This window comes from Bactrocera dorsalis, chromosome 3 (assembly GCF_023373825.1).
Source record: "Bactrocera dorsalis isolate Fly_Bdor chromosome 3, ASM2337382v1, whole genome shotgun sequence".
Taxonomy (NCBI): domain Eukaryota; kingdom Metazoa; phylum Arthropoda; class Insecta; order Diptera; family Tephritidae; genus Bactrocera; species Bactrocera dorsalis.
Window position 1 is genome coordinate 8,912,404 of NC_064305.1, and position 70,123 is coordinate 8,982,526.

Genomic DNA, 70,123 nt, shown 5'->3' on the forward strand with positions numbered 1-70,123 from the left:
CGTCGTCTGTCGGCAAGTCAACAACAATTTTCATTGCCGACGCATGTCTCCGGCACTCTTCACCATTTGCATTTCAATATTTCGCATGCCGGCAGTTGGCGTGTGCCAACAACAACAACAAAAACACAGTTTTTTTTCAAAAAGTATTAAATAAATATTGTGCAAATGCGATGAGAGCGAACGCATTGCTTGCAGGCATACACTTGTATATCTGCGCGTGTGTGTGTGTACATGTGTATATTTATCGGTATGTATATATAAAGTATGCACATAAATATCTGGTACTTCTGAAGTTATTGCAAATGCAATAAGACTAAATTCAATTTCCTACTCGAGCAATATTTTTTTTTTGCAAAATAATGTGTACCGTTATATGCCGGAGTACGCGTATTCCACTAGTTTGCTATAATAGCATCGTACAATAACTCAAACTTTTAACCAGCTGCAACTAGTTGACGGTTTTTGTGTAGTTTTGTGTGATTAAGCGAAATTTGTCGAACAACAGATGGCGCTGTTGTCGCATTATTTACTGAAAGATCATTTTTAGTGAAATGTGGTATACTGCGCGCAGTTTAAATACTCCGAGTCAAATTTGATTTGACAAGTCCCACTCCGATAAGCTCAAACCTTTATAAACAACGATCATTTCAGAGTCATTATGGAGTGAGAACACTGTTATATTCCAAAAATGAGCGGAAAACTTAGCTAAACTGCTTTATTGCCATTACGAACTCTTAATTTTTCCATTCTGCAGGAGATTCTCAATAGCAAGAGACACGGAACCATGCCTTTTTAGGCTGATTTGATAGACTACATTATATATTATGTTGTCAAATATCTCCCTTCCGCCTTTTTGTCTGTTGAATTGCGCGGTTATGTATAAAGCGTAACAGAGCTCGTATCTGGCAATACAGCTCGTGACATCGCCCAGAAGATGGGCGATTTGATGTGTATCACCGAACCATTTTAAACCATCTGCGGAAGGCTGGATACAAAAAATAAAGCTTGATGTTTGGGTGCCTCATGATTTGACGCAAAAAAACCTTCTAGACCGAATCAACGCCTGCGATATGGTGCTGAAACGGAACGAACTCGACCCAATTTTGAAGCGGTTGGTGAATGGCGACGAAAAATGGATCACATGCGACAGTATCAAGTGAAAACGGTCTTGGTCGAAGGCCGCTGAATCGTCCCAAGCAGTGGCCAAGCCGGAATTGACGCCCAGGAAGGTTTTGCTGTGTTTGGTGGGATTGGAAGGGAATTATCCACTATGAGCTGCTCCCATCTTGCCAGACGCTGAATTATACCATCTACTACGAGCAACCGGACCGCTTGAAGCAGGCGATCGATCAGAAGCGTCCAGAATTGGCCAACGGAAAGGGTGTAGTGTTCCACCAGGACAACGCCGGACTACACACTTCGTTGATGAGTCGTCAGCAGCTACGGGAGCTCTGATGGTAGGTTTTATCGCATTCACCATATAGCACGGACATAACGCCAAGTGATTACCACCTGTTCCTGTTCATGGTAAACGCCCTTGTTGCTGTAAAGTTGAACTTAAAAGAGGCTTGTGAAAAGTGGCTGTCCGAGTTCTTCGCAAATATGGAGGAGGGCTTCTACAAGGGGGTATTCTGAAGTTGCCTGTAGATGGAAACAGATTATCGAACGAAACGGCGCATATTTGAACTAAATCCGATCACTGTAACATTGTTTATAAAGCATTGTTGCAAATTTCTTCTGCTCGCTTCAATCTTAATGTTCTAAATTTTAATTCATCTAGCGCTGGTAATCAAAAAGACCGCTTTGTTCTTCCCAGTTCAGCTGACAGTTGCTGAACCATCAAAATAGGGCGTCGAAAGATCTCTTTTGGTTCTGTTTCCGATATCAGTTAGACTTATGAAGGGAATTCTGAGTTTTTTCGGCCAAGAACTATCAACCTTGAAATATTTCTTCAAAATTATTTGCGGAATATTTTCTAACCGTGAAACAATGTCACTATTTCAGCTTTTGTATGAGCACAGACTATTGTCCATACGACCGGCAGACATAATGGTAGTTGCAACACTTTGAAAACTTCCATTGGGGAATATTATTATGCATCCAAATCTTGAGCTATTAGTCAACTTATATTGCATATTTTTAGGCGCATGAAAGTTTGCCTGCTTGCTGTTTTGTTTTCGGAAATGTGAACTGGGTACATTGGATAGAATCAGTCTCACCCTCGGCGAGTTCTAAAACTATGGAAATTGATAATTTTAACAACCATCATTCCTTGGTAGACGATATATATAGAGATATACACGATAAATAAGGGATTAGCGTAATCAGCTGAAAAGAGTTCATAAGACCATGTTGGTGTGTCTAGCCCCTCAATTGAGAGATGAGATATCGATCTGGTATGTCATTATCTTACAAAGCAGCTGCTTATTAATCAGAACCACTGATACAAATTGATCATCAAGTTAATGACTTTTTATACCCTTTTTATGCTGTGCATTTTATTAAACCTTAATTTCGCACTTTTTATTTGCCAAAAAATTTAGAGTATTTAAAAAAATAAAATAGTCTAAAAGGCTATATACTAAATGCAAAAAAGGAGCATCTGAAGTTGAATTTGCATTAAAAAGCGACTGAGCAGATTCCCTTCAAAGCAAAGTAGCAGCATGTTAGTGGCAGTTGTGGCAGTGCAAATACTAACTACTAGCAACTAGTAACTGCGCATACACACACGTTTCGAAACTTACACATGAAACCGTTAAAGCCTGCCTTCCAATGCAACATTGTATATTTACCTACGTGCGTATAGATGTGTGTGTGCTTACGCGTGGCTGTGCTTGGCGTGCTGAGTGCACACGTGCAAAGAGCAACGGTATGTCAATAGCCGGCAGGCAATGTAAGCAGCGCCGCACATGCGCCAAAGACTAGTCTTTTTGCTGGCTTAGCACTAGACAAAACTGCTTATACCCGGCTGTATGTATGTATGTGTGTGTGTGGCGCTTATCTGCATAATTTATGCGTTGCGCGGCTGTATGCTCGTGTGTAAGTGTCTTTCTCGTTGTATCTTGCCTGTTGTCGTTTTAACTTTTTTCAAGTATTGAAGTTTTCGCAAAATGTCATAATCCTTGCAGACGGCTTATCATCTAACTTTTCTACTTTGCTAACGCAATTTCATTTAGCTAAACTTATACACACATACATACATGCCTACACATGTACATAAATAGTTAAATAATGCAGCTTAGTTGTTGTTGCTTAACTTTCACCTGAAAAATTTCTGTAATTGAGTAGACTCTTGGCAAAGTCAGTTGATAAGCCGAATAAAATGAGGTAAGTGTCTGGGGGGATGTACTCGTATATATACATATACAAGCATTTCCGAGCTATACACTCGTGGCCATGCAAACCTTACCATTATACGCTCCTTAATTTTTTTTCGAACTTTTTCGTTCGTTCGGCATTTTCTTCAATTTTCTTCATTTTTTTTTTTTTTTTTTATGTTTTTTTCATATCATTTTTTCATCGCATGTCAGTTTCTTACATTTCGAGCTCATTTTGTAAAGCTCACTACCTTTCAATTGATTTATCTATAGCTGAAAGTGTTTTGTTTTTAATTTTTAATATTTTTGATTAATAACATGTCATTAACTTATTTCTAAAAAAAAATTTCTATTCTGCAAAAAGTACCGCTATAAAATATAGTCAAATATGCAGAATACTTGAAAATTTTGAGTGGTAAAGTTTGCGTGGCCACTAGTGTAAGTGCACAAATAAATCCGTTAAAAGTGAATTTTATGGCAAAGCAACTCAATTTCCATATTTGTTGTAATAATTTTTACTTAAATTTTTTTAATAAATTGAGCTTCATCGAAGGGAGTAAAGTTAGCGCAAGTTTTGATGGGAACACCTTATGATTCTAAGCCAAAAATCTTAAAAAAAGAAAAAGTGACTTTCGGTTGCACCGAAGCTATCTCTTCACAAATACCATAATTTTCTTACAAGAACTTGAAATCCGCTCATTTTTGTAATAGACAGTCTGCTCACTCCACAATGACTCTGAAGTGATTGTTGATTATAAAGATTTGACCTTATCGACCTTATCGGAATGGGACTTGTCTCATTGTTATATAACTTCAGGTCATTCAAAGCAGCCATAAGATAAATATTATGCTAGATTCTATCTAACTTATAAGAATCTTGAAGCAAAAGTAAAGTAAGAATAATATTAATATTATTTAAGCAATTTTTCTGTTCAGCCAATTTCACCTGAAGAGCGTTTGACTTAATGACTAAAAACAAGCTGCCAAAAACACAAATCATGTGGTACTAACCTCAGAGACTTTTATGCGGGAAGCATTACATAGCATACACATCCACAAAACGGGTTAAATCAACTGCTGCTGTCACTTCCACCGCATTTCGCTCAATTCATATCTAATTAGGCAAGTCGATGAGTGGCGATGAGTTAGCGAAATACCATATGTAGTAGCGCTCAATAGCGATAACATGGCTTAAGTCAAGTCAACTAACAGCAACTAACCAAAGCATTTCCATACGAATGGCCGAGGATTCATTAATCATTGAGACGAGAAGCTGCAAACAGCCAAGAGCAGACTACTAAATCCTTGCCACACTACATTGCTATATCATTAGTGAGCGCGGAGATATGACAACAAGCCGCTATAGCAACAGCAACAACAACATAAGCAATGAAAACAACAAAACAGCAGGCAGCCGCTGAGCTACAAAGTCCTTAAGATAGACAAATTGCTAGACTGGTAAGGAGACAAGGCAAGCTGTAGCAAGGAAATGGAAACAGATATACAAATATAGCAGCCAGATGTATATATGTATATGGTATGACAGCAAGGGTAGTGCTCACCGCGTAAAGCAAAAGTTGAAGATACACACACGACACATTTTCGAAATGGAAATTGCGCCCGAAACGATAAGAAGCGTGAATGGCAAAGCAGCTGCGGAATAAAAGCGTTCAAACCGCCAAAAAAAGACTTTACAATCTTGTTAAATTTAATCTGTTGCTGTTCTCACTCTTGCCACTGTCACACCATATGCCCCAAACCACGACTTAAATCCACGCGCAACACGAAGCTGGTGAGCAGAAATAGTGAGAGAGGGAAAAAAGTGTGAAAAAAAGAGTAGTCGTAGAAAAAGCAATGCTTTGGGAAGGATTCTTTTTGTTCGTTTTTTGCTGGCTTGCGTATGAAGTGTGGTCGAAAACAAAAACGAATGATGCTGCAACGACGCTGACGTTGATGATAATGCTGATAGTGTTGACAAGCGCAACAAAACCAACAACTAGGGTCATGGAAACCGCTAAGTAGTTGAAAAAACGCGCACGAAACGTCGCCGGCGCATAGAAATACGGGAATGCTAAGGCATGGCTAATTGACTTTCTGCTGGGGCAGACCAACTTCATACAAACACACACATATATATATGCATATAGACATAAAACAGTTGCAAGACAGCCGTTTCGGTTGAATGGTTTAACGGTGCAGTGAAAAAAGTCAGTCGCACGACTTGCGATCATTTGCGTAGAGTCATAATGAAAAGAAGGCCGAAAGGATAGCAAAAGAGGAAAAAGTATTACACATAAACGCCACAAAATTCTCGGAGAAAGAAAGTAACGGCGGCTGCTGAAATAAAGCTACTGCGCTGCACAACCGCACGCCGGAAGTGGCTGCATTAAAAAGGCATTAAACGTGCGCTGCCCCGGCTGGCAATATTTGATGAGCAAATTGTCTCAGAGTGCTGTGGGGCACAGAGAAATCAATGCCGGCAGACAATGCTCAAGTTTGCCGAAAAAGATGGCAAGCAAAAAAAAAAAAAACATTGGTTTACTTAAACATTTGCCGCCCGAAAAATTTTACTTTTCATTAGAAGAGTTTGCTGAAAGAGAGGAGAATGGATTTGGTGAAAAAGCGTAGATTGGGTTTGGTAAAACCTCTTTTACTGATTGCTATTCTTAATAGATGCCAGTTCAATATTTGTGAAGACACGCTTCGAACTGATGTTCACCCAAGCATGTGGGATGGGTGAAGCTTTTTTCAGTTCGGTTACCGCTGTTTTGCGCCAATTTAAGATTCCAAGTGTAGGCAGGTTCTTCTCCAACTGGTATTTCCAACAGAGTGGAGGTCTTGCTTTCCTCTGTTTCCCCCGTCAGGTGCTGCCTCGAATACTCTTAGGGCTGGCGTGTTTTCACCCATTCGGACGACATGATCTAATCAGCGTGGCTATAGTCTCTTTATTCTTTGAACTGGCCATAAATCTTCCGCAGAACCTTTCTCTCGAAAACTCGTAACGCCGACTCATCAGATGTTGTCACCGTACATGCCTAAGCACCATATAGAAGGTTGGAGACGATGAGTGACTTGTATATAGAGTTTGTTCTTTGTTCGTCGAAAGAGGATCTTACTTCTCAATTGCCTACTCAGTCCGAAGTAGCACCTGTTAGCAAGAGTTATTCTCCGTTGGGTTTTGAAGCTGGTGTTGTTATTGGTATTAATGCCGGTTCCAATATAGACGATATTATCTCGAACTTCGATGTTATGACTGTCAACAGTGAGGTGGGAGCGAAGTCGCGAGTTTGTTTGATGTCAAGAGATATTTCGTATTGTTCTCGTTCAAAACCAGACCCATAAGCTTCGCTTCCTTATTCAGTCTTGAGAAATCAGAACTAACGGCGGGGTTGTGGAAGCCAATGACGCCCTCAGCTGTACACTCTTGTAGAATATTGTACCTTCTCAAGTTAGCTCTGCAGCTCGTATTATTTTCTGCAGTCTTGTCTGAAACATCTCTTAACATCGAACGGCTCTTCTGTGATAAATTTCCCCACTAATAAACAGATGTCACTAATCAGAGAGAGTCGGACAAAGAGATTTCGAATAAACTAGCCTCAAATATTTTCGGTGATGATATTAACAAGTCACTTTTGTGTGGTGAAATCATGCTTAAATCAGTAGATCAGTGAAGTAATCTATTCAATCGCGTGAATACTTCAGTGTCTGTCATAACATGGTATTAAACCTGAACAACTATAAGCTACGAAAGCTATTGGATCTCTGTTTAACCAGACTTGTTCTTAAAAGTCCCAAATAATGTTAGATTTCCTACTGAAAGTTGCTTGCGCCGTTTATTCTCTGTTTTTTCATTGTTCTCGGACTATAATCGAAATTCCATCCCATAAAACAGACAAAGATATTGCATGTCGGTCTACAGAAAGTTCTGGGTAATGAGATAAGCGGATATTACCCTGCTAGCCATACTAAAAGAAACACTGATATCTTTTCCGACTGATATCTTTTCCGACTGATATCTTTTTCGAAGAGTCGCAAATATCGGTCGAGGGATTCCTGATGACGTCTCAAGGTTGCTGTGACACAACTTTTCACGCTGATAAACGTTTATCACGGTATGATATAGAGAAGAGTCAATAATGTGAGGATCTTTAGTTCTGGTGGTAGCATAATGGACCTCCTTAAAGGTTAGTTGCCTCGTGAGATAGCCACTTAACCTGCCTACCTACTTACTTAGTCTTGAATTACCATTTTAACGTTCGGTTAGCGATCTGTTAAGGTGGACTCTGACTAACCCAATTTACCAAAAGGTCTTAGCGCCATCATAAAATGAGATGACTGGCTCATGGATATGAAAAACTGCTTTCGAATAAACTAAAGAGATAGAAAGTCTAGAAACTGATCCAAATGTTATCGCATACTCAAACGCTGTCCGTGGCAGAGCTGTCACAACTGGAATCACGTTAGTTGTATACTCATGCGTTTCTGGAGGGGCATCTTTCTAAAACAGAGGTATTATTTTTTCCACATATAATTGTATACAATGTGACTCTTTCACGCAATAAAATCTTTCTCAATCCAACGAAACAGTCTACAAGATTCCTACCTACAACAGCTTAAATTTATGCGCACATATTACTTGCGTACTTCAACTTAAAGATAAAATTTATCACCGTTCTGTTGAATAATCGCCAATTATTCTTTTGCTCATCATTCTCCAATATTTTATGCCCTTCCTTAGCCGGTTTTATGCCCTTTCTTAGTTGCTCGCATACACCGCATTGATTAGCCACAGCGTCGAAGCGCATCTGTAACGAAACTGACGATATCGTCTACTTAAAGTGATTGGAGTGATTCAATACTTCAAACGCAAAACACAATTCGCTATGCGTCAAGCGCGCCTAGTGTCTATTTAGTGTCTATCGTGCGGCGTCCAGCGTTCTGCCTTGAGCGCCAAAAACGCGGCAACACAATGTTCGAAGTATCGTTGTGGCAGCAGTTCATTTAAAATTCTATGCCACAACTCGTTTGATTCGTTTCGAATCATCAATTGCCACAGAAATATTTCAAACACACACACACACAAATACATACACCGTAATAATCCCAGCAGAATAGCCGCTGCAAATACATATACATATATCTGCTAAATACACAAGTTGCTCGCTCAATACCTCAGGCCAGCAACGTTGCTGTCGATTGCCGCCGGAACGGTTGAAAATTACTATTAAAACTGTGTGCGGTAAGGTGGCGGAGAAGACGTAGAACTTTTTGGTGCAGAAAATGTAGCAAATGCATGCGGTCTTTGAAGTCTTAGCTCTGTAGTTGCGGCTAGTTGCTAGGCGTCATTTTGCACTCAAGAAAGAAATATTCACAAATCACTCAGGCATTTTGCCGTCGAGTTTGATGAGAAAAGTAATATTGGACTTTGTTTTTCGCCTGCAAGAAATAATTGTTCACTGTAATTGCGTTTTGATGAAGTGGTACAATGAGTTGAACTTAGGCGTGGACGCCAGTTGTATTACTTGATTTTTTTTTTTTAATTTTAGGGCATAATATTTCGACAACTTAGAGGGTAGATATCCAGTTATGGAACCGTGTGATATCAGGCCTAGAAGTACTTAACAAAACGCCCCCTTAGTAGTACAGTTTTGGCAGTTCTTGTTGAATTTTTGGCGTATATATCGACTTACACTTGATTCAACTTTTTATGAAGGCGAGGTAATAAGCTGTCCTGAAAATAGGTTGCTGCAAAAGGTATCTCCCGCTCTTTATCAACGAAAATATTTCGTGATTTGTGAAATCAATTAAAATATCTAATCTAATGCATGTTTGAATAAATACTTAATATTATTTTGTACCTTTGTTAATTTTTTTCTTTATTTTTGTAGCCTAAAGGTAGGCAACAAAATATATCGACACTTTGTACTGCAAATATCGGTAAAAATCTCCCTGTTTTACTATAAAAAATGGATAGAAAATATTTCGTGATTTGTGACATGAGTGAAAATATCTCAAAACGTAACTTCATTTTGCATTTTTGTTGACTTTTTCCATACATATTTTTTGCAGCCTGAAGGTAGGCAACAAAACATAACAAAAATATAATTTTAATTTTCTGCTAAGCTTCTTAAAATGAAGATATGTATTTACTACGATAAAATTGAGTTTTCTTTGACATAGGCTGACCCAAATTATCAACTTAATCCTTCCACATAAACCCGCAATTCATACCATATTTATATTATGCTGTGTAGTCCATAATTTCCCATCAGTAATTGTAAACAAACAAATCAACTAAATGTGTGTCAAAGCAAAGCATAAAACATAAAGAGAATATGACAAACATGAATCACATTTTTACTCTCTGCGTGGCATAGCATGAGTAGGCGTGACACTTGCTTTAATCCGTGGATTAGTAGGCCAACGTAGTGGTGCACCTTCGTTACATATTTGCACAGAAGCAATGAAGGATAGTCATATTTATTATTTCTCTTTGATTCTTGTTTTTTATTTTGTTTCGCTTCCATTTTTATTTGTGCAATAATCTACGCTGAAGCTGAGCAAAGTATTTGTATTAACTGATTAATTTTTTATGTAGCAAACTGTTTGTCTTTGAGCGTATTGGAAAAAATATTTGAAAAGGATATAGCAGAGAGATCTAAGACAAATAGCGTGGGGAGAAAGTCATTTATTAGAAATATTTCATTGTGATCTCTACACGCATTGCTTTTAAGCTCACGGAAGCGGTTTTAATCACGTGCTGATGACTTACTGTTTGTAGAAAAAGTATATTTTTTGAGTTGAATAAACTATGCGAACATACATACTAACACTGTGTGAGAAAAGTGTGAGATTTAGGAAATAAAAAATATTAGAAGGAAAAATAGTTATTCTGTGATAACGCATATAAATTGCGGACGCTTTTAAAGGTAATCCAATACTAATATTAGTATTATATGAAACTAGGAAAATAAATATTTAAAATTATTTAAAATATTAATAATTTTTCTTTCTATGCCAATCAAATTAAAAAAACTTTCTGAATAGTATTTGTATGGCCAACATAGTCGGCATGCTATGCAGTGTGAAACAAATATAATATACATAAGTGGCAGCCGTAGAAATTACACCAAGACCGTGGAGAGTTGATTTGAAGCAACTCGGACTGACATAAGGAATGACTTGGCGCATTTTAAGTCGAGATCTTAAATTGAAAGCACACATCGCTTGGCTCTATAGGCTCTTGAAAAGTTCCAAGTAGATACAACGTTTTCGATCCAAATTTTGTTCAGCGATGAGGCCCATTTCTGGTTCGATGAGTATGTAAACAAGCAAACTTGCGGCATTTAGGACGAAAAACAAACTGAAGTGATTCAAGAGCTGTCATTTCCTCAAAAAAAAAAAAAAAACAAGGATATGTTATGGTTTGTAATAATCGCAACACATTTCTTCAAAAATGAAGCCGGTGAGAACGTAACTGGCAAACTTGGAGCAAAACATCACAAGTGGCATTCGTCAGACGAAATATCGAGTCATCGAAAATTAAACTTAATGGATGTACCGTCTGAAACGAAGTGTCTGTGTTTTTTTTTTCAAGTAGAGAAACTCGAAATGTATCACCATTGCTACGAACTGCACCTATTTACAGAAAATGCAGTTAAATTTGGTCTCCGATATTTGGTTGTTTTGGTGAAATCTTGATTGGAACGGGAAATAAAATTTGCATGGCTCTCAATGTGCTCTACCCTGGAGTATTTACCTTATCGTTTATTTTTATAATTACGCAGTCTGGCAAAAGCAAAGTGAGGGGGAGTGAGAAGTTTAGAGCAAACGCAGAAAGCAGCAGAACAAAACAAATCTTGGAGAGATAAATTAGAAAAAAGTAAAAAAGACTAAGCAAACACAGAGGTTAATGCGAGCAACTCCATAATTAACGAAAATAAAAATATTGTGGAGCAGCTAGACTTTTCGACGAAGATTTTAAACGTGCTATTGCAAGAACTACGGAAAGAGAAGACTTCAAGCTTATTTTAATTATTTACTTTTTTCCTCCGAGAGAGTTCTTATTTCGTAGAAATTAGGGAGGTTGGATATGTTGCCACAGATACAACACTGGATCCTGACCCACCTGACGAAGAGCCAAATGACAATATGGAAATTAAAGACGCTGACGATGGAGGTATGACAGCAAAAGACGGTACCACAACCAAAAGTAAACGTTTTCAAAGTGGTGCTAGAAGTAGACGAGATAAACGTAAGTCAAGGGCCGCAGGTACCACTAAAACCAAAAGCCAAGGAGAAGAAGCGGGGTGGCTGTCCGCCAACAAAACACGTACAACAAGCACAGCAGTTAATTAAGGACGAAAGTATGTAGAGCAGACGATAATACAAAGATAAAAAACAAGCGTAAAATCAAGGATTCACCGCCGTCCAATGAGAAAGAGGTGAAAGCAACCGGATGTACATATTTATAACAGATATGAACAAATAGTTACGAGCAAACCATCACTAATACAACACAGGAAGACGCAAAGTCATCGTAAACGTCACTTAGTTGACGAACAGGACTTGATCTCAAGCTGTGGTCACCTTTCCAGCAGTCACTTTCGTCGCCCGGGAGAATTTTTAAAAATGAACATATGCGTTGGTGGCAAGGAGTGCCACTTAATCGGTACGGAGCAGAATACTTAGTTCTAAATTTATTCTTATAATACCTATTAATTAATTATACAGTCCACTCATGTTAGATAACGCAAAGTCAGTAATACATATGAATTAATATGCAGTAGGCATCCACTCAACAAATCAAATATACCTATACAAAAATAGAAACATATTTACTTAGGTTAAGATGTTTACATATGATAACATATTGACCTAAGGTATACATATGGTCAATTGATTAGAAATGCACATGTGCATTTAAAAACAGTCCGCTCATATGACGGTTCATAGAGCAGTCAGTTTAACACAACTAACCGTACAGAACGGTCCCACAATAGTCAATGCAACGCAAAAACTCATAGAAATGGAACGTTGGCAGAATCGTGTTGCTGTAGTCACTGGCGCCAGTTCGGGCATTGGCGCGGCTATTGTGAAATATCTCGCTAATAACGGTATGGTGACTGTTGGTTTGGCGCGACGCAAAGAACGTATCGAAGCCCTGCGCGATGAAGTGAGAGACAAGGCAAAGCAACGCATACACGCGATTAATTGCGATATACGGAATGAAGCTGATGTGATAGCCGCCTTCAAAGAGATCGAAAGCAAGTATGGACCGGTGGCGGTGCTGGTAAACAATGCCGGCGTTTTGCGTTATGGCGATATGTTGAAAGAAGGCAACTCACAAGATATACGCGATGTGATCGATACAAATGTGTTTGGTGTTGTGTGGAGCACTCGTGAGGCTTTCCGTTCGATGAAGGCTCAGGGTGCTGATGGTCATGTCTTCCTCATCAATAGTATTGCTGGGCATATGATACCGCATGTACCGAATGTTTCTTTAAATATTTATCCGCCTTCAAAGCATGCGGTCACCGCCATGACGGAGATCTACCGCCAGGAGCTTCTTAATAATAACACTAAAATTAAGATTACCGTAAGTTGTGTGCATTGCATCGGGTGTATAGTGGTTGTTGTTTACATTCAATTTTGATTTGTCTAATAGAGCATTAGTCCGGGCGCAGTGAAAACTGAGATTATGGGCGAAGATCCACCCGAAATACCAGATATGGTATTATTGGCCTCCGAAGATATCGCTGATGCATTGATCTATTGTCTACAGACGCCACCGCATGTGCAGGTTTGTAATCCCGCTTATTGGGTCTGTGTGTATAATGAAAAATGAATGTTTTTTTATTCCTTTCTAGATTCACGAATTAATCATAAAACCAGTCGGTGAAAAATTCTAATTGCCGGGGTTGAAACAGCAATTCAATTCTTATACTTATGTTAGTTGTAGTTGAAAATATTATATAATAAAACGAAGCTGAAATTCATTAGAAATCATTTGTGCATTTTAGTTTTTGTTTGAGCAACAGTTTGCGATACTTAATTTATTGAGAACTCAGCATAATAAGGGTACTTATAGTTTCGGTGATTTCCATAACTGTAATCAGTAAGCGAGATTGTGATATATGATTTCAATGGTGAAACTATTTCACAACTACTGTTTTGCATGACGAATTATTTCGGGCTTAATCAGGGATGATTAGTAAGCGAGTGTCATGGCAAGCTTGGAACTTGCTTAAATATTTTCAGAATTAATGCGGAACTACATTGGAATTATTAAAAAAAGTGTGGATAACCTTTTTGAGATACTTTTAGATTTCGGGATTAGAACGGCATTTTTTCGGGACTAAAGTAAATTGTTCATAGAAATGGTGTGGGGCCATTTAAGAATTATTAAGAAATAGGTAAATAACTTTTCTGAGATGGGTTTAAGTTTCGGGACTAGAACGGGATTTTTTCGGGACTAGATTAAAATGTTATAGAAATGGTGTGCGACCACCTTAAATTTATTTACAAATGGTTCGATACCTATTTTGAGATGTGTTTAGGTTTAGGGACTAGCACGGGATTTTTTCGGGACTAGCTTAAAATGTTTACAGAAATGGTGTGGGGCCACCTTAGAATTATTTGAAATTGGGTGTAGACATTTTGTGATATGATTATGTTTCGGGACTAGAACGAGAGTTTTCGGAAAAAACTTTAAAGCCTTTCAGAATTGGTGTGTAACTACCTCGGAATTATTTTGACATTAATGAACAACCAGTTTGAGATACTTTTAGGATTCGGGACTAGAAACGGTATTTTTTCGGGACTGGCTTAAAATGCTTTCAGAATTAGCGTAGAACTTTAGGTTTAAAAGCATATTTTGCTAATTTTATTAACTTAGAAAGTAAGAATTTGTCACTCTAAGAAACGCAGGAGAGGAGCATAAGAGGAGGCTCAAGCATAGTGCATATGGTATACCTTGAAAGCGGTTATTAAGATCTTCACGGGGGTATATTAAGTATGTGACGATGTTTTTAAAACCCAGAAGAAAAGGAAGGTACCTCAATAATGTATATATTTAAATGATCAGTGTGACACGCTGAGTCGTTTTAGACATCTCTGTCTGTCTGTATATACGCAATGTATAGACTAGATTTTTAGATATCAAACTGAAATCACGCATACGTTCTTTTCTCACCAAGAATCTGTTAATTTCTTCAAATCGCCGATATCGGAGCACAATAGCATACACCTGTTATATAAACTGTACGATTGGAACCAAATATTGATATAAAAAACTCTTCCCTTTCATGAAATATCTTCAAGAAATTCGGCTCGGATTATTGTCCAAGACAATTGCGTAATTTTCGAAGAAATTGTTCAAGCCCAATTTCTACAGCAAATAGCTATCCTAATGAGCTATCAAAATTAAGTCGTTGTATAAAATGTTTTTTTAAGTGATAAGATATCTTTACGGAAATTTGGCGTATTTAAGGACTCCGTTCCGTTCTTTAGACGTTTTTCAAACAAACAATTAGTGACATCGGTTCGAATTCCGACAGTCTTCAGAAACGTACCAAAAGTATGAAGAAGAAAACTGAAACCATTCTTGTTAGAAATATAAAAATTATGACACAAAACTCCAGATTTGAACAAAGCATTCTAGCCGACCTAAGAACGCAGCTTCTACAGATGATATGTACAATCCGTAATGCACGGAAATCATACAGCGGTGAATAAAATTGTAAGCTGTGTAACTTTTACGGACGGCCTGGTTTTACGACAGTTGCAGCTGATGCATGACCTCACTTACATAAGTTTATGGCACTTAATCAAATCTATTATCTCTATATTGATAAGCACATACGAGGAGGGCATTACTAATTGAATACAATTTGAATATAAATAGATGCACTTAAAGTTCCAGAGCTTCATTGCAAACAGTGCTAGGAAATCTTAGTGAAAACTATGGAGCGTTGGGAAAATCGCGTAGCTGTTGTTACTGGCGCTAGTTCTGGCATGGGCGCGGCTATAGCTAAGTATCTCGCAAATAACAAGTTGGTGACAGTAAACCTCGATATAAATGTGGAAGGCCACATGGCATTACTTGCTGAAGTAAACGCCGAGGTGCGAAAACGTATGCACCACATTAAATGTAATGTACGCAAGGAAGACGAAATAAATGCCGCATTCAGAGAGATCGAGAAGAAATATGGTCCTATAGCTGTGTTGGTCAACAACGCTGGTGTCTTGGGAGATAGTTTACTACTGAGTGAGAATAATTCAGGGGAAATGCTTAAAGTGCTCGAAACGAATTTTCTAGCTGCGGTTTATTGCACTCGCGAAGCATTTCGTTCGATGAAAGCCAGTAATATCGACGGGCATGTCTTTATGATCGGTAGTATCTGTGGACATAATGTGCCAATAATGCCAAATAACCCACTAAATTTATATTCACCAACGAAGTTCGCGATTAGAGCGCTCACCGAAATGTATCGACAAGAGTTTTTGGACCAGAACACAAAAATTAAAGTAACGGTAAGTTGTATATTGACGTTACGAACAGTTGTGGCAACAATTATCGCACCTTTTTTGCAGTGTATCAGCCCTGGTGTAGTTAATACGAATTTACGCAATCATCCTGGTAATATAATGCCAAAACTTTCAGCGGAACTCAATCCGAATGCAATTGCGGATGTATTAATTTATTGCCTACAAACTCCACCGGATGTACAAATCCATGATGTGATAATCAAACCCATGGGTGAAACGCTTTGCTAATTTAAATGAATTAAAAAATATTGACAAAATAAAACAATAGAAGCTCGCAATAAAGGTTGAACATAAGAAAATAGAGTGGGTTCTCAGTTCAATCGTGGTTGAGATTCCAAAACTTGTTATTTTTCCCACATTTATATTACAATTTAAGGTTAAGTAAAAGCTAATCGGAAAATCATAAGATTTAAAAGGTTTAGTTTAGGTTTCGTGTTGATCATTTTTACAGAAGTGATTGCGGTTATGTTGGGGTAATTGAAATTCCGGTTCTTGGTGACGCCAAAACCTCATAGCGAACCTTAAGTATAGACAAAACACTTTAAGCCTTGGTCACGTCAAAATCTCATAGATATAGCTGGAGAAACCTCACGTGTAAACAAAATAATTTGAGCTTTGGTCATGCAAAAAAACTGAGTTAAGAGAATCCCCCGTGTAGACCAAATACTTTGAGCCTATCAAAACTCAGTTTAGCGACTAATTTCGAATTCAATTAATTCGAATAGTTTACCGATGGAATATGTTTCGACATCAGTCAACCGAAAGCAGGCTAGTCGAGGAGTGCGAGGAGGAGGAGGAGGAGGAGGAGGAAGAGTAGTGTGTGATTTTTTAACCGTCTGTCTGTTATCTTTATATTGTCGCTCATGTATCTTTCAGTTCAACGAAAGTAATATCCATTCTAGCACGTTTCTTGAGTTGATCCTTGATGTTGCTGTTCCTGTGTTGCAGTGGTACCTTGACAGATCTGGTCTTGCCGATATCTATGACTCTGTGGACTCAATATTGGAGATATAGAGGAACAATTTATATATTCAGCCCGAGACACAGTATTTTTGGCGTTAAAACCGAAATGGTTACCATCAAGGCCTATCCAAAAATGCATACCTTATCTTATATAAGAAGCGTTTGGACCAGATCCAAGACAATAAGTCATGAAAGCCTATTGGAAAAAACTAGGACCAAAACGAAGTTCCTGATATCGTGTTTCTGGAACAATTTTTTTCCAACACTTTCGTCGCCCGGGAGAATGTTTAAAAACATATGCATATGCGTTGGTGGCAAGGAGTGCCACTTAATCGGTACGGAGCAGAATACTTAGTTTTAAATTTATTCTTATCATACCTATTAATTAATTATACAGTCAGTAATATATATGTATGCATTTATATGCAGTAGGCATCCACTCAACAAATGAAATATACTTATACAAAAATATAAACATATTTACTTACGTTAAGATGTTTATATATGATAACATATTGACCTCAGGTATACATATGGCCAATTTATTAGAAATGCACATGTGCATTTAAAAACAGTCCGCTCATATGACGGTTCATAGAGCAGTCAGTCTAACACAACTAACCGTACAGAACGGTCAAACGTCAATACAACGCAAAAACTCATAGAAATGGAACGTTGGCAGAATCGAGTTGCTGTAGTCACTGGCGCCATAACGGTATGGTGACTGTTGGTTTAGCGCGACGCAAAGAACGTATCGAAGCCCTGCGCGATGAAGTGAAAGGCAAGGCAAAGCAACGCATACACGCGATTAATTGCGATATACGGGATGAAGCGGATGTGATAGCCGCCTTCAAAGAGATCGAAAGCAAGTATGGACCGGTGGCAGTGCTGGTAAACAATGCCGGCATTGCGCGTTATGGCGATATGTTGAGAGAAGGCAACTCACAAGATATACGCGATGTGATCGACACAAATGTGTTTGGTGTTGTGTGGAGCACTCGTGAGGCTTTCTGTTCGATGAAGGCTCAGGGTGCTGATGGTCATGTCTTTCTCATCAATAGTGTAGCAGGGCATGTAATACCGAATATACCGAATGTCTCTTTAAATATTTATCCACCTTCAAAGCATGCGGTCACCGCCATGACAGAGATCTACCGCCAGGAGCTTCTTAATAATAACACTAAAATTAAGATTACCGTGAGTTGTGTGCATTGCATCGGTGTATAGTAATTGTTGCTTAAATTCAATTATGTTATGTCCAATAGAGTATTAGTCCCGGCGCAGTGAAAACCGAGATTATGGGCGAAAATCCGCCTAAAATACCAGATTTGGTATTTTTGGCCTCCGAAGATATCGCTGATGCATTGATCTATTGTCTACAGACGCCACCGCATGTGCAGGTTTGTAATCCCACATATTTGGTCTCAGTGTGTATAATGAAAAATTATGTTTTTTTATTCCTTTCTAGATTCACGAATTAATCATAAAACCAGTCGGTGAAAAATTCTAAGATTGCCGGTGTTTAAACAGCAATTCAGTTCTTATACTTATGTTTGTTAAAAATTAAAATATTTAATAATAAAACGAAGCTAAAGTTCATTAGAAATCATTCGTGCATTTTATTTTTTATTTGAGCAACAGTTTGCGATACTTAATTCATTGAGAACTCAGCATAATAAGGGTACTTAAAGCTTCTGTGATTTCCATAACTGTAATCAGTAAGCGAGATTGTGATATATGATTTCAATGGTGAAACTATTTCACAACTTCTGTTTTACATGACGAATTATTTCGGGCTTAATCAGGGATGGTTGGTAAATGAGTGTCAGGGCTAGCTTGGAACTTGCTTAATATATTTTCAGAATTAATGCGGAACTACATTGGAATTATTAAAAAAAAGTGTGGATAACCTTTTTGAGATACTTCTAGATTTCGGGATTAGAACGGGATTTTTCGGGACTAAAGTAAATTGTTCATAGAAATGGTGTGGGGCCATCTTAGAATTATTAAGAAATAGGTGAATAACTTTTCTGAGATGGGTTTAAGTTTCGGGGCTAGAACGGGATTTTTTCGGGACTAGATTAAAATGTTATAGAAATGGTGTGGGGCCACCTTAAATTTATTTACAAATGGTTCGATACCTATTTTGAAATGTGTTTAGGTTTCGGGACTAGAACGGGATTTTTTCGCGACTAGCTCAAAATGTTTACAGAAATGGTGTGGGGCCACCTTAGAATTATTTGAAGTTGGGTGGAGACATTTTGTGATATGATTAGGTTTCGGAACTAGAACGAGAATTTTTCGGAAAAACTTTAAATCCTTTCAGAATTTGTGTGTAACTACCTCGGAATTATTTGAAATTAATGAACAACCAGTTTGAGATACTTTTAGGATTCGGGACTAGAAACGGTATTTTTTCGGGACTGGCTTAAAATGTTTTCAGAATTAGCGTAGAACTTAAGGTTTAAAAACATAATCCTCAAGCATAGTGCATATGGTATACCTTGAAAGCGGTTATTAAGACCTTCACGGGGGTATATTAAGTATGTGACGAAGTTTGTAACACCCAGAAAAAAATGAAGGAGGCCCAATAAACTCTATATTTAAATGATCAGTGTGACACGCTGAGTCGTTTTAGACATCTCTGTCTGTCTGTATATACGCAAACTAGTCTCTAAATTTTTAGATATCAAACTGGAATCATGCACACGTTCTTTTCTCACCAAGAATCTGTTCATTTCTTGAAATCGCCGATACCGGAGCACAATAGCATACACCTGTTATATAAACTGCACGATTGGAACTAAATATTGATATGGAAAACTCTTTCCTTTCATGAAATATCTTTCAGAAATTTGGCTCGGATTATTGTCCAAGACAATCGTGTAGTCTACGAAGAAATTGTTCAATCCCAATTGCTATAGCATATAGCTGTTCTAATGAGCGATCAAAATTAGGTCGTGTATGAAATTTTTTTTTAAATAATATGATAACTTTACGGAAATTTGGCGTACGTAATTGTCGAGGTAACGGTACAATCTCTGAAAATATTGTTCAGATCTGTACATTAAAGCTTATGTCTGCAATACAAATTGATTATTCAAGATAATGTTCTTATGTGGAAACTTTTTCCTGTGAAGGGTATTACAACTTCCATGCAACTGAATTTAACCTTGTTTTAATTTGCTTATGATTCTCTGATACTGAGAGCTTTGAGTGATTTGTATATTAATTATAATATACAAACGACGAAGAAAACCACACGCTTCACCGAGTGACTTTATATGGAAAAAAGTATAAAAAAAAATAAATCTATTTGTTAAAAAATTATTAGTATTTTGTAAAACACACTCTCCTTCTAATAACCTCGGCTAATTGATTAGGCATGGATTCAAACAAGCTTTGAAGATTAATTCTATTACTGTCTGCATTCGACGCAGCTTCAATAATTTTTTCCATTTCTTTTGGATTTTGTGGACGCTTTTCTCTTACCCTTTTATTTACAATGTGATTGATATCTGAACTTTTTCCTGGCCACGTGGGAGACACAATTCCTTCATCCTCAATCTCTTTGGTTTGTCATCTGTCGGTGTTTGTAATCAATTATTGAAAGATCTATTTCAATAGTTTTATGATTCGGTTATCGTTTTGACTCTATTGGAGTCACCCTGAAACCAAACGTTTTGAGTATGTTCGAACAGCTGTTCAATAGTCTGCAAAAAGCCTTCTTTCAAATTTGCACTGAATTTTTCGGCGTTCTTAGATCGGACGAATGATCGACGGTGGTTAAAACACATTTACCAAAAGATGCTCTCCTTACCTACGACGCTTTGTGGCATTTCCGTTGGGTCCAAATAAATTAAATTTGGATACGTTGGAAAAAATAAGTTCTTCCCAGTCTGAAGCAGTCCAAGGTTTTTGTGATTTTGCTCACTCTGGCCATTGTTTCTTCATTTGGGTAATGGGTTGGGTTTGGGTAAAGTCCTTTTTAGCTAGACGTCACGTTCGTTATCCAAGTTTTTTCAGCTTCGAAAAATATTAAATTGATTGATGTTGAAAGCGATCTGTAGTGCACATCCATTTAATTTGTCGTTCATGACGAGGTTTTACTTTTTTCGAACGCCCACTTTTTATTCATGTTTGCGGAGTTATTTGTGGTGACTTGCGCTTTTTAGCGGAAAACATGAAGTTTCAATAACGCGAATAATAATTCTCACGACCTTTAGACGTCTTTCAAGCAAACAATTAGTGACGTCGGGTCGAATTCCGACAGTCTTTAGAAACGTATCAAAAGTATGAGGGAGAAAACTGAAACCATTCCTGTTGGAAATATAAAAATTATGACACAAAACTCCAGATTTGTGTAAAGCCATTCCAGAAGAACGCAGCTTCTACAGACGATACAATCCGTAATGCAGGGAAATCATACAGTTGTAAAAAAAATTGTAAGCTGTGTAACTTTCACGGACGACACAGTACGACAGTTGCAGCTGATGCATGAGCCCCCTTAAGTTTATGGCACTTAATAAAATCTATTATCTATATATTGATAAGCACATAAGAGGAGGGCATTACTAAGTGAAAAATAAGAAAATAAGGGCCTGTTTATCACGTTTTTATATTTACATAATTTGAATATAAATAGATGCACTTGCAGTTCCAGGGCTTCATTGCAAACAGTGCTAGGAAATCTTAGTGGAAACCACGAAACAATGGAGCGTTGGGAAAATCGCGTAGCTGTAGTCACTGGCGGTAGTTCTGGCAACGGCGCGGCTATAGCTAAGTATCTCGCAAATAACAAGTTGGTGACAGTAAACCTCGATATAAATGTGGAAGGCCACATGGCATTACTTGCTGAAGTAAACGCCGAGGTGCGAAAACGTATGCACCACATTAAATGTAATGTACGCAAGGAAGATGACATAAATGCCGCATTCAGAGAGATCGAGAAGAAATATGGTCCTGTAGCAGTGTTGGTCAACAACGCTGGTGTCGTGGCTGATAGTTTCCTACTGAGTGAGAATAATTCAGGGGAAATACTTAAAATACTCGAAACGAATCTTCTAGCTGCGGTTTATTGCACTCGCGAAGCATTTCGTTCGATGAAAGCTAATAATATCGACGGGCATGTCTTTATGATCGGTAGTATCTGTGGACATAATGTGCCAATAATACCAAATAACCCGACAAATTTATATTCACCAACAAAGTTCGCGATTAGAGCGCTCACCGAAATGTATCGACAAGAGTTTTTGGGTCAGAACACAAAAATCAAAGTAACGGTAAGTTGTATATACATATATTGACGTAACGAACAGTTGTGGCAGCAATTAACGCATCTTTATTACAGTGTATCAGCCCTGGTGCAGTTAAGACGAATTTATTCAATCATCCTGGTAACATAGCTCCAACACTTCCAGCGGAACTCGATCCGAATGCGATTGCGGATCTCCTAATTTATTGCCTACAAACTCCACCGGATGTACAAATCCATGATGTGATAATCAAACCCATGGGTGAAATGTTTTGCTAATTTAAATGAATTAAAAAAATATGCGGTTCTCTCGATATTGACAAAATAAAACAATAGAAGCTCGCAATAAGTGTTGAACTTAAGAAAATAGAGGGGCTCGCTGTCCAACCGTGGTTGAGGTTCGAAAAATTGTTAGTTCTCTCACATTTATTTTACTACTTACATTTATGTTAAGTAAAAGATAATCGAAAAATCTTAAGATTCAATACGTTTAGTTTAGGTTTCGTGTTGATCACTTTTACGGAGGTGACCGCGATCATGTTTGGGTAATTGAAATTCCGGTTCTTGGTGACGCCAAAATCTCATAGCACTGGTTCAAGAGAACCTTAAGTATAGACAAAACACTTTAAGCCTTGGTCACGTCATCTCATAGGTATAGATGGAGAAAACTCACCTGTAGACAAAATACTTAGAGCTTTGGTCACGCAGAAAACTTAATCAAGGGAATCTCCCGTCCGACACCAAACGAGGTTTCAGACAGGGCGACTCCTTATCGTGCGACTTTTCCTATATACTCCAGCAGAAAATAATTCTAGCTGCAGATGCGAATAGACAAGGTACTTCTCTAAGATTGTACGGGTATAACTGCTGCCGTACACCGATGACAATGAGAGCATTCTTTGGGTTAGACAAAGAAGCGAAACAAATGGGTCTGGTAGTGAACTTGCGCAGGACATAACTTCGAAGTCGTAGATAGTTTCGACTATCGAACAACAATGTAACCCTCAAATATAACGCATAATAATGTTTGCTTACAGATGGTACATTGGATTCAGTAGGCAATTGAGAAGTAAAGTCCTATCTCGACAAGCAAAGTTCAAATTCTACAAGTCACTCATCATCCCCGTCGCTATATGGTGCAGAGGAATATACGATGACAACATCTGATGAGTCGGCGTTACAAGTTTTCGAGAGAAAGGTTCTGCGGAATATTTGTGGCGCATTGTCAAAGGCGAATACCGCAGTCAATGGAACGATGATATGTACGAGATAGACGACGACACGAACACAGTTCAGCCAATTAAGAGACAGCGGCTAAACTGGCTAGATCACGTCGTCTGAATGGATGAAAACACTCCAGCTCTGCGCGTATTCGATGCAGTACCCATAGAGGGAAAAGCTCCAGGTCATTGGAGAGATCAGATGGGGTAGGACCTGGCTGCACTTGGAATCGCGTTAACGTTGTCTGCTCCAGTAAGAAAGAAGAAAAAAGTTATCTGTATCTTTTCAACAAAAAATATTTTCTTCAGCTTGATTGGTTTGACGCCGCTCTAGTAATATATTATTTATTTGCACAATTTGAGAGGATAAAAATAGATTGTAATTCTTAAACGCTTCATATGGGAACACTTCTCAAAAATATTATCATCTATCAGCCTGCTTCGATACCAACGAAAAGCTTTTTAAAACGCCAGCTTGTTAAAATTTATCTATTTTATAAAATGTAGTGAAATAAAAAATTTAATCAGGTGACAACCCTTATTACAAATATATTTAGTTGTATTCACTCCAAATCTCTTCAATTTTATAATAATTACAAGTTTTTTTAAACAGGTGGCAACATTCCTTCTCAAAAATATTTTTTTTTTTGTTTCGATGAACTTTTCAGTTTTTGGTGTATTTCTTTAAATAATTTTCTTGCTTATTTTCTATCTATTTTTAACTAATATTTTCAAAATTGTGGCAATTTTACATTTTTCTGGCATTCTAAGGAACTCCAAGTTTCACTCTAAGAAAAAAAATCTATTTCGGTATATCTTTGACCAACATTGTTTTGAGTTTTTCTATACTTCTTTTTAGTTTATTTTAACAAAAGCTTTACAAAAACGTTTCCCCAATTGGCTTAATAATCAAATCATGGATTTGCACATCCGGTGGAGTTTGTAGACAATAAATTAATGCATCCGCCACATCATTCGGTCTGAGAGCGGCTGTATGTGGCGGCACGTCAACGTCTTTCGCGATCGACGTCGTAGTAATGCCAGGACTGATGCTCTGCAATGAATTCACGACAGAATTTATATTTAAGCCTTATATATACATACATATATGCCTAACTTACCGTTATTTTTACTTTTGTTTTTTGATCCCAAAACTCTTGCCGATACATTTCCGTGAGCGCGGTAATCGCGAATTTCGTAGGTGGATATAGACTCATAACGTTATTAGCCATTAATGGCACTTTATGTCCACAGACACAGTTCATGAGAAAGACATGTCCATCGATACCATTCGCTTTCATCGAACGAAATGCCTCGCGTGTGCAATAAATCGCAGCTAAAACATTCGTTTCGAGCATTTTAACCATATCCTCTGAATTATTTTCGGTCAACAGCTTGGTTTTCGTCATCATACCGACGTTGTTGACCATCACCGATACAGGTCCAAAATTTTTCTCGATTTCTATAAATGCTGCTTTAATTTCAAATTCCTCGCGTACATTACATTTAATACAGTGCATACGTTTTACTAAGTCCGGGCTTAACTCAGCAAGTTGTGCCTGGTAGCCTTCAATATTCATATCCAGGTTAACAGTTACCATTTTGTTATTCGCGAGATACTTTGCTATAGCCCCGCCGATGCCGGAACTAGCACCTGTGATAACAGCTACTTGGTTTTCCCAACGCTCCATCGTTTCGTTTTTAAGAGTTCTTAGAAATGTTTTCACTACCGTATTAGAATAATAAAAGTGACCGAGGCCAGCAAGTGCTCTTATTAAAATGAATAATTATATATTAGCTACATTTAATAAGACCCTTAATTTTTTCCAATTTTTAATTAGTTAGCGATATGCTTATAGACATACATTACAAGAGTTCTTTAAATATAATTATGGGTGTAAATACTTAAAACATACACTATAGATTCGAGTACGTTATTGCGATATATAAGCGAAAGGAAAATTAAATTCAAAAGTCATTTGAGTGTGTTTACTTTTCTACCTTGCCACCCTTTACCCTACGAAACCCACTACTGTGCTTGACGGAACAGAGCATTCGCTGACGACAAACAACTGGCAGAGAAGCTTTCCCAAGAGACTTCAAATAAAAAAGGGGAAATGTTGGATAACAGACTCCACTTTAAGCTAACGCAAACAAATAAAAAAATCAAATAATATCGGCAAGACCAGATCTGTCAAGGTACCATTGCAAGACAAGAACCGCAACTTCAAGAATCAAGTCAAGAAACGGGCTAGTACGGATGTTACTTTCGTTGAACTGAAAGATACATGAGCGACAAGATAAAGATAACAGAGAGACAATTAAAAAATTACACTACTACTCTTCCTCCTCCTCCTCGACTAGCCTGTTTTCGGCTGACTGATGTTGAAACATACTCCATCGGTAAACTATTCGAATTGATTGAAATTGTAACTAGTCGCTGAACTGAGTTTTGATAGAATCGAAATATTTTGTCTACACGTAAGATTCTCTTGATTAAGTTTTCTGCGTTACCAAAGCTCAAAGTATTTTGTCTACAGGTGAGTTTTCTCCATCTATACCTATGAGATGACGTGACCAAGGCTTAAAGTGTTTTGTCTATACTTAAGGTTCTCTTGAACCAGTGCTATGAGATTTTGGCGTCACCAAGAACCGGAATTTCAATTACCCAAACATGATCGCGGTCACCTCCGTAAAAGTGATCAACACGAAACCTAAACTAAACGTATTGAATCTTAAGATTTTTCGATTATCTTTTACTTAACATAAATGTAAGTAGTAAAATAAATGTGAGAGAACTAACAATTTTTCGAACCTCAACCACGGTTGGACTGCGAGTTCAACACTTATTGCGAGCTTCTATTGTTTTATTTTGTCAATATCGAGAGAACCGCATATTTTTTTTAATTCATTTAAATTAGCAAAACATTTCTCCCATGGGTTTGATTATCACATCATGGATTTGTACATCCGGTGGAGTTTGTAGACAATAAATTAGGAGATCCGCAATCGCATTCGGATTGAGTTCCGCTGGAAGTGTTGGAGCTATGTTACCAGGATGATTGAATAAATTCGTCTTAACTGCACCAGGGCTGATACACTGTAATAAAGATGCGATAATTGCTGCCACAACTGTTCATAACGTCAATATATATACAACTTACCGTTACTTTAATTTTTGTGTTCTGACCCAAAAACTCTTGTCGATACATTTCGGTGAGCGCTCTAATCGCGAACTTCGTAGGTGAATATAAATTTGTCGGGTTATTTGGTATTATTGGCACATTATGTCCACAGATACTACCGATCATAAAGACATGCCCGTCGATATCATTTGCTTTCATCGAACGAAATGCTTCGCGAGTGCAATAAACCGCAGCTAGAAGATTCGTTTCGAGTATTTTAAGCATTTCCCCTGAATTATTCTCACTCAGTAGGAAACTATCAGCCACGACACCAGCGTTGTTGACCAACACTGCTACAGGACCATATTTCTTCTCGATCTCTCTGAATGCGGCATTTATGTCGTCTTCCTTGCGTACATTACATTTAATGTGGTGCATACGTTTGCGCACCTCGGCGTTTACTTCAGCAAGTAATGCCATGTGGCCTTCCACATTTATATCGAGGTTTACTGTCACCAACTTGTTATTTGCGAGATACTTAGCTATAGCCGCGCCGTTGCCAGAACTACCGCCAGTGACTACAGCTACGCGATTTTCCCAACGCTCCATTGTTTCGTGGTTTCCACTAAGATTTCCTAGCACTGTTTGCAATGAAGCCCTGGAACTGCAAGTGCATCTATTTATATTCAAATTATGTAAATATAAAAACATGATAAACAGGCCCTTATATTCTTATTTTTCACTTAGTAATGCCCTCCTCTTATGTGCTTATCAATATATAGATAATAGATTTTATTAAGTGCCATAAACTTAAGGGTTCTCATGCATTAGCTGCAACTGTCATAAAACCAGGCCGTCCGTGAATGTTACACAGCTTACAATTTTATTTACAACTGTATGATTTCCGTGAGAATTATTATTCGCGTTATTGAAACTTCATGTTTTCCGCTAAAAAGCGCAAGTCACCACAAATAACTCCGCAAACATGAATAAAAAGTGGGCGTCCGAAAAAAGAAAAACCTCGTCATGAACGACAAATTAAACGAATGTGCACTACAGCTCGCTTTCAACATGATGGAACAATCAAATCAATATTTTACGAAACTACTGTGTTAAAAATAGCTACACGTTCTTTGCAAAATGTACTGAATAAACTTGGATAATGAATGCGACGTCCAGCTAAAAGCTACTTCCCATTACCCGAATGGAGAAACAGCGGCTAGAGTAAGTAAAATCACACAAAACTTGGACTGCAACAGACTGGGGAAATAGTTTTTTTTCGACATATCCAAATTTAATTTATTTACACCGGACGGAAATGCCACAGTGCGTCGTATGAAAGGAGAGAATTTAATGGAAAGCTGCGTTTTAACCACCGTCGATCGTTTGATGATATGGGGGGCTAAAATCAGGTTTTGTGTTGGGAAGCTTATTATTATTAGAGGATATGGGAATGCCGAAAAATACAGTGGATTTTCGAAAGAAAATAGATCTTTCAAAGATCGATTATAAACATTTACAGGTAACAAATCAAAAACATTGAGGAAGAAGGAATTGTGTCTCCCACGTGGCCAGGAAAAAGTTTAGATATCAATCACATTGTAAATAAAAGTGTAAGAGAAAAACGTCCACAAAGTCTAAAAGAAATGGAAAAAATTAATGAAGCTGCGTGGAATGCAGAAAATAGTTAATAGAATTTATATCTAAAGATTGTTTAAATCCATGCCTAAACAATTAGGAGGACAGGGTGTTTTACAAAATAATAAAGATTTTTTTTATCAAATAATTTTATTTTGTTTTGCGCTAGCTCGTTTCCTTCGTCGAGTATATGTATGTTATAAATAGTAGCACTTTATCAGCTTCACTATGCCCTTACCTTTAGCGCAGTGGTTGACTAAGGTAAGCAACCCATGGTGAAATGTAATATTATCTTTTGAGTCAAAGCTATTCACCGCAAGCAATAAATGCAAGTCACTGAAAGTTCTCAGTGAGAGAATTATAAGCAAATTAAAACAACGTTAAATTCAGTTGCATGGAAGTTTTAATACCCTTCACAAGAAAAAAGTTCCCATATAAGAACAGAATTGAATTGAACAGAATTTGTATGGCAGGCATAAGCTATAGTGTACAGTTCTGAGAAATCTCTTTAGAACTTGTCACTACTTTGTCAACTGAAACATTTTCTCATACAATTTTAATCGCTCATTATATGCTATAGAAATTCGGTTTGAACAATGTCTTCGAAGATTGTCTTGGACAATGATCCATGCCGGATTTCTTGAAGATATTTCGTGTTTTCTATATCCATACTTGATTCCAATCGTTCAGTTCAGTATAATAGCTACATATATGTTATAGTGGTCCAAAAGTGGTACGATTTCAGATAGATATCTAAAAAAATTACAGACTAGTTAAAATATATACAGACAGAAATGTCTAAAACGACTCAGCGCGTCACACTGCTCATTTAAATATAGATTTTATTGGGTCTCCTTCATTTTCTTCTGGGCATTAGAAACTTCGTCACATACTTAATATACCCCCTTGACAATCTCTAACCGCTTTCAAGGTGTACATATAGTACAATTCAATGTTTACAGCATATACATACTCCTCCTCTATCACTCTAAGAAATGACAAATTATTACATTCTAAGTTAATAAAAAATACTCACATTTTGAAACCTTAATTTTTGTAATAATCTATAAAAGACGACGGGACTAGTAGTATCTTATAATAAATCTTAAGTAATTAGACTTCAAATCAGCAAAAACCAATGTAAACTTTGAAATGGTACCACACCAATTCTGAAAACATTTTAAGCCAGTCCCGAAAAAATACCGTTTCTAGTTCCGAATCTTAAAAGTATCTCAAATTAATTCTTAAATAATTCCGAGGTAGTTACACACAAATTTTGCAAGGATTTTAAGTTTGTCCCGAAAAAAAATTTTTTTTTTTTTTAATAATTCTAATATGGCCCACACATTTCTGTAAACATTTTAAGCTAGTCGCGAAAAAATCCCTTACTAGTCCCAAAACCTAAACATATCTCAAAATAAGTATCGAACCATTTGTAAATAAATCTAAGGTAGTGGCACACCATTTCTACAACATTTTAATCTAGTCCCGAAAAAATCCCGTTCTAGTCCCAAAAATTAAACCCATCTCAGGAATGTTATTCACCTATTTCTTAATAATTCTAAGATGGCCCACACCATTTCTGTGAACAATTTACTTTAGTCCCGAAAAATCCCGTTCTAATCCCGAAATCTAGAAGTATCTCAAAAAGGTTATCCACACTTTTTTTTAATAATTCCAATGTAGTTCTACATTAATTCTGAAATTAAATTAAGCAAGTTCCAAGCTAGCCCTGACGCTCATTTACTAATCGTCCCTGATTAAGCCCGAAATTCGTCATTCAAAACGGTAGTTGTGAAATAGTTTCACCATTGAAATCATATATCACAATCTCGCTTACTGATTACAGTTATGGAAATCACCGAAGCTGTAAGGACCCTTATTATGCTGAGTTCTCAATAAATTAAGTATCGCAAACTTTTGGCCAAATAAAAAATAAAATGCACGAATGATTTCCAATGAACTTTAGCTTCGTTTTATTATTTAATATTTTCGTTTTTAACAAATATAAGTATAATAAGTGTATTGCTGTTTAAATACCGGCAATCTTAGAATTTTTCACCGACTGGTTTTATGGTTAATTCGTGAATCTAGAAAGGAATAAAAAAACATGAGTCTTTCATTACACACACTGAGACCAAATATGTGGGATTACAAACCTGCACGTGCGGTGGCGTCTGTAGACAATAGATCAATGCATCAGCGACATCTTCGGAGGCCAAAAATACCAAATCTGGCATTTCAGGTGGATCCTCGCCCATAATCTCGGTTTTCACTGCGCCGGGACTAATGCTCTATTGGACATAACATAATTGAATTTAAGCAACAATTACTATACACCAGATGCAATGCACAAAACTTACGGTAATCTTAATTTTAGTGTTATTATTAAGAAGCTCCTGGCGGTAGATCTCTGTCATGGCGGTGACCGCATGTTTTGAAGGTGGATAAATATTTAAAGAGGTATTCGGTATATTCGGTATCATATGCCCTGCAACACTATTGATGAGAAAGACATGACCATCAGCACCCTGAGCCTTCATCGAACGGAAAGCCTCACGAGTGCTCCACACAACACCAAACACATTTGTATCGATCACATCGCGTATATCTTGTGAGTTGCCTTCTTTCAACATATCGCCATAACGCACAATGCCGGCATTGTTAACCAGCACCGCCACCGGTCCATACTTGCTTTCGATCTCTTTGAAGGCGGCTATCACATCAGCTTCATCCCGTATATCGCATTTAATCGCATGTATGCGTTGTTTTGCCTCGTTTTGCACTTCGTCGCGCAGGGCTTCGATACGTTCTTTGCGTCGCGCCAAACCGACAGTCACCATACCGTTATTAGCGAGATATTTCACAATAGCCGCGCCAATGCCCGAACTGGCGCCAGTGACTACAGCAACTCGATTCTGCCAACGTTCCATTTCTATGAGTTTTTGCGTTGTATTGACTTTTGTAGGACCGTTCTGTACGGTTAGTAAGTTGTGTTAGACTGAATGTTCTACGAATCGGCATACGAGATTTATAGCCAATTCAACAAGCTAGCAAAAAGAGGGCTGAATTAGAGAATGCTAAAAGCAAAAGTAAAAGCAAATAAAAGAGAAACGAAATTTTACTGATATTTCACTCACCAAAAATTAACTGAGCATACTCACGAAAATTTGGCATATAGTATACATAGTTATCTCACTCTGAGTTCTTAAGTGCTTTTAGAATTCGGTTCAAAAAAACCACAATGTAAATAAAATAATTATGAATGATTACCAAGGCACGCGGCTAACTGATAATTATTGTTATTCTTGTATATAATATAATGATAAACAATAAAGTAAGTAGTCCAGAGAAGTGTACATAGAGAGCCATACAAATTTAATTGCCCGTTCCATTCGAAATCTCACTAAAACAACTGTACGATACCGAGACCGACTTTGACTGCATTTTCTGTAAACTTTTTGGCGCCGATTGGAGATTTCAAGTATAGCCAGGTCTTTCTCCACCTGGTCTTTCCGGCAGTGTGGAGGTCTTCATCTTCCTCAGCTTCTCCTGGCGGGTTCTGCGTCAAATACTCTCAGAGCTTATTTTGATTTATTTATTATTAGTTTTGCGGGTTACCAAATTCAGACATCTCGGCATAAAGGCAACTCCTTTTCAGGTGGTGTGTGTCGATCGTCTTATCGCGGATCTTTCTCAAGTTTTGCGAGACAAGCGATGCCAGTTTTTTTTGTTGGTTTATTATTACCAGTATTTACTATTATTTATTTTATGGTTTTTTGCAATAAAATTTTTCTTAAATATTTTTGTCTATAAAAAAGGTGCCGTATTTGTTTAATTTATTTTTGGTGAGTTGCCAAATTAAAAAAAATATTTGTTTTTTTTGCCCATAAGAGTTGCCTCATTTCTTAAATTTATAATGTTTTTTATGTCAATAAGAGTTGCCATATTAATTTTTTTTTATGCATTTTTTGTTTCTAATTTTTTTAATTTGTATTGTTTTTTTTTTGTTAATAAGAGATACCATATTAAAAATATGTATTTATTTATTTTTTGTGCCAAAAAGAGTTGCCACATTTTTTAAATTAAATTGATTTTTTTTGTCAATTAGAGATCCCATATTAAAAAATTTTATTTATTGTGTCAATAAGAGTTGCCACATTTTTTAAATTAAATTGTTTTTTTTTTTGTAAATAAGAGTTGCCATATTAAAAAAAAAATTTTTTTTTTGTGTCAATAGGAGATGCTATATTAAAAATTATTTATTTACTTTTTTGTGCCAAAAAGAGTTGCCACATTATTTAAATTTATATTGTTTTTTTGTCAATAAGAGTTGCCATATATAGTATATTTTTTATTTACTATTACCATTGTCTAACTACGAAATATTTATTTTTTTAATATTTTTTTATATACATACGTGGTAGTATCAATAGAACGGTACAAAATTGAAAATTAATTACAACCATACTGTTGTGTATAGTATCATAATTACTTAATTGTGGTAATTAAAATAACTCGCCAAGTGGCTTGATCGTCAGCTCATGAATCTGTAAAAACGGTGGCCAACAATTAAGCCGCTACAAAACCAGAGAAATAACTGTCAGAATACAAACCTGCACATGTGGTGGCGTTTGCAGGCAATAAATCAAGGCATCGGCAATATCGTCGGCGCTTAGGACTGAGAAATCTTTGAGCTCGTCGCGAATGCGCTGCGTTATAATTTCAGTTTCAACGAAACCGGGGCTAATGCTCTAAAATAAATTTAAAAAAAAATGTTAAGCAATAAAATGCGAAAAATGAAGAGAACTTGCAACTCTAACTATTTTTACCGTAACTTTCACTTTAGTACGCTCATGGTTGAACTCGTTCCGATAAACTTCGGTTAATGCCGTTATAGCATGCTTAGACGGTGCATAGATGCTCATTGGCACATTCCCTGCCGTCACCTTATGCCCGGCTACGCTGTTCATCAGAAAGACATGCCCCTCACCACCATGCGCCTTCATCGAGCGGAATGCCTCGCGTGTGGCATACACCACGCCTAATATATTAGTTTCAATGATATCTCGTATATCCTGCGTGTTGCCATCGGCCAACACTGAGCTGTTGCGCAGTATGCCAGCATTGTTTACTAAAACCGCTATAGGGCCAAATTTGCTTGTGATTTCCTTGAAAGCAGCAATCACTTCATTCTCATTGCAGATATTACAGCGGATCGCGTGTATGCGTTTGCGCGCCTCAGCGGACGCTGCGTTACGTAATGCCTCAATGCGTTCGACGCGCCGTGCGAGACCCACTACAAGCATACCGTTATTTGCGAGATATTTCACAATAGCCGCACCAATGCCGGAACTGGCGCCGGTGACTACCGCGACGCGTTTGTGCCAACGCTCCATTTTTATGTAAAATTTTTGGTTAGTTTATTTTTAACAATTTTTTTGGAACTTTTTACTGTTCTATTACTTTTTTTCTTTTTCAGTGAGTACTGTAAGTTAACATTCACTCTTGAATAAAATAATAAATTTTGAAAATATTAAAAATTAATGATATGTACGAGTATATATATTTTTAATTAAAATTTGTATAGCATATTAAAAAAAAAGTATTTTTAATTAATTTTTAGTTATTAAAAAAAATATTTTAAAATTTATCTCGGAAAATTATTTGAAATATTAAAAAAGATGATTTGAACCAGTCTTGAACGGAGCTTACGGATACCTGGTGTCCCCCATACTAAGTTAGCTTTACCTTAGTGGACCAGCTTTTCTCTACACTCGTGGATCCGAAACATAAAAAAGTATGGCTACAACGAAGGAAGGAGAAGAAGATGCCAAAAGTGTAACTGTCAATAGTGCATCTGCAACAGAGTGGCTTAAATTTAAGTTCTGTGATCCAGCAAAATCAAAATACGCGAAAAAGTAACGTGCTCCCTGCCTGCATAGAAGAGCACAGCTGCAGTCGACAACGAATAAGGAGTTTACAAAATAGCTGCCGGATTCTTTGATCCGCGAATTTATTGTGTGAAAGTGGTTCTATCCGATTTAAAGCTCGAACGGCAAAAAGCTGGATACCAAAGAGATAGAAATGATTTGAAGTGGCTAACCCATCATTAAAAGATTCGAATACAAAGAGTGTGCCGCAGGCCAAAATTATTTGTTGATGCGGCCCGGAACCTCATTATCATTGTTATGTTGGATGAGAGTGATACCGAAGGAAAAATTCCCAGAGCTCAATGGTAGTCGGTGCAAGCTGCGGGAACAAACGTGGCGCTGGATGTGCTTAAACAATCCGGGTCTGCCTCGGTTATGCACAGATGCCGGCTAGTACCAGAGCCAGTTTAAAATTATTGTGAGCGCCAATGAAAGTTCGGTTCAACTGTATGGTAACGGGAAATCCAAGTAGAGGTATGTACTTATTTCAAAAACCATTTTTTGATAGATCATGCGTGAGTCGTGTCAAGTTGTGACGTTATTTTTCTTTAGTATTGTTTGGAATTTACTCATGGAAAGACTTACGCCTGAAAAACTTTTTTAAATTGTTAAACTTTATTACGAAAATTCAGTTTTTGTAAACGGTGTGTTTCGTGCACTTCGTTCAGCTTATGGCCAACACTTAAACCCAGTATTCATTATTGGAAAATATTCGACCAAATAGACCATGTACATACATCTTTATGGTTCCAAAAAGATCCCACATTTTCTAGCCAAATTTTGTTCAGCTGTGAGGTCCATTTCTGTTTCGATGGGTATGAAAAAAAGGTTCGTGATCTCGGCGACTTTTGGTTTGAACAACATGGCGCCACTTCCCACACAGTGCATCAATCAATGGATTTATTGAGAGAGCACTTTGGTGAACAGATAATTTAACGTTTTGGGCTGATCGATTGACCACTAAGACCGTGTGATATCACACCGTTAAACATATGTGGGGATTTGTGAAATCTAAAGTCATTCGTGTGCCAGTTACCAGTCGTAATGTTCCAAAGAGTCATAAAAAATTGGAGTCAACGGATGGAAGGTCTGAAATGTAGCCGCGGTCAACATTTGAAAGCGATAATCTTCAAAAATTTAACGACAAAGAATGTTGTTTCGAATGATAATAAACATTTCCCACTAAATTTGAGGTTTCTGTGTTTCTTCTTTAAAAAAAGTAGGAAATTTCGAAATGAACACCCTTCTAAAGCTCACATATCCAAGGTTAGTGAGATACTATCTTGAAACAAGCCTAGAACTCGTCGGCAAGATATCCCATTTACGATCAAAGGTGTGTATTCCTACTGCACGATCGTAGCTGGACCATTTTAATATTTTAGTTTTTATTTTAAAATAGTGAATTCACAAAATTGGTTTGATCACTTGTTGATTAGAAATAAAATTATGTTTTCTTTTTGAATTCATTTTATTTGACTTTTAATTTAATATTTTTCACCTTTTTTTCTATTAGTAAAGTTTTAATATTCTAATTATTTTTCTTTATTAACTTTTGTTTAACTGCATTTATTTTCAAAGCCACAGACTAACAGTTTACACTTCGTTAGGTAACTAAAAGCTTATTAAGATTCTAATAACGTATTTATACCACTTACTATAAGGCGGCATGAACTTGTAATCAGTATCAGATTATGCAATTGAAAATGTAAATATTTACTTGTTGTTGTTCTTACAATGTGTAAAAACATGTACTAAGTATGTACAATATAATAGCCGGATAACACCATCATTAATAACGCAGCGAAGTTGAGTGACAATATAATGAATGAGTGCATGTTTATATCATTTTGCAATAGATAGGTAGGGTTACCGCTACAAAGAAAACATATAATAATGAAAATGTTTTCTAAAGCTGTAAAAAAAAAATCAAAAGCAGATGACTTTCCTTTTGACAATTAAGAGCTCATATTATAGCGACTTTCATAGCGGTGTTAAGAACCTAGTTTTCAGAGTACCAAGAGAAAAAGAATGAATCTAAAATTTATGTGGCACGTTTTGTCCGGGATAAGCTACTAAACTACTGAATCGATTTAAATAAAATTTAGCACACTGTGTACAGTTTGATCCCACTTAAAAGATAGAATAGTTTATAATTCAACTATGCAGAAAGTTAAGACAAAAAAGAAGAAGAAAGTAAAAAAAAAAAATAAACAACAAATAGCATTAATGTGAGGCTGCATATACTAGCATATGTATAAATATAAATTTATATATATACTATATATATATATATATAACACTGTATGAATACGTTCAGAAACAATGATGATAATAGCTGCTCAAAGCTTTTTAACGCTTGACTACTTCTTAGTCAATAAGCGGGTAGCACTATACTTCCCTTGTACCCCATGTAATTATATACTAGAATATATTGTACATATATGAAGCATATAATGACTATTAAAAATACATACTATATATGCAACATTCATTTATAAAAAAAACATTAATCATATTCATTTAATTTGCATTCTTGTCTCTATATTTGCAGTGTATTAGTTATAGGTAAATAGATAAGGGGTATGCCTTTATATCGCGATAAGTACGTGTGGTGTTTACGAGTATATTGTTGATATACTATGCATACACATACTATAATGGCTGTATATACATAATAAAGAATGACTTGACAAAACATAAATATTACATACACAGGGGCAAATCGCTTCAGACTTTTGCCTTATTCGAAATGAGATAAATATTTCATAATATCGCACGAAGAAAACAAGCTTTAGTCCGTAAGTCCATATAGTAAATATATACATATACTCGTACTACATAGAGTTCTCACAAATGTATCATCACATCTCAGCTTTCTCATATTTGATAAGCAATGAGTTCACAGTAACTCTTTCACCTTGAGTGGTTTACAATACTCACTTATTGTGTTAAACATTGAGTGAGAATCAATAGTCAAACCCGAAGCATTCAATAATGTTGGCCTATTGGCCTGTTGGTAGTTAATTTTACGATGAGATTGTAGATCAGTGCACATACGCTACTTGCTTGAAATGAGATTGGAACGTGATTAGCGGAATTGTTGTAGTATGACCCGAGATAATTATTAATTAATTAATTGCTTATGGTAAGGGAAGATTGCTTAGTAAGATGTTTGTTTTTGACGAAATCGTTGAATGACGCAGCAATTTTTTTTTTTTTCGATTTTGGTTTCGATTAAGAACTGCAATGATTTCAAGATTTAAATTTGCTTTGTTATAAATTCCGGTTAATATGTTTGCGGTAAAAAAGAAAACTTTATATTAAAAATCAATTTTTAGTACAAAATATAAAATTGAAATTATTAAACTCGAGTATATATTACAAAGAGTCCTTACAGATGTTTTGGAAACAGAATCTTAATTACTTAAATTAATGAACTAAGAAGGTAGACATTTTTCAAAAGCTTGCTAGTTTATAAATGAAAAAAAAATATAATATAATATAATTATGAAAAAAGGCTTATTAGAACATATAACGCTATAAACCCACTCATTCAAAAATATAGTTTTTATTCAAACTAATTGAAATAAGGAGTAACGAACATGAAATTTTGACATACACAGATATTACTATGGATTATATATATTTTCCCGTAGTTCCTAGGTGGCACATAGGGCCTCCATTATGCATTCTATGCATTAGTATTATCAAAATAGTTAAAATCATCAAAATTGAAAGACACAAACATAAAGTTGCCGTACAACTGTTGTTTCAAAAATTGTATTTCATACGATAGCGTCTCTGGTTTGAAAGCTACAAAGACAAAATTTTGTAAAATAGTTACTAATTCTAAGTTGAAGATGTGTAGTAAAATTCATTTAAATCGGATCACTACAAAACAAATATGCCATACAACTGTTGTTTCAAAAACATATTTTTCAATAATAACTTTTCTAATTAGAAGCCAATTAGAGCAAAATTTCATGTGCTATTTACTGACAATTAGCTAAAGTTTTACAGAAAAAATTGTCAAAATCAGACGTCTCTAACACAAAGCTGCCATACAACTGATGTTTCAAAAACATATTTTTCAATAATAACTTTTCAAATTAGAAGCCAATTAGAGCAAAATTTCGTGTGCTATTTACTGACGATTAAAACTAAAGTTTTACAGAAAAAAATTTCAAAATCGGACGTTTATAACACAAAACTGCCATACAACTGATGTTTCAAAAATAGGATTTTGTATGATAGCATATCAGATTTGAAAGCTGTGATTACAAAATGTCGTAAATTGCTTACCACCGATAAGTGCAAGGTGGATGGTAAAAATCATCTGACACAAATATGGCTTAACAACGACCTTTCGAGAAAGTCTAAATATAACCAGATTGTTATGAAATTATGCTACTATGTATCAGTACTTGAGTAGCATTTTGTTTGACAAAATTCGGCGATTAGGAAACTAAAAACAAAAAGAGAATTAAATATAGGTGAGTCAAATGCAAAAATTGCTTGTCATCTTTAGTTTAATCGAGAGTGAGAGTGCGACTTGAGCACGTGAGTTGTTAGTTATAGACGTACTATATAGTATATCCTCGTATATAACCACATATTGAAAATAAAGAGCCAATCATTATTTCGGAGAAATACACTCTTCTACTCAGCGCGTGCGGCCGTTAGAATTGTTAAGTTTGCATTATAATTTTGGCTGTTATCTTAACTAAACCTGTTTGCTATCTATAGATATACATACATATGTACATATAGTATATGAATATTTTTCGAGTACCTACTTATTTTTAGTAAGTGCATATTGATTAGTTTGCCGGCAAAAGACAGATAAAGAAAATGCCATTGTTAATATAAATAAACCGAGTGCATTATGTATAAATAAAAGATAGCGCTTAATTGAGTCACTTAATGGTCGATGGATGTTTAATTATAAATTAATTATAAAATTCTATCACTGTAAGATTTTTTAAAGAGAAAATAATTAAGTGCTCAGTGGAGTTAACAGTCAATTAGCGCCTAATTAATATATTACATAGTCAATTAGTCCAATTAAAACTCTATTAGCGAAAAATTGCTGTGAATTTTATTTCAAAAGAAAAATTACCCGCCCAGTCATCTGATTTAATTAGTCCATGTTCATGGACTTAATTGAATAAGTTATATATATATTATTTAAATAGTTAGTTAATTGACTCAATTAGGGACTATTTTGAAACAATTATTTCTGTGCCCTTTTAAAGCTATAATAATAAATATTCGATTTGACTATCGAAAATTTTAATATTTTTTTGATTTCGTTAATACCCCTCATAATCAATTAGTACATAATTATAACTGAATTAATGAAAAATTACTGTGAATTTTATTTAATAAGAAAAAAAAAAATAGCCTTCTAGTGATCTGCTATCATCGCATATCAGATGGTGCCTTAAATGAGGAAATTATATTATTTTACACAATTAGTTAATCGACCCAATTAAGTCCCATTTTTAACAATTATTTGTGTATACTTTTTAAGCTGCAAATAATGATTAGATTTGCAAATCGAACATTTTAATAAGTTTCCCATTTTGATCATTAATATGCTTCATAGTCAATTAGTGCATAATTATAGCTCCATTAGTGAAAAATTATATTTAATTTTATTTAATAAAAAAATTATATTATTTTGGATAATTAGTTATAGACTCAATTCAGGCCTATTTTTAAACAATTATTTATGAGTACTTTTGAAGCTGTAAATAGACATTGGAGCTGTCAATCGAAATCTATAAGAATTTGTAATGCATTTCGTAGCCAATTCGAGCATAATTGAACCTGAATTAGTAAAAAATTGAAGTGAGTTCAGTGATTTGCTTTCATTGCAGTTCAGAGTCTGTTTTAATTTAGTTAATTAAATTATTTTAGACAATTATTTAATTGAGTCAATTATATTATTTTAGAAAATGAGTTAATTGAGTCTATTATATTATTTTAGACAGTTAGTTAAATGAGTTAATTATATTATTTGCGACAATTATCTAATTGAGTCAATTATATTATTTGAAATAATTAGTTAATTAGCTCAATTAAGTATTGTTTCTAAATCCTTATGTTTACTTTAAAAGCTGGAAGTGAGTACTGGACTTGTTACGGAAATTTTGAATTATTACTCGATTAATTACAGTATTAAATTTTTGAAATTCAATTCGTTTATCCCAAAAGTTTAACAAAACATTAAATTTTCGTAAAAGTTGAGACTTTACTAACTTTGAAGCAGGCATTATTAGTAAACACACAATTTTTTCTTTAATTGTTTATAATTTTGTTTGCTTAATTGAGCGTGTCTGAATAGCAAAAGGAGCGACTCAATTTAGAACCAAATTTTCTAAGCTAATTGAGCAGTTGCAACGTAAATACATTTAAATTTTAGTTGAAAATTAATTTTTTTTTTCGTAAAAGAATTTATTTTTCCCATACCATTTATTTATAATTATGTCAGTTAATTAAAAAAAATAAATATAAGTAACATCAGTGAAAAATAGAAGAGAGCATATATGTAAATAAAGGTATTTTAATTGAAACTCGCTGCAAAATGAGTACTAATTCCGAAGTTGAACTTTATCCAGTTGGTTCTTCAATATTTACTAGTTGAAATCCCTTCGTTTTCACTGTGCAATATTTATATACGAATGAGGAAGTACATACATATTTATCTCGGTATATCTCTACCTTAACTTGTATACATATGCCTTAATCTGGCGACGCCCAATTTAACTGCGGCTTTATCACTTTATATGTATGTATGCCAAAATATTAACATCGGAGCGCCTATAAAGAACTCGCCATTATAAATTAAGCTGCAGAGTTCGACGACTTTTAATTTTCGTCAAGAAGCAGAAGCTTCTCAGCGCATACCGCACTGCATTTAACAATTCGAAAGATTACAACTGTGTCGACACTCGAGGTGTATAAACAAAAGTGAAGATGGAGCGCTGGCTGGGACGTGTAGCTGTGGTGACGGGCGCCAGTTCGGGCATTGGTGCGGCCTGTGCGATGTATCTCGCCGATAATGGTATGTTGGTGGTGGGCTTAGCGCGACGTAAAGAACGCATTGAAGCCTTACGCGAAACGCTGAAACCAGAAGCCGGTCAACGACTACATGCCATACAATGTGATGTGCGTAAGGAGCAGGAAATTGTGGATGCCTTCAAGCGGATCGAGTCGGAATTTGGACCGGTGGCGGTGCTGGTGAACAATGCGGGCATAATGCGTGGGAGCGATTTGGTGAGTGAGGGTAACTCAAGCGATTTACGTGATACGATCGATACGAATGTATTGGCGGTGGCATATTGTACACGTGAAGCGTTTCGTGCGATGCGCGAAAATGGTGGCGATGGACATGTTTTCTTGATTAATAGTATTGCGGGGCATAGCTTTTCAAATGTGCCGGGTTTATCGTGGAATCTATATCCACCTTCGAAATATGCTGTGACCGCCATGACGGAGGTTTATCGGCAAGAATTCTTGAAATACAACACGAAGGTGAAAGTAACGGTGAGTTGTTTTGGAAAGTAGATCGGGATATTTATGTGATCTTATGAGTCTTTTGTGGTTTGCAGAGTATAAGTCCTGGCGGCGTGCTTACAGAGATTTTGCCAGCACATCTGCTACCGGAGGACAAAACCGGTTTACCGTTACTTAAGCCCGAAGACGTGGCTGATGCATTAATATATTGTCTGCAGACACCGCCGCATGTACAGGTGAGTTGAGAACTTTTTCAAAATTTGTTTGAATATTTTTTTTTGGTTTTTCATCGTTTTTCTTAAATAAAATTTTTACAAATTTTCAACTTACAAAAAAATATTTTTTAGAATTACGTATTTTTATAAAACACATATATTTATAAATAAATTTTTTATTTTTTAAATTATAGTTTTTAATTTTTTTAATTAAAAAATATTAATTAAAAAAACTTTTCTCAATTTCTCCACAGATCCATGAGCTGACTATAAAACCACTGGGGGAGCCAGTATAAAAAGTGTACTCAAATAAATACAGTATACTCTCGAAAAGTAAATTCTCAGAAAGTAAATAATCGCGGAAAAGTAAATCACCTTTAAGATTACACATGCACCTCGAAAAAGTAAATTTTTTAATTTACTTTTCAGAGAATGTGATAAAAAATTCGAAACGAAGCAAGCAGCGTTTTTTACGATGTTGCAAAAACACTTACTCTCTTGTTTATCGCGTCTGTTTAGTAAATAACCTGTGAGATATGTACATATGTAAATGGTCAGAAAATATATTGCAAAAGAAAAAAAACAAAAGAATATTCAAATTTTTTCTCTTCATAATAAATACATATGTTTTTCATGTAAATCCATATTTTTATTGAAGCAAATAAATGAATGAATATTTTTAAGATTAAAAATGCATTTAATATTAAAATAAAAGATAAAAAATGTATATATTTTGAAAAGTAAATTATTCGAAAAGTAAATTACCCAAAATACCAATCGATTTACTTTTCGAGAGTATACTGTACTACTGTTGTAAAATTGCGTACATAATCATATTATAATAATTATGTAGTTCGTGTGAGCGTGTCGCTCTATAAAAATGATAACAATTGTATATGCTTGTTTATATTAAAAATAAAAAACTTCGAGTCAAAGCGAAATGCAAATATGAAAGAGAAAATGATACAGCAGAAATTCATTGTTTGATAAACATGAGGAGCGGTGAGAGAGTACATATATACGAGAGGGAGAGAGCAAACGCAGAATAACCGGTATTGAAAGAGAGGGAGAAACAGAGTTTTTTGGCGAATGAGTAATAATTACATACTTAATATTAAAAACCAGATCTTTTTGGTTAATTGCGATAAGAGTTGCCATTAGAAAAAATTGTTTACAGGTGAATTATAAATAATAAAATAAAATTTTTGAATTTTGTCATGAACTTTTGATAGGAATGTTTCACAGAAAACAAAAAAAAAATTTATTAAATAAATATAAAAATTTTTTAAATGAAAATTACAGGCGCTTATTTCCGATAAGGGTTGCCATATCAAAAATATTATATCTAATATTCTTTTTATTGTTGCTTTATGGCTCATATTGTTCAAATCTGTTTACAAAACTAGTTCTAAGCGCGAAATAATGAATTTTGGAAAGCATTTAAAATTGCGTTAGCTTATACCGCATATGCAGTACTGAGACGAGAGTCTAAACTCTCAAAGCGATAAGCAGTGTTAGAGTGCAACGACTAAGCTAAGAGCACAATTTAAGCGTAAATTTGTTTATACACTAATATGAATCAGAATAAGTTATTGAAAAGCTTCAAATAAGTTAGCTTTTTTAACAGCTGTATAGACAGTGGTGGCATAAATTAAGGGACTTGAGGCTAGCAGACTAAAGTACAGATCATATGATAGTATATTTATTAAATTAATGTTATTTTTCGTAGATTAGATATAATTCTAGCACAATTGCACAAGTTCCACAAGTTTTTGAGCTATTTGCTTAAATACAGAGGTGGTAAAATTACTGAGACAGAAAAATTATTACTGAAATTATGTAATATATATATTACAGACTATTTTGAATATGGTTGAGAGGTGGGAATAGTTCTTTTAAGTTACATGCTCCGAATTTTTGTTGAATTTTCTTTTTTATACAATTTATAATTTATCTGAAAATATACAAGGTTGCAGAAATAAATTTTACGAAAATGATTTTACATATAAAAATATTGTCAGAATTTTTAAAATTCTTCATACAAATCAAAAGTCTAAAAAAGAACTCCGAAAAATTAAAAAAAATCCGAATTATCCGAATAATTTTTGTTTGGCTAGAAAATTTTAAGTATTCTAAAGGAAAGTAATATTCAATATATGAAAAATCGTCAAGTTATTTAGATACGAATAAAATGTCTACAAATTAATTCCGAAAATAGTAATCCGAAAAAAACGGTATATTCCGAATAATTTTAATTTGTTTAGAAAATTTTGCGTGTTTTAATGTAAAATAATATCAAATATTTGCAATATCGTCAATTGTTTTTTGATACGAATTACTATCTACGTTTTTGAGATATCGATCTGAAATTTTCACGATATCGGACATATTGAACGTTAAAAATAAAGTTCTTATATGAAAAACTTTTATGTGAAAGCTATTATAGTTCAGGTGGGACCACAGTTTTCTTATTTTAATATTTCATGTTTTTTTAAAAATCTAAATATTAAATTTTTTTCAAAATATTGATTTTTTTTCAAAACTATTTTTGTTTTTTGTTTTCGTTTTAGTGCTGATAATTTTTTTCCATTTTCCGTTTAAAAGAGATCAACATTTTTGTTTATGCTGTTTTTTTTGGTTTATGAAATTTTGTTTATTTTCCTGTTTTTATTTATTTTTTATTTTTTTTTATTATTTTTTTTTTTATTATTTTTAATATTTTTTAGTTTAGTGTATTACATTTTGAAATAAATTTTTTTAAATTTAACTGTAATATAATAAAACTCGAAGTTTTTGTAATTTTATTTTCAAAACCGAATATTTCAATTTTAACCGTTAAAAAAAATTAACAATTTTAGTTTTTAAAATTTTATTTTTTATCGTAATTTTATAAAATTTTGTTTGCTTTTATTTTTTGTTTTTTATATCTTTTGTAATTTTTTCATATTTTGTATTTGTTGTATTAAATATTCTTTTTAAATTTTTTTGAAAATAAGATTAAAATCGCATGTTATATTCTCTAATTTTTTAAATTTATTTTGGTAACACTTTTTTCTGAATATTAATATATTTAAAATATTCTTTTTGAATATTAAATTTAAATCCTCGGGTTTGAATATAAAAGTATAAGAACTGCGTTTAAAAATTATGGATTTCGAAAATCTTTTTATTTTATTTTCGAACAGAAAAAAATAAAAAACTATTTTTTATTAAAAACATTAAAATTTTTAGTTTTTGCACATTTTATTGTTATATCATAATTTTATTACTGTTGTTTATATTACAATATTTTACAAAAACAAATATTTTTTTTTAAATAATTTATAATTATATTTTTTTAACTAATTTTATAAACATTTATTTTGCCACCACTGTACTTTCGTGCCTAATCCCAAGCAATTTTTAAATTGCTCCAACGCAATAACTATTTGCAACCTACAACAACTATGACATTTAAAGTCGCACGATCGTTTTTAGGTGGCTTTGATTCGCCATGGCATGTTTTTATAGCGTCTTGACAAAAAACCTTTGCGCTTTGGCTGCTGCATTTCCTTGATTGCCATTTCGAATGCCAAAAATCGCATCAACGCTATTTTCATCATTTGTTTCCGATAATCTTATTATCCAAATAAACACACATACACGTACATATGTATATACACATATGCACACAGCAGTAGACGCCAATAAAACCACATGTTCACAACGCTTGCCTGTGTTAGTGTGCATAAGACGGCTGCTGCACACGCACGCAGCCTTCGGGGCTCAATGAATGGCGACCAATACAGTGGCGTTTGCTAAGTCATGCATGTCGGTGGGATTTTTGACCTCCTTTGGCACTGAAATCTACATTGTGTAACATTTCACGTCGCCAGTATTTTGCCAGTGACGCGTAGTTGGTGTTGCTGTTGTTGTTGTTGTTGCTTTAATGATACTTGTCGCAAGCGTGGCGTTATAGTTGTTGTTGTAACAATTTTCCTTATGTTAGTTTTGGTTGTTGTAATAGTTTTTTCTTTGTTGTTGTTATTGTAGGTATTGTTGTTGTGCTGGTAGGTATTTTTGTTGTTGTTGTTTTAGTCTTTCTTCTTCTCTGTTGTTGGAATTGACGTTGTGTTATTGTGATTTTTTTGTTTTTGTTGTTGTAATCGTTCCTGTTGTTGTTGTAATATTTGCTGTACTTGTTGGTTTTATTGCAGAAATTGTTCCTTTTTTTGTTGTTTTCCTTATTGTCCCTTTTTGCTGTTGGTAAGGGTTTCTGTCCCGACGCTCAACAGCAAAACACGTCGCCAGCAGCAACAACAACTTTTGTAGTTGACATTATTGTTGTTGTTATCACTTTCTGCTTTTGTATTTTTATTGTTGCCGTAGCCAGGAACATGATCATGTTTTCAGCTGGTCTATCAGTAGTTGGCGCTCTTTGGTTGCTGCAGGATGCGAAAAGACATGCGAAAGTTGGGACACATACCAAAAACAAGAACAACAACAGCAGCAGTGACAACAACAGCGGGTTAAAACAATGGCATAACTGGCATGTCGTCAATGGCACGAAATGGCATCGTATGTCTCCCAAGTGAGTCAACAATATGGCCAAAAACTAACCGGGTCTCCAGGTATATATGTACGTGTATGTATGTGTGTGCGAGTTTCTGTAAGAAGCACAATGCAACGCTCAATGTATGTAAGTGTATAAGTGCGACCGTCATTGGTATCCACAAGCTCCCCTCTCTACCCCTTCACTTCTACCAGCGCAGCGCTGCGGGATTTGGGTTTGCGTTTGCAACATTTTCGTTGCCAAGCCACATGTCGGAAGTAGCCGAATGTAATCCAATCACGGAAATTGATTATTGGTAGAACGGAGTCACCAATGCGTCCACCCACATTCACACCACGTCCCGCTTACGCTGTGTGTGATCGTTGGCATTTTGTTTTGTGCACACTATCTTCAGTTTGTGGCGTCAACAGTTCGACAATTCTTGATATTGGCCATGCTGGCGGCGACGTTCGTCGTTCGATGGCGATGACAATAAGTTCGCTATGTACAGTTGAGTGTTAAACAAAAGCCAGCTTAGGCTTTGTGTCTGTCACCATTTGAAAAAAAACTTAAAATAAAATAAATTGTAAGATAAGGTTGGAAATGCTTCGGACTTCTTTCCTGGATGTAATGTATGGCCGACATATTTAATTGAGTTGTTGTTTGAAATATGAGAGACTGATTCTAGTATGCTTTGAGCTGAAGTATGGTCTTAAGAAAGCAAATAATTGCAGAAACTTTGATCAAACCTTTAGGATACACTTAAAATTAGAAGTCTTCAAACCCTGGAAGTTATCCGTTCGAAGTTTTCACGGTCTCTTTTTTTGTTTTTTATATCGATTTCCATATAACTTTCATTTTCCTGATATCTCTCGGTTTCTATCTGCCGCTACTGGTTAATCTCTCGAAATTTCCACGATTTCTCTTTTTCCCATCTGTCGATTTCTATACACCTCTCATTTTACCGCGCTCCGTCGGTGTTTCTTTTTCTTTTTTTTCTTTTATTCTACCTTGTCTCAATCCAATCCCAAGTTGACATATACATAGTATTCGACTTGAGAGAGCAGAAACGGTATTAGCAATAGATAATGAATTTCTAGTTCCAAACACAGATGTCTAATAATTTTCATGCTCAGTCTGAATCAATAATACAGGTTGTTTGCTGGAACCTAGTCCGGTTCTCTGAGGTTCACAGGGATTTCATTTTTGCAGTTTTAAATTGAAATTCTACAGATGACTGGCCATACAAGTTTGATTGAGAACCCGATTAGTCATGAGAGAATCCCTCTTTGAAGCATACTACGATCCATTTGAGTTTCTGTGTGACCTTTCAATACCTTAATTAGTTTATAGTATAAGAACGATAACCGAACTATAATAAGTATCAAATTAGAGACAAAGCAGCTTTGGATGTGTACGTGAGCCCACGAATAATCCCACTTGGACTGCTAGAGACTCTTGCCCGTTGTGATGGCCAGAACGCTAAAGTATGGATCAAAACTACCGCACGACTTAATACGGAAGTAGCCACAGGTGGGGGTGTTATGAACTCCTTAACTAGCTTTGAGTTAACTGTCAGCGAGTGCAAGGCCTGTATAGCAGCTCCGCTATCGGAATGGATGCAGACCTCCTAAAAAAAGCTGCTTGAAAAACACTACCGTGGTCTGGCAGTCTGAAACAAGAGTTGATTGAGAGCTCACGGCACTTGAAAAATACTACAATAGTCGCGCAGTCTGAAACAGTAGTTAATTGCGAACTCCGGGGAGAATACTCTCCCTTTAACTTCCCTCTTGAGTTTCTATCCATCCGTGAAACAGCTGATGGCGCATCTTTTCCAACGACTTCGCCTCATCCACATATCTCTCGAAGGCATGTGCGCAGAGAAGAAGAAATTTTCTGGGCGCGGTAGTCCATGTTATCAAAGATTCAATTGAGGTGTGAGAGGATTTCGGATAGCTCCACGCTTAGACTTTAATTGTGTTCAGCTTCCCCATGAAGAATTAATTTAAATTCACTGATTTGAAATACGTTACCTCCTCTTATTCAACTCGTTTGAATACCGCAGGATGATCGCTGAGTTATGTTCCTTCAGTCGTCGATTCTCTTGGTATGATAAGGACATTGATGGAACTTGCCTTTGAGCTCCTGCCAAAATCACTAAGGAAACCTTATTCTACCTTGACGAGCTAAATACTATAAACTCTTAAGTAAGACAGACCCATAGTTTCGAAGACCTTCACAGCTAAATACTTTGGTGTTGCTATTTTTCGCACCACAACTGTATGATAAAGTGTACTGACATGGAGTAAAGTTGAGGTTATGTTAAGTAGTGCAGCGCATGAAAATGTTTAGCCAGTATGTGTGTCAGCTCGGATTCATTGATTCCCATGAGCTGGCCATCCGTCTGCTGTTACACTGCCTGCCGCTCGTGCGGTGTGTCTGATTTGAATTTTTAGTAGCTCAAGTTACCCAACTAAATGCTAGTGGAGCGCGCTGCAGAGTTGAAGACAATCTGCAGTCACTCGCACACACATACACACACACATATACGTGTGCAAGTATTTATGCAAAAGGGATATCGCCGAAAATCGAAAACAATGAAACTTGGCGAAGTTGTCGTCTGTGCCATTGATTTTGCACTGCTCGCTGAGCGTGCAGGCAACGGAATTTAGGCGCAGCACTGTAAGTATTTGCTGTTTTTTTGTTGGTGTACGGACGTACACATTTCTTGGCTTCGGCAAATTTCGTTTGCTGTAACATATTTAAACATGAATTTGTTAGTTTGCCGCACTTGCCTCGCCAGCGCTCGGGGCACTATTCTTTTTCTATGTTGTTGTTGCTTTAATGAAACTTGTAAAGTGGCCAAATTTAAAACCCATTTAAAGTGCGTTTGCTCGTATATTCTTTGGTCGATGTAAATTTTGGCTGTCGCTTTTCAGGAATTCATTGCTTCGGAAATATGCTCACATTCCTTCGGCGCAACACCAAAATGGCGAGTGAATAAGAAAAAGGTGGCGTTGAAGTAGTAAATTTAGTTGTTGGCATTTAAACGGTGCAAATTTTTCCGCAAATCGTTTTTTGGTTCATATATTTATCGCTATTTTCCGAAGGACCTTAGCTGTTGTTGTGCTTGAACTCAGTTATAAATATTACTCTCATTTAAAGCGCTTAACGCTAAGTGTAATGTATTCAGATATTCACCAAGCCTAAAATGCTCAATTCAAAATTTATTTCTTGCTTGAGCTTGCTTGGAAGTTAATATGGAAGCTCATGTGCAAGAACGAAGGAAAACACGTAAGCTTTTTACTCAGACGGTAGTGAAAAGACTGAAGTACGGTTGTTGGCCTCTTTACTGCCCTTACATGCGAACCGAATGGTCATAAGTAATGAAGAAAAATGAGGAAAGTGCGGGCAAATAGGCAAGAGAGACACGCCTGAACACCTCCTATGACTATGTCCAGCACTAATTAGAACTCGTCTTAAATATCATGGAGCTTCGCAGTTCAAGAGACTAGATGGAGTATCAAAGGTAGTTATAAAATCGCTCATAAAGTTAGCAAAGAGCGTTGATGCCCTGTATCTCCACAAGTCATTATTAAGGACCAGCAGATGTATATATGATCTGACTGCCGGCCCGTATAATCTTACCCAATCTAACCTTGGTAGTTAGCTTAGCAACAGTGCCGCCTTTGATCGCAAAATGCGGCTTTATCAAGAAAGAAATGTCATTCTAACTCTGACGAAATCCCTTATATTGTTGAAAGTGTTTAGAACCCTTTCATGTGAAAATTCGCTCTAATATATCTTGCGTAATGCCATCCATTTGGTTTTACTAACAGTTCTATGTTACCTTTTTGTAGGCTCCTTGACAACATCCGTGAGGAGCTTGTTCGATTTCTGGATTTTGGGAATAGAAGACTTAAACTGCGTTCGATTACAGCTCCCGATGAGATCATTCGGTCATATCTGATTTATCGTTGGCTAGAGAATTTCTCATATATATACATATATTCCTCTAGGGTTATGGAGCTCAATAACCGTAAGGTGCTTATCCAATAGAAGACCTGAATTGCAGAAAACTAGAGCTTCCGATGAGATCATTTGGTCAGATCTAATTTGCTTTTGGCTAGAGAATTCATTATATAATTAAACTCTACGGTTATGGAGCTCAGTTCCTTGTCATTATCTCTTGATAGATTGCTCCAGAAGTCTCGATGCTGCAGAGGAGGGGACTTTACTAGTTTAAGAAACTGTACACACTTCTTAAAATTTTTTTGGTGATTTGTGATAACATAAAATGCAAAAATAATCTTTTCAAGTTTTTGTAGGGTTTTTGAAAACATCCGTAAGGTACTCGTCTGATTTTTGTGGATATAGAATACTGCAGTGAGTTAGAGCTCCTGATGAGATCGTTTGGTCCGATCTGATTTATCTTTGGCTAGAGAGTTCATGATATAATTTATCTCCAGGCTTATAAAACTCAGTTCCTTGTCATTATTTCTTCATAGTTTGGTCCAGGAAATTATGAATTTAGTTCCTTAGCTTGATTATGTATTACCAGTTTTGAAAAGTCTAATCCATAGCTGACTTTGTTTCGTTTTCTCGAAAAAATCTTAAGACTCTTCTGGCTAATAACCTCTTCAAAATTTCGGATCCCGTTTGCAGTATCTCTTTACTGTGTTTTTTCCTGGTCTCTTTTAGATAAATAATACAACTAATGTCAAAAATAATGCCAATGTCAAGAAAACATTTTAAATACAACTAGTTATAGCTAGTTTTACATATTTCTTCCAAAAACCTTTCGAAACACTCTTTAAATGCCACTTAAATGTAGATTTTTGACATCAACATAGCAGTACAATAAATAGGCTAAAGCGTTGGCAAAGTATCAACACATAGCACGCAATAAATTACAATTCCACGCATTTAGCGTTACCGTTACCAAAACCTTCACCAACATAACCAAAAACTGCTATGGATTTTACGCTGAGCATAATATGTGGCGACAATTATAACTATGTGGTTTGAGTCTGAACTAGCATTAGTGAGCGCTAGTGCAGAAAAGAGGTTGAAGGTGCTTGGCCCCGCATGTGTTTTAAAATGTATAAATTGCTTAACAAAATGTTTAGAACAGTATAGTAAGGTATAAATAGATATGATGAGCTAAAATCAGTCTCAATAACATCATAGTAAAACTAAATATATATACATATATAACAAATGTTGTAATAATAAAATGTTGCCTACATTTAGGCGCGGTATCAACTTAAAGTTCGACGGGGTCCCACAACGTAATCGAAATGATTTGTAAGTAAATTCTTGCTATTTTGGAACATAAAAAATATAAAGTTGTATTTACACATAATTTTTTTTCGACAAGAAAATAGTTTAATCACAAGAATAGGTCTTTTTCTTAAGAAACTTTATTCAAAAAATATTACTCTATCTTCTTTTTTCAAGAAACCGGTATGAAAAACAATAAATAAAGGTAGTAATATGAGTGCTTCAGCCTCCGTTTTGCAAAAGCTGCATGATAAAGGAGAAAGTGGATGTTTCTAACTCGCCATCTTACATACAACTTTGACAATTAGCGTCCGTCAAGGGTTTAAGCCTTAACGCATGAATGCCTATTGGGCAGTGTGTCTAATAAGAACTCCCATGACGATGCAACTCGGTTCCATTCCGATGTGAGCGGGTACCCACCTCCAAAGGCGTCGAATGAAGAATTAGCTTGATGCTATGATCCAAGTTTACAGGAATACAGTTTAAGGAGGAATTTTGGCATGTTCTTGTGCGGGGCCCTTTATTTACCCAGATTCCTTCGGGCATACAGCGCAGTGATACATCTGCCGGAATTTTCCATGAGTGCTTTGTTTAAAATGGTATTTAGTCTTATGGTTGGTGTAGTCCGTAGTGCACCGTCGATGCAGATAAGAGCCGCTCTCTAGACACGCTCAAGCTTTTTAGCCCTTATGAGCGCCTTTCACTAGACGAATACACTATGGAACAGTATTGGCTTGACTACGATTTCGAAGAGCCAATGGTAGTATTTTGGTGAGAGTCTCCAACTTCTTTCTAAAGCTCCTCTACAGCATTGTAAGGCCACAGTAGTCTTCTTTACTCTTTCCTCAATCCAGGATTAATATAGGTAAAATAAACATTTTTATTTCATGTATATAATGTCTGTAGCTACGGAGCGAGATGACTCGAATTCGGCGTATATTAAATATAGAACACTTAAAAATATAATAAATATATATCCTCTCTCTTACCTACTCGCCCTCTTGCTCTATCTATATACATTTCTCTGATTTTTTTTTTAATTTTGTTGCACCCTTCAGTTAGGAAATTCCGCATCCGCCATTGAATGCAAGAAGCGCGAATTATTACAGAACATAAATGTGGCTATATAATGTACTGTATATATGTATGTACATGAGTACATACGCTTACATAAAACCGCAACAACTCAAAACCGACACAACAACCACACGTGACACGAGGCACGAGGGTCTGACAACCGGGCAGTCTAGCAGCATTGGCATAAATGCTCGTTGCGCCACAAAAGCCAACAATTTCCAGGACAAATGACAGTGACACAACAAAAATGTAGCACGGATGTGTGTGTGTTGAGCGCTTGCAACGAAGTAAACGAATAACTGTGAAGGACATGAGGGAAAAATTAAAATTAATTGGTGACTTCTGTTTTTTATTTGCGGCAGATATAAATTACACGACAAAGATTTGCATTTTTAATAGCAATTGCTAGCAGTTGCCAGCTAACAGCCAGCGGCGCAAGCTCGTCTGTGTGTGTGTGAAAAGTAAAAGCATGCAGCAGTGAGGTCGAACAGAGGCGGCAAATATATTTCGTTGGTTACTTTTTAATGAATGAATGAATAAATTGCTGAATTAAAACTTGCAAAAGAAATACTGGCAATGCGAAAGTTGCGAAAATAAATGAAATTGAAATAAAATAAAATCCAAATTAATTACTAACTATACATACGTATCTACATATACATTTATATGAAAAGATTTTTATAATTGCCACATTTACATAACTACTTGCCAGCTGTGCAAACAAGCTGCGCTTAAAGTTGTGGAATTTCATGCGAAACCCGAAAAGTTTTTGATTATTTGCATTGCAGCTAGTTGGTAGTAGCATAGCGCTATTATGGTGTGCGCTCCAGCTAGCAGCAGCAGACAATAGCATTGAGTTGTACATGGCGTATGATTAACTTTTTGACACAACTTTGATTGTATTTGCGCACAGTGTAGTGGGCAAACATATTTAACTGCCTTCAATTAAGCTTAGTTATTTAGACAACAACAATAATAAAAACAGCAACAAGAGCAACAAAAACAGTAATGCATCCGCATAAAGACTTCTTGCAACACTTTTTCGCACACAGCCAACATCATTAAACTTTTCCCATTTAACGCAAGTAGATAGCGGAGATAGCTACTCCTCTACAGCCAGTTGTCTTTGGCAAAAATCTATCTTCAACTATATTGAGCGCTATCTACATAGCAACTGTATTACCTGTCTGACTGCAAATATTCGTTGCGCACACACTTTTTACAAGCGAAAATTTCGAAATAGTTGCAGTGTTGCAAGTGTTGCAAGGCGCGCGGGGATCAACGTGTAAAAGAAAAAGTTGGAAAGGAGTAAAGTGAGCTGTAAAGTATACTTTGAGTAACTAAATGACAATACTTGCGAAATGTAAAAGCGAAATGAAAGGGTAGAACTTGCGAAAAAAACTGGAAAAGTTTTTTGAAATGTAGAAAATGGAAGTTGTTTTGTTTTGTTTTTGTAACGGCAATTTTTTGTTACTTTGCGTACGCTTACTTGTTGATCCAACTATATTATGGACGAAAGTGCCTACACTGAACGTTCATTACTGTAGCATTTTCTCTACACCCAGGCCAGATTACACAATAGAGATTAGGAAAACTCGATCACCTTATATCTAAAAGTATCTAACAGACCTCTTCACAGAGTAGGAGTTTACAGCGTGCCAGCAGAACTTATAATATTTGTATAGACGGATCAAAAATAGCTAATAAAGTGGCAGCCGGAATATATTGCTCAAAGCTAGATCTTAGGTAACCTTTCAGGCCACTTGAATACTGGCAGTATCCGCCAGGCGGAATATTGCGGTCAAAAAAGGGGTTAATATAGCCAACAACGCTGGAAACAACACAAATAAGATAGCCAGGCGACAAAAAAGGCAATAATCCAACATTGCATTACTCAGAGGATGACCTTAGAAGATGGGGGACCGTAGCTATGGTGGCTGCATACATATATCATATAGTGGGTTCCAGGAGACAAAGGAGTTCTGAGGCGCGAAATAGCTGCTGATGTTGTCAAAAGTGCTGTCTCTTTGGCTACCAAACCAGAACAGGAAATACGAAAGTCACTAAAATTAGCATATAATGAAATTTCCGAAATAGATGTCAGACGGTTCGAAGCGAGATGGAATGGCTTAAGGACATGTTGGATTGCCAAGATCATATGCAAAAGCCCTGAAGGAAAACAAGTAATCTTTTTACTCATACGATACTGAAAAGACTACAGGACGGCTATTGGTCTAATGACAGAACACATCTTACGGACATCACTTGCGAGCCGAATGAGCATAAATAATGACGCTACATGCAGAAAATGCAGAGATGTTAGCATGAGAGAGACGCTGAAAACCTCCCAAGCTTTTGCTCAGAATTATCTACAAGTAGAACTTAAATGACTTAAATATCTAGCAGGTAGCGCAAAAATAACCTTCCGATGTTTTTTAGAAAATGAAAAAAAGCTCCGAGAGCTCATGAGACTGGATGAAGCATCACTCTTGGGTGTCAACTCGTTCTTAAAGTTCATAAAAAGCCTTGGTGTTCTCTATGACGACCATTTTAGCTCTAATTATACTGTCATCACTAAGCATCAGTAAGTCTATGTATGACGTGATAGCCGGTCAGTATAACCGAAACTAAGCTTATGTACAGAGTAAAGACTAGTAGCAAGTCATTACTTCGAAAAGAATGCTCAATGGACTGTGGTAAACAAGAAACGACAAGAAACGAGTCTCCGTGGTATTTGAGTTCTAATCCTGTTGCTTTACCCTTGTCGCCCTTTAGGTTAAGCTGAACACCTTGCTAGATGGCAATAGTCGAAATTATATGGAAGAAGACGATGTTGGATTACTTTATGTAGTCTAACGACCTTTTAAGAAAAGGCGCATCTGCACTGAACTAAATAACGACAAATTGGGAATGAGTAGGAATTTCACCGTCTTATTTTTGTTTACTTCTGAACTGGGAAGTCACGATAGATCCAGTGAGCTTTTTGCCTCCAAGAAGGGTCGACTTTCCTTATAGTTGGAGCTAAAAATCTTGTAGTATGGCAGTTGACGATATTTTATGGAAGAAGACGTTGTACCAAGACCTCAGCAGCTCCTTCCAGATTTTCAATAACGACAGACCGGCAACGTTTTACAGTTCTGTTGCCTTCCTTTTGTTTACTAACCGACTGTAACTCACTTGAGCTTGCGGAGCGCTAGTTATTAGACCGATTCAAGCTCCAAGGGTCGACTGGTTCTAAAAATTGTCGAAATTGTATGGACGAGGACATTTTATCAAGACTTCAGTACTTTCTTGCAGATCTTTTGAGTGAACTCACACAACTGTAACCGACCAGCTAAACTGACATGAATCGAAAATGAGATATTTATCCATCTGAAGCTGTTTTTGGCATCTTGTATTTGTCCGTTCATATGCGATCTTCGTCTAACCTCTTTCCTTTTTACCTCTGTATATTGGCCAACTAGTCACTATGTTCTTAAGATATCGATTTGAACTTTCTCAGAAAGAACCTTCTCAGATCGTCTTCTCGTCTACTTTAACCGGCTTACGTACTTTAAAAATTCAGTAGTAAATTTATAGTTGAACATGCCGCACGGACTAAAGTAAAACTTGCACGATACTTGAACATGACACACAATTTAAGAATGACTAACGCCCTGAACTAAATGTGTCCGCTCTAAATATTTACTACCTTTACCACTTACAATCACATTTCCGGTTAATGAAGTTGTGTTTATCTAACTAATTAGTCTTGTGCCACTTTTGCAGTCAGTTCAGTCACTCAAGCAAGTTTAGAAATAGTTGGAAACGGTGACAGTGGCACCAGCGAATGCGGATGGCCCGAGGAAGAGAAAGAGAGAAAGCGCAAAGCGGAGACAGAACAAAGAGGGAGGTAAAAGAATGGGAAACGAGGTGAATGCTGTGAAACATACAAACATGACCTACAGTAGTTTACATACACACATACATACATATATACATGAGCAATATATAACGATGCAGAAGTGAAAAGATTTACAAATCAAAACAAGTGCAGCGACACACCAACACACAAACCCATATACTACATATATATTCACATATTTATACCTTTGTGCAAGAGTGCCATTCACCAGTAGCAATGCATTGACATCAGCTGCAAACTAACATGACGCACACAACTAGCAAAATACCGCTGCTAACACACACAAATATACAAACATTTGTATGGCGGCATAGTTCGGTGGTGGCAGCGGTTGCGTCTCACGCGTGCAAAGGACACCATTTCTAATGAAAATAAATCAGGATATGCTAATCCTTTATGACGTATGTAAATTACTGTTCACCAACAACAACATACACACTCACACATATATACATATTTGCGTGAATTGAACTTGCGGTTTTGCTAAACATTTATGTAAGTCAGCTTGAGTTATGTAGTTGCAGGGTGGTTCAGGTGCTACAATAAATGAAATTCGTTGATTATACAATATATGAGATTTTAAATAAAATAAAATAAATAAAATATAATAAATTATATTATATTAAATTAAATTAAATTATATTAAATTAAATTAAATTAAATTATATTAAATTAAATTGAATTAAATTAAATTAAATTAAAGTAAATTAAGTTAAATTAAAATTAAATTAAATTAAATTAAAATTAAATTATATTAAATTAAATTAAATAAAATAAAGTAAAATAAAATAAAATAAAATAAAATAAAATAAAATAATACAAACTAAAATAAAATAAAATAAAATAAAATAAAATAAAATAAAATAAAATTAAAATAAATTAAATTAAACTAAAATAAATTAAATTAAAATTAAATTAAATTAAAATTCAATTAAATTAAAATTCAATTAAATTATATTAAATTAAATTAAATTAAATTAAATTAAATTAAATTAAATTAAATTAAATTTAAAAATAACCCTTAACCCATTTCTAACTATTGTCATATAGAAAGTAGACATATTACTTTAAATATTAAGCTCTAATTGGCTAACTTTTTTACCACCCTAGAAATCTTCGAGCAGTTAATCATTCTAGAGCTTATTTCATAGCATATCTCAGTTTGTTTAAGCTGCAAGCTTCTTTTGATAATTGAAGTTATCTATGTTCCTTAAAGTTGAAGCTGAATTTTATTGTATTGGCACCACCTTATTTTATCCCATACAAATCTATACAGAAAAGTCTAGTTCTGTCGCCTCGTTTGCTGAGCGTGAAACCTTTTAGCTTTCCCACTCGCTGCCGAGTTACTCTTTGAGAATGGTCTTGTGGCGCTTCGTTGTCGTGTTCGCGGCCGAATGTTGTGGTTGCTGCAGCCACAACGCGCGCTGCTAGCCACACCAGACAGCGAGACCCAAATTCGAAAGTTCGCAAAACGCACAAACATCTCTATGTACTTATATAAATAATCCTAAATATGTACGTATGTGGATAATTCAGCTAACGCGCATAATTCATGTAAGCATGACAAAATGATTAAGCGAATTGCCATTTTCACATTGTTGTTGCTGACAGCAATGAGAAAGTAGTAGGCCATGTTTTTCTGCTGGCCTAGAAATAGGTGATGGGGTCGCAGTTGCGGAAGTGTGGTATTCTGTAAGCACACTCAGGCATGTTTATGTGTTACGCTGTGGAAGCTCTGTGCTCTCACTCGATTATTAGAAGGAACTTAATATGACGAAACAGTAAAAAAAAGAAAGAAGTTGAGAAAGAGAGCGAGAAAGGCATATAAGATAATTCTGAGCTGAGCTGAGGAAGCCAAGCAGCTATTATTAAAAATAGTTAAGGAATTGACAGGATCTCTATATCGGCGAAAACAGAAACCGAGATGATTATTATGACCCAAAATCCTTCCAACCTCGAGGGATACATAACTGTATTTTTTTACTCATTGCATAAGAAGTTTCAACCAAAATTTTGGCCTGGCTACGCTTGAAAAGGGAATTCTGAGCTGAGCTGAGGAAGCCAAACAGCGGAGTGCCCAAAAGGAGGTCCTTACCCCTTTAATTTGGATCGTAACGATGAATGATCTTTTGAAGGATCTTAACGAGCGAGACTGCCAGGTTCAGTACTCAGACCATTTTGATCTTTTGTTAAAAGGAAAATTCCGTTTACCTTCTACCTCAAAGGTATCTAAATATGGTTACTCAGTGGGCTGAGATAAATATATAAGTCAGAAATCCAAATATATACAACTGAGCTAGTTTAGCTTACTCGATTATACAAAATCCCTGAGTATACTCTCCTCGCCTTGGGAGACTCTATTCTTCAATCGGTGGACGCGTGACTTGGCGTTTAACCTTGATGGGAAGTTGTCACGGAAAGCATATATGGGGTTGTTGCTTGGTGAAGGAAAATTCACAGTTGTTGAGCAGCTTGAGATCCTTCTGGCCTTGAGTGAACCTTCCAATACTTGCTATTAGCTCTTAGCAAAGCCAATCTCGCCGTTGGTGTTCTAACTGAAGAATGTCTAATAGGTTTACACGAGGTGCAGCTAAATATTCTGTGGGACCCTTTTTATAAAAGCTGTACGGAGGAAGTCAAGGTTTTTGCCAGACTGATATTGAAAAATCTCCACAGACACACCTTTGGCTAAGCGAAGTAGCTGGAATTGATAACTACCGCCCTAATACATTTGTGATAAGATGAAAATGCCTCTTTGATCTGTGAAAGTCGGGTTTTATCTCAAATTAATAGTGGTATGCTATATCAATTATACTAGTGACCTATTCGGTTCAGCACTCTCATAATTTAATGATAACTACAGTGAACTTATTTTAAAGAACATTTTGTATAAAAATATTAATTATTTTGCTACATAAATATATATACATCTCATTCCTTCTCCTCTCTAAATACACGAAGAAGTCAAAGAAGGCACAAAGAAGGGCGACCCTTAAATTCGAGGATATTAATAAAATGACAAACACTGCTTAAAAATGTGCAAATGCTAACACCAAAGTGCGAACAAAAAAATTAAAAGAAATGTGTTCGTATATGTGTGTATGTATTCACATATCCGACAATAAAGGCGGCAACAAAAAGTCAGCGACAGCGGCAATTACAAAGCCGACAACAATAAAAATCTACATAAGTAGCGACAGTGGAAAAAGCTTAATTAAATTGTTTGCGGGTATTAAAATTGCCAAGCCGAAGAAGGAGAGGCAGCAAGAGATGAAGAAGAAGAATAAAAAAACTAAGGCGAAAGAAAAGACAACAAAATTTTAAAATAAGAAGTTAGAAAAACAAAGCATGCCGTCGTCAAAGGGTTTAAATGGTAAATGGGATTTCGAAAGCTGAAGCTTAGAGCTTGAGACACGATACAGGGCAGAGGACACAGACAAAAAGGACGCTAGCAAGCAACAACAATAAGGGCAGCAATTTAATGCCATGCTAGAGGAAATGCTGTACAAGCGCAATACAAAGTAAAGGATAAAAAAACAATAACAACACAAAGACACAGTTATAAAATATTGTATAATATCAACATAATATTTGCGCTATTTAACCCTTTGGAACCCACAAAGCGGCGCGAAGACAATAGGATGTGCGCTTGGCGTTGGAGACAAAAGACTGCACATTGTTGTTGTTGTTTTGATTGTGCTTTGCTGAAAGCTGGGTGTTATTACGGAAGTGCTGTAGGAAGTGTAGGGCCACAATAGCAGGAAAGTATATCTAATGAAAATAAAAGGAAATTAAAAATGTACAAAAGAGTGTGTGGATCAAGAGTGGAGTTGTTACAGAGCGAGCGAAGTTGGCTGTGGTTTCCATTAATGTGTATGTATTATATTTAAAAATTCATGAAATGAAAGACAGGGAAGCTTTTGCAAAAGTATGAAGAAGACGCTCCGATATGTAACTAAGAAGCTATGAGTCAGAGCTATGTTGCCTTGTCTCTTTTCATGGCTTACGTATCAACTTTTCGGCAGAAATCAAAACGCGCTTTCTCTGTAGTCACTTTTGTGGATCACGTGAAAGTAATTAGTCACGATAGGCTCATTTTACACTTATTTAGGGAAGTCAAACGAATCCGTTTTATTAGCTTTAAGATCTTAGTGGTCCGCTGCATCCTTCCTCAACCCTTATTCCTACATTCTGTAGCAGCTAATATCGTGGTTCCATGTCGTAGAATCGGCAATTTGGGCAAGAGGCTATGCATATGTTAAATAGCTGTTCTATAGGCAGTGCCCAGTATAGAAATGCCATAAGTAGCCAGGATTAGTCCCTCGAGAGATTGATATGCTTTTAAACGTAATAATATTGATTTGTCTATCGCATACCTGTGAGTTGTTGCCTATAGCCTTTTCTACCCTAATCAGTTTTTTATGGTAGCAGCTTTACTGTAATGCAGAGTTCCGATCCTATCATCTTAGAAGCAGTTGTAGAGCGGCTAAGGTCGTCAGCCGGTTTATTTCCCGGCTGTATTCCTATAACCTGACATTCAAATGTGATGCATTTGGTTGCGAGCTGTTAGGCTGATCGGACGTTCTCTGCGTTGCAATCGTCTTAAGTGCCGCTTGACCATCGCTAGATATGACGATATTTTCATTGCGAAAGTTGTGTTCGAGTTTTATCTACACATATCGACTTATAGCAGAGACTTCTGTTAGAAAATGTTCGGAAAACGTCCCATGAATATGGAAAGTTTGACACGATCCTGAGACACCTGTACTAATGTCTACTCACGTTTTCCAGCCATCAGTGTACTATTTAATAGTGCTGCCAGTAGTAAGTAAAGCGTGAGGTTTCTTTACGTCTCAGGACTTACCGGATAGTTATCTTTACTCTTTAGATTTAGTAAGCCCACAACCTTTAGATCTGAGATGTGACAGTAATTCTAAAAAAAGCTGGACTTATCTTTATTGTTTTTTTAAAAACCAAAACTCAATCATCCAAGTATTTTGGTTAAAACGTTGCTCAGCTTGCCTATTAATGCTCTGTCTTTTCATAGTCTAAGGTTTAGTTTTAAAGGGATTCAACCTGAAATTATGATCTGAGTCATAAATCCAGAAGGAAAACGAAAATGTTGTTGCCGATTAATGTCTTTTTATATATTTCTTTATAAAATATTTGGCTCGATCGATAATATACACCTTTAGTAGCCATCTGAAAAGCTCAACTAACTATTTAAATTATTATTTTTGTTTGGAAATATAATTTTATTTCAAATATTCATATATATAGATAACAGTCCTGATTTTGTTAAGGAACAGTTTAAAAGTATTAAGTAATTTTTAGTGTCCTTGATATTAGGAACCTTTCGTGAGTGTTTTGTGACAATATGGCCTACAGAAAATATGTGTTGATGTATGAGCATATATCCTAGGCAAGCATCTTAAAGTGGTCTGTGGTAAAATATAACTTCTGCAAATATTTAAATATTGAGTTATGTTTTGTTAGTCCGATCTGTGAGCAGTCTAATACTGAAGCTTTTGAATTCATTATTAGTGTGTATATAATACATAATTTCTTTTTTATTTTTCATTTTCAATATTATATTTTCTGTTCTTTTCACAAGAATCCAATATTTTATGGGTGGCTTATGATGAAAATATTAATTAAATATTTTGTATGGAAAACTAAATTTCTATTAAAACTATTATTTTTCTTCAACCTTTCACTTCATCTAGGCAAAAAAAAAAAAATAAACGTCCGCATTTAAGCAAATGAAAATGAAAAGTGAAACTTCAAACTGCTTCAATTTAAACGCCGTGAATTGACGTTTGTCCATTGTAGACGACGACGCTTTGCGCTTAATTCACTGGATATTTATCCAGACTCTACTGCCCGCTATATGGAAATTTCCTACTCATTTACTTTATAATTTTATGAAATTCCCACAGCATAATTTTAAGTGCACTGCAGTTTTATTTCACATTTCCCCTCCACTTGCTGCTTCTGCGTTTCCGCGCAGCTTTCAACACGGCAGGCGAACGTGTGAGTGTTAGCATTCACCATTGTTTCAGCCATTCGCGGATGTTGTTGTGTGTCTTCCGCAGTCGGCTACAATGGTGATTCGTATATGTGTGTGTGTAGCGGTGTGAGTGTTTAACAGAAAAAATTAAATTACAACACAATAAAAATGAACTTTATTGCCGCAGAAAATGTTGCGGTTAAATTTTTACACGGCTACAATGTTTAAATTTCTTTTAATGGCTGGAAAAAAGGCAACCGAGAAGTTCGCAAAGAAGTCTGCCAAGTGGCCATTAAGACATTGTTACCTTCGTTTTTTGCGTGGTGGCGTTTGAGGCGCCAAAAAATATAAATGTATGGAGTTGCATGAAGGAATGAAATTTTATGTTGCCACTAATTGGTTTTACACGACTCAATGAATGGGCTTAAGTGATGGCAGTTTATAATTTTGAAAAACATAAGTTGCTTGGTTGCAGTGGGGAGTGCGAAAAATCGTTTGGGAAAGGTAAATTGTATAATGATATTAACAAAGTAATTGCTGGCTGCGTAAAGTAATTTGTAGCTTTGGTTTATATGATTTTATATTATGGAATTATACAAAACAGTAAAGAAATTAAATTAGGTAACACAAACTTTTGAAAATTTAAAAATGGATTTTGTAAAACCAAAAAAAAAATAACATTGATAATCTCCTTAGTGGAAAAAATTAAACAATTAGTATATATAATAAATAATTTGATTTTTAGCAATTTTTATGATCAAAAATAATTAATTTCATTAATTTTTCTGAGAGATTACGTATACGTCATTTCGTTCCTTATAAACGAGGAATAATTTTTCATTAATAGCAATTTAATACATACCTAAGTAATAAAAATATCTAAAGAAAATAATACTCAATAACTCTACATGGCAAAATTTTAGTGGTTCGCCTTCGAAAAGTTGCATTTATTCCTGAAAAATTTCTCATATTTAAATTGAAAGGTTACGTATACGTCATGTTCTTCCATATAAAAAAAAAATATTTTTTTATTGGCGAAATTTAGTAACAATTCATTAAAAAATAATCGTAATTGTTTTATTTTACAACAAAACAGCTGAATATTGAAGATTATTTACAATTTTTCATTGAAAACAATTTTTTGCAGCGGTTGTGTATACGCAATGTTGGCCTCTAAAAATGTCGAACATATTAAAAAAAAGAAATGGAATTAGAAATATTTTTTTGGGCACAAATTTTGGCAAATGCTGAAGATGGTCTTCAATTAAAAAAAAAACCAAGATATGTTACGTATACGTCATGTTGGTCCAGTTTTAAGCTAAGTTATTTTGAAGGACTACAAATAAAGCTTATAAGCATAGTATTTACACTTACTAAGAGCATATTTAAAAGGAATTTGTTGAAATTTTTTAAAATAAATAAAATCCTTAAAAAGCCCAAGTGGTCAACTCATAGAGATTACACTCATCACAAACAATCTTATAAATTATAATTATTTCTACCAATTCAATTTTTAAATAATAATTTTTTGTACCAATATTTTTTAATTTTTAATATCAACTTGTTTAAAATACATTTTTGAAATAGTTGGCAACGCTTGTCAAAAATGTCATAAATGGAATCTTCTTGAATTGCTTTAAGTAGTTGAATAAACACTTAATATTATTTAATTACCCCATTTTCACATTTTATTTACTTAAATGTTTTAAACAGGTGGCAACCTTATCAATTTTTTTATTCACAAATTGTCTTAGATAGTTTAATTCAGTAATTATTTGTTTAATTAACCAAGCTATTTAATTTAATAACTTTCTAAACAGATGGCAACCCTTCAATATAAGTATATTTTACTGTATGATTTCTGAAAGTTAGACATACACACTGAGCTCTTCTTTCTTGCACATTTTTTAACTTTAAATAATTTGGTGTAAAATTAATATTGCTGATTTTAGAGAGTTGCCACATGCGATTAAATAGAAAGTTTTTTAAAAATACTTACTTGGCGACGAAATGATAATATAGTTTGTGTACAAAATTTTAAATATTTTTGAAATGTGGTTTTTTTTGTTTTTCAATTTTTATTAATATTGCCACCCTTTTGAAATTTAATTAATTATGTAAATATATATTAATATAAGCTGTAGCTATATTGTTAATATTATTTAAATATTTGCATTTACAATTTTATGGTGTTGCCACCTGTTTCAAAAAAATTAACTTGAAAAATTTGAAAAAAATTTAAGCAAAAAAGTAAAACAAGTAGCAAAAAAAGTTGGGCACAGACGCGTCTTTCATAATTGAAATCAAAAGCTCAATGTTGAATATACGTTTTAACGGCGTTGCCACTCTTGTTCATTTTTGGAACAAATATAAATTTAAGAATTAAAAATCAGTTAGTAATAATAGCTTTTGTATACGCCGTATAAGAATTAAAAATTTGTGGTGTTGCCACCTGTTTCGAAAAGAATTAACTTGGAAATTTAGAAAAAAGCTTTGCATAAGAAAAAAAATTAAGACAAAGTTGCATTAAAAGTTGGTTACAGCCGCAGCTTTCATAGTTGCAATCAAAAGGTCAATGTTTAAAATATATTTTAACAGCGTTGCCACTCTTGTTCTTTTTTGGAGCATATATAAATTTAAGAACCAAATTCAGTTATTAGTGATAGCTTTTGTATAAGATTAATAATAATAAAGTAAACTTTATGGTGTTGCCACCTGTTTTGAAAAAAATTAAATAGCAAATTTTGAAAAAATATTTGCTTAAGAAAAGAAGTAAAAATAAAGTTACGATAAAAGCTATTATAAAAGCTTTATAAGAAGCAAAACTGTATGGTGTTGCCACTTGTTCCAAAAAAAAATAATTTGAAAATTTTTAAAATATTTTTGCTCAAGAAAATAAAACAAAATTGAAATAAAAGGCGTGGCATTCGGAATTTTACGTTTATTATGTTTTTACTAGAAGAAAAATTTGAAAAGAAAAATTTAAATATTAAGTCTAAATACTAACTACATTGTTGTTACACACATATGTATGACATATTTAAAGGCAAATATTGTGGGTTAAGATCATGCTGGCTCTTTTAGACTTCGAATATCTGAAATATTTCGAATTATCTTGAAAAAAAAGGTGGCAATAATACCACAAACGATAATTATTACCTTGAAATACACTCTTTATATAATTTATTTTCCTTGAAATTAATAGAATTTTAGTACACGAGTATAGCATCAAAGAAACTTTTGCCCCACGCCATGTAACTTAGTCAGCATACGCTTACCTAGCAAAAAAGCCTAGAAAATGAAATTAAATTCCTTTCAGCGTATTTCGCTGATCGAACATGCACACTTATATAAATTCATAATTCATACATATTTACAATATCTGCTATTACCTAAACTTACAGAAAATCATATGTTTACTTAGATATATACCAAAAGCCTGACATATGCTTGTGTGGTTGTTGCTATTTGAAAGCGCTGTCAGCAAATATGAAGGTGTGGCAACATTGAATGCGCAGAAAAGTTTCAACTTTTTCCATGTAACGGCAAAAGTCGCCACACAAACTGAACAAGTGTTGTGTTGTTGGCCTACTCATCTGCTGGCATATGCAATAAATAATTTTTGCCGCTGGCAGCGCACGATTTAACTTTAGTTTAGAGAATTTCTAATAAAGTTTCAAATGAAGTTTTTGACTTCGCCAGCGTTCATTTCCCCATCAGCGCCTTCGTTGAATGGCTTGTGCCTTTGGCCGCGCTGTCTGCGGCGTTTCCTTGCTCTAGAAAGCGCTGCATTATTTTCGTGTGCGTGTGTTCGCTTGTGTGTATGCGTGTGTGTCTCTCGGCATTTTCTTGTTAACTTCCTGCTTGGCAGTGGCATTTTGTTCGCATTCAAATTGCTGGAAATTGCGGCCTAGTAGATGATGAGGCAGGCAAACTTACACTCACACACACACATGCACACGCACACTGCAGCGCTTGAGCACACATATGCCGTGCTAGTTGCTGGCATATGTAAAAATTCTTGCCTATGTGCATGTGTGTGTGTGTGTGCGCTGAAGTGGCAAACAGGCATTCGAAGAAATGCCTGGCTGTGGGGTGCCGCAGCGGGCGGGCGTGCTGCCATTGTTGCAACTTGTCTACCCGTCAGTGTAACAATTTCCGACTTTTTCATCTGGCAAAATATTCAACTTCATAACTGTATAAGTATGCGACCGGAAGTAGCTCTACTTTTACTTATGCAACTCATTGTGGCTACGCCTATTCGTTCAAGCGCTGCTGGCGCATAATAATAGGGCACGGACGGACTGTTTTGAAGTGGCTGTGTAAAGTATATATAAGTTTTTCGAATTTTCTGTGCCGTAGTGTCACATGTTATTCGTATGAGAGAATGTAAACTTTATATATGTTTTTTTATACAAGTTTTTCTTTTCGCGCTTTTATATGTAAATTTTTTTTCGTTTTTTTTTCAATAACTGAAGTGTCAATAATACCGAAGTTTTCGCCAAAAATAATATTATTTTGCGTAACTTTTAAATAACCATGCCAAAAGCGGCAATAACAAAGCAGCGTGTAACAAAAGCATAGCGAAGTAAAGGTGGATAAGAAAAGAAGAAGTAAAATATATGAAAATTCAATTTAAATTCAAATTCAAATTTTGAAAAAAAAATCATTGTTTATTTTTTTTTGAATAGGGGGAAACATCGAAAACCTGCTTCCCATTCAAGACTCTCCCACGGAACCAGCTGATTAAATATTACTTCGTGGGAGTGATAAGCCATTTAAGTTGCCTCCATTGTAATTTGGTCTATATGTCTCATGTTTTGTTATGATGGAGACTGCCGCTTCGTTGACAGCTTTAGAATTCTCATCAGCCTGACACATGTCAAATCGTCAAATTATCCAACGTAAAACTACCAATGAGTAGAGTTTTAAGTTATTACCTTGGTTTTGAAAAGAGAGGTTAATGAAAGAATACATGCTCAGGGTCCTCCATGCATTTTATACACATCGGACAGTTTAAACTAATATCATGATTAAATATATGTATACAGGTAGCTTAGAAAGCAGCTATGCTCACTTAGTGTCTAGGTTAAGTACATAGAAATCCAGGTCCCCATGAGGTCTGTTTATCCGCGAATTGATGTCCGGTATCAATCTGTAGGTCCAACGTACGTCCTTTGAGTGAGGTTTGTCACCGCTGCGGCCACATTGTTAAACATTTGACTCTCTCTGCTCTTTTAGTTCCTATTGACGGCTCTGCTCATACCGATTCACCCTTTTGGATGGTATTGAGCGTCATACTAGTTGTTACTTCAGCAGACTATTTGGATATTGTTTGGAAAGCACTGATTACTTTTAGCCTGTGTTTATTTGCGCGGCATTTACTTTAATGTCGCCTGAATTCATATTGGCGCTGAATATAATACATATAACCTATATTACCTTTACTAATAAAAATCGCCGGCTGCATCGCACGCAGTCATTTTTCTTGACAATGCTTTTATGATTCTATTTTTTATACCGGGAACCTTCGAGTCAAGATACTCCCAGATACTTAAGTTGTGACTGTGATTGAATTTCATGCTCTCCCATGATGAGATATATTCTTTCCTGTACTTTCTAAGTACTTATTAGATGAACTTCTGTCTTGTATTTAGTCAGTACTAAACACATTGAGGAGAACTATTGGTGCAGACCGATTAGACACTCATTGCATTTGCTCCGGCGGTTATCGAGGTGTTTGACCACTGTCACCACTACAAGGTTATCAGTGGATGCGTTTAATTTCATGACTTTTGGTTTGGTGTCTTCTTAGCACTCCATCATATATCACGTTCCGTAGGAGGTGGCTTAAAACGGAGCCTTGCGGTGTTTTGGTGCCTTCATCATCTAATATTCGATAGTCGCTTTTTTTCGAAATAACTCTAATAATTCTTACAAAATTGCGGGATTAATTTTAAGACTTGATTAAATTTGTTCATTTTGCTGGGTTGAAAGCAGAGGATGGGGTCATGTGTAGAAGTTCACGCAAGTGAGGAAAGTTCTCTGATCGCCATTCACTTGGGAGTGGCCAGAAACGATTCTTTTACATATGGCTCAAGCAGATCACGACTTCCGGTCTTTGGCGAAGTATCCTCTGGGTAGCCTAAGAACATCCGTTTTAAGGCGAGCTAAAGTGAGAAGGCGAAACATCCCCTACATAGGATTGTGCGCTAGGTTTGGGACCCGCCACGTAAAAAAAAACACCCAATGGAAACTTCGGCTATAATCGCGTAAGTGGTGTCTACGCCAATTAAGAAGAAGAAAGCATTCTTGACATCCACGATGACCACGAATTTGTACACGTTCTTATCTCTCCAAAAAATTGCTCATTTTTCAATCGAGCGCTTGAATGGAACATTTTTTCACTTCAAGAGTTATGTCCAAGAAACTTGCCAATCTTCGAATTTTTGTAAAAATTGTTTAGCATTTGTGAACGGTAAAAGCTGATGCATGCTCCTTACCAGTTTTTTGTACAGCTCGGCCGGCTCCGCCGCTGTAGTGTTCATCAGACGAGTTATTACTATTCGCACTTTTCATGGTCGGTCAAGGAGCGGACCCCAAGGTCATCAAATGAGGAATCGAGTTTACTATCTCCTGGTGTTTTGCTTTCCAGCCATACTTGCCATTCAGCAGGCTGGATGTTCTTTCCATAATTTCAGTAAGGTCTGGGCATCAGTCACTAGTTCTACTTGAGTATGCTCCGGTCTTGAAACCTTCTGTTAATTGTCGCATCTTTTCTTTGAACGAGTATTACCCCTGTCGGCCAGCTTGTCCAGCTTTTTGTACCAACGCATTTCGTTATCTCTCTAGTTTTGTCTGCAAATGTTCCATTTTCTTCAAAACATCGCTAAAGTAATTAATGTCGAGTTAATATTGATCGGGTCCGCTACTGTTTTGTTCACCCGGCTATCGTGGGAATGGCGCTTTTTTCAGCGGCCTCGGATCGACTTCTCCTTGATGATTATGATTTTTGGTGAATTTTTTGAAGTTAAAGAATGTTGATGTTACTGTAACTTGGACGCTTTGAACTATACTTCAGCGAAGGCTAAAAGTATTGATTTCCGAACTTCTATAGCACCGGAAAGCCGGCCAATACAACCCTACTTGACTTTCTGCTGCACCGAGGGAAAAGTCAGGTTTGGAAGTTACCTTAACCAGAGCTCATAAGTCGAATCTATTATTTCGGCTTCATAAATTAGTATGTCTTCTGTCTCAACGACGGGGTAAATGCGAGGTTTGACAATTTAGTAATGAGACTGATTTTATTGCCGCGCTTGTGGTAAACTTATGACCTTAAAATTTCCTTTCTCTTTTTTTGGCATCCCTCCCCTTTCCATTGATATATGTACCATCGCTCTAGCTTATTTAGTTCGCCTGCTGCGTCAAGTTGAGTAGACGTGTGTTTGTAGTGCTCGTCAAGAAAATGGAAAAAAGAAATCAAGAGCAACGCGTCGCGATAAAATTTTGAGCCGGATTGAGCGAAACAGCTTCGGAAACGTACGCTAAAATTGTAAGAGTGTATGGTGATAGTGCTCTTAGTC

General features: G+C 35.7%; 8 protein-coding genes across 12 annotated transcripts; 4 read left to right on the plus strand and 4 right to left on the minus strand.

The window, feature by feature from the left end:
* Window positions 1-12,243: 12,243 nt before the first annotated feature.
* Window positions 12,244-18,438, plus strand: LOC125777054 (farnesol dehydrogenase-like). 3 transcript variants are annotated; one of them, XM_049450920.1, is made up of 3 exons: window positions 12,244-12,915; window positions 12,985-13,119; window positions 18,298-18,438. In XM_049450920.1, the coding sequence occupies exons 1-3, from the start codon at window positions 12,259-12,261 to the stop codon at window positions 18,337-18,339; spliced, it is 834 nt and encodes a 277-aa protein (XP_049306877.1). In that variant the 5' UTR covers window positions 12,244-12,258; the 3' UTR covers window positions 18,340-18,438. The 3 variants fall into 3 exon arrangements, with proteins under 3 accessions (XP_049306877.1, XP_049306878.1, XP_049306876.1); XM_049450921.1 differs by lacking the exon at window positions 12,985-13,119 and adding an exon at window positions 18,095-18,229; XM_049450919.1 differs by lacking the exon at window positions 18,298-18,438 and adding an exon at window positions 13,187-13,325.
* LOC105223823 (farnesol dehydrogenase) lies at window positions 15,238-16,169 on the plus strand. The gene is made up of 2 exons (XM_049450922.1): window positions 15,238-15,851; window positions 15,912-16,169. The coding sequence occupies exons 1-2, from the start codon at window positions 15,282-15,284 to the stop codon at window positions 16,092-16,094; spliced, it is 753 nt and encodes a 250-aa protein (XP_049306879.1). The 5' UTR covers window positions 15,238-15,281; the 3' UTR covers window positions 16,095-16,169.
* Window positions 18,439-21,481: 3,043 nt separating the features above from the next.
* On the plus strand, window positions 21,482-22,432 carry LOC105223822 (farnesol dehydrogenase). The gene is made up of 2 exons (XM_011201679.4): window positions 21,482-22,111; window positions 22,180-22,432. The coding sequence occupies exons 1-2, from the start codon at window positions 21,542-21,544 to the stop codon at window positions 22,360-22,362; spliced, it is 753 nt and encodes a 250-aa protein (XP_011199981.2). The 5' UTR covers window positions 21,482-21,541; the 3' UTR covers window positions 22,363-22,432.
* A 1,243-nt stretch (window positions 22,433-23,675) lies between these two features.
* Window positions 23,676-25,095, minus strand: LOC105223821 (farnesol dehydrogenase). Of its 2 annotated transcripts, XM_011201678.4 has the most exons (3): window positions 24,826-25,095; window positions 24,425-24,765; window positions 23,676-24,357 (listed from the first exon to the last, which is right to left on the minus strand). In XM_011201678.4, the coding sequence occupies exons 1-3, from the start codon at window positions 24,992-24,994 to the stop codon at window positions 24,181-24,183; spliced, it is 687 nt and encodes a 228-aa protein (XP_011199980.2). In that variant the 5' UTR covers window positions 24,995-25,095; the 3' UTR covers window positions 23,676-24,180. The 2 variants fall into 2 exon arrangements, with proteins under 2 accessions (XP_011199980.2, XP_011199978.2); XM_011201676.4 differs by having other exon boundaries at window positions 24,425-25,092.
* Window positions 25,096-26,139: 1,044 nt separating this feature from the next.
* Window positions 26,140-27,983, minus strand: LOC105223820 (farnesol dehydrogenase). The gene is made up of 3 exons (XM_011201675.4): window positions 27,949-27,983; window positions 26,468-27,092; window positions 26,140-26,403 (listed from the first exon to the last, which is right to left on the minus strand). Exons 1-3 carry the CDS (start codon window positions 27,966-27,968, stop codon window positions 26,221-26,223), a joined length of 828 nt encoding a protein of 275 aa, XP_011199977.2. The 5' UTR covers window positions 27,969-27,983; the 3' UTR covers window positions 26,140-26,220.
* Window positions 27,984-30,018: 2,035 nt separating this feature from the next.
* Window positions 30,019-31,686, minus strand: LOC125777238 (farnesol dehydrogenase-like). Of its 2 annotated transcripts, none has more exons than XM_049451486.1 (4): window positions 31,207-31,686; window positions 30,430-31,116; window positions 30,226-30,360; window positions 30,019-30,156 (listed from the first exon to the last, which is right to left on the minus strand). In XM_049451486.1, the coding sequence occupies exons 2-4, from the start codon at window positions 30,997-30,999 to the stop codon at window positions 30,115-30,117; spliced, it is 747 nt and encodes a 248-aa protein (XP_049307443.1). In that variant the 5' UTR covers window positions 31,000-31,116; window positions 31,207-31,686; the 3' UTR covers window positions 30,019-30,114. The 2 variants fall into 2 exon arrangements, with proteins under 2 accessions (XP_049307443.1, XP_049307442.1); XM_049451485.1 differs by having other exon boundaries at window positions 30,430-31,146.
* A 407-nt stretch (window positions 31,687-32,093) lies between these two features.
* On the minus strand, window positions 32,094-35,607 carry LOC105223819 (farnesol dehydrogenase). The gene is made up of 4 exons (XM_029549266.2): window positions 35,498-35,607; window positions 32,899-33,573; window positions 32,683-32,820; window positions 32,094-32,616 (listed from the first exon to the last, which is right to left on the minus strand). The coding sequence occupies exons 2-4, from the start codon at window positions 33,463-33,465 to the stop codon at window positions 32,575-32,577; spliced, it is 747 nt and encodes a 248-aa protein (XP_029405126.2). The 5' UTR covers window positions 33,466-33,573; window positions 35,498-35,607; the 3' UTR covers window positions 32,094-32,574.
* A 4,914-nt stretch (window positions 35,608-40,521) lies between these two features.
* Window positions 40,522-42,051, plus strand: LOC105223817 (farnesol dehydrogenase). The gene is made up of 3 exons (XM_049452295.1): window positions 40,522-41,550; window positions 41,616-41,756; window positions 41,990-42,051. Exons 1-3 carry the CDS (start codon window positions 40,981-40,983, stop codon window positions 42,029-42,031), a joined length of 753 nt encoding a protein of 250 aa, XP_049308252.1. The 5' UTR covers window positions 40,522-40,980; the 3' UTR covers window positions 42,032-42,051.
* The last annotated feature ends 28,072 nt before the right edge of the window (window positions 42,052-70,123 follow it).

Excerpts from the sequence above, each read along its gene's own strand:
- LOC125777054 (XM_049450920.1), top strand. The coding sequence starts at position 12,259 with ATGACGGTTCATAGAGCAGTCAGTTTAACACAACTAACCGTACAGAAC. Across the intron at positions 12,916-12,984 it reads ACACTAAAATTAAGATTACC|AGCATTAGTCCGGGCGCAGT; the intron begins GTAAGTTGTGTG and ends TTTGTCTAATAG. Across the intron at positions 13,120-18,297 it reads AGACGCCACCGCATGTGCAG|ATTCACGAATTAATCATAAA; the intron begins GTTTGTAATCCC and ends ATTCCTTTCTAG.
- LOC105223823 (XM_049450922.1), top strand. The coding sequence starts at position 15,282 with ATGGAGCGTTGGGAAAATCGCGTAGCTGTTGTTACTGGCGCTAGTTCT. Across the intron at positions 15,852-15,911 it reads ACACAAAAATTAAAGTAACG|TGTATCAGCCCTGGTGTAGT; the intron begins GTAAGTTGTATA and ends CCTTTTTTGCAG.
- LOC105223822 (XM_011201679.4), top strand. The coding sequence starts at position 21,542 with ATGGAGCGTTGGGAAAATCGCGTAGCTGTAGTCACTGGCGGTAGTTCT. Across the intron at positions 22,112-22,179 it reads ACACAAAAATCAAAGTAACG|TGTATCAGCCCTGGTGCAGT; the intron begins GTAAGTTGTATA and ends TCTTTATTACAG.
- LOC105223821 (XM_011201676.4), bottom strand. The coding sequence starts at position 24,994 with ATGGAGCGTTGGGAAAACCAAGTAGCTGTTATCACAGGTGCTAGTTCC. Across the intron at positions 24,358-24,424 it reads AAACAAAAGTAAAAATAACG|AGCATCAGTCCTGGCATTAC; the intron begins GTAAGTTAGGCA and ends AATTCATTGCAG.
- LOC105223820 (XM_011201675.4), bottom strand. The coding sequence starts at position 27,968 with ATGTTTTTGATTTGTTACCT. Across the intron at positions 27,093-27,948 it reads ATGTTTTTGATTTGTTACCT|TTCCAGGGCTTCATTGCAAA; the intron begins GTAAATGTTTAT and ends ATGCACTTGCAG. Across the intron at positions 26,404-26,467 it reads ACACAAAAATTAAAGTAACG|TGTATCAGCCCTGGTGCAGT; the intron begins GTAAGTTGTATA and ends TCTTTATTACAG.
- LOC125777238 (XM_049451486.1), bottom strand. The coding sequence starts at position 30,999 with ATGGAACGTTGGCAGAATCGAGTTGCTGTAGTCACTGGCGCCAGTTCG. Across the intron at positions 30,361-30,429 it reads ACACTAAAATTAAGATTACC|AGCATTAGTCCCGGCGCAGT; the intron begins GTAAGTTTTGTG and ends TATGTCCAATAG. Across the intron at positions 30,157-30,225 it reads AGACGCCACCGCACGTGCAG|ATTCACGAATTAACCATAAA; the intron begins GTTTGTAATCCC and ends ATTCCTTTCTAG.
- LOC105223819 (XM_029549266.2), bottom strand. The coding sequence starts at position 33,465 with ATGGAGCGTTGGCACAAACGCGTCGCGGTAGTCACCGGCGCCAGTTCC. Across the intron at positions 32,821-32,898 it reads GTACTAAAGTGAAAGTTACG|AGCATTAGCCCCGGTTTCGT; the intron begins GTAAAAATAGTT and ends AATTTATTTTAG. Across the intron at positions 32,617-32,682 it reads AAACGCCACCACATGTGCAG|ATTCATGAGCTGACGATCAA; the intron begins GTTTGTATTCTG and ends CCGTTTTTACAG.
- LOC105223817 (XM_049452295.1), top strand. The coding sequence starts at position 40,981 with ATGGAGCGCTGGCTGGGACGTGTAGCTGTGGTGACGGGCGCCAGTTCG. Across the intron at positions 41,551-41,615 it reads ACACGAAGGTGAAAGTAACG|AGTATAAGTCCTGGCGGCGT; the intron begins GTGAGTTGTTTT and ends TGTGGTTTGCAG. Across the intron at positions 41,757-41,989 it reads AGACACCGCCGCATGTACAG|ATCCATGAGCTGACTATAAA; the intron begins GTGAGTTGAGAA and ends ATTTCTCCACAG.